Source organism: Falco peregrinus, chromosome 4 (genome assembly GCF_023634155.1).
Source record: "Falco peregrinus isolate bFalPer1 chromosome 4, bFalPer1.pri, whole genome shotgun sequence".
In the NCBI taxonomy this organism is placed as follows: Eukaryota; Metazoa; Chordata; class Aves; order Falconiformes; family Falconidae; genus Falco; species Falco peregrinus.
In genome coordinates this window covers 37,600,691-37,672,779 of record NC_073724.1, presented here as the reverse complement: position 1 = coordinate 37,672,779, position 72,089 = coordinate 37,600,691, and the positions used below count along the sequence as shown (strand labels likewise).

Sequence of the window (72,089 nt, the reverse complement as noted above, 5' to 3'; positions counted from 1 at the left end):
TGTGTTGCCAGATGCTTCCACAAGAGCCGCTTTCCCAGAGCTGGGTTGCCTGCTTGCCTAAGAGCCCCGTGCTGGGGTTTGCATGAGGGGCACATCTCCTCGCCCTTCTGCTATAGGATGCTCTGCATTGTGCCTCTAACAAAAAGCTGTCTTTAGCAATGGCAAAGTGGATTTATGCCTCCTTCACATATGTGACACCCTGAGCCTCAGCAGAGGCTGCAGCCATAGTCACCAGCTCAATAACTAGCATCTCCATCTTCTCCTTTAAGTAACAACAGTCTGTATGGCTAGATGGGGATGTCTTCACCTAGCAGTATTCTCAGACGATTTTTCCCTCTTTCTATTTGACACAAGACTAAACCTGTAACTGTAAAGCTGCCCAGAGGGATGGTGGAGAACCCCAACATGTAGAAGATGTTCAGAGCAATTCCTTTGACCACATTTATCGTCGTTCTACAGGGAACTAAATAGACCCCTTGTCTGCCAGCATTCGAATTCATATAATCAGACATGGTTACTTTATTTGTATTTCTTTTCATCCACTGAAAGAAAATAGCATTCTTTTTCCAGAAGAGGTTAATTTTATTTTAGTTTTTCAGATAAACCAGCATATCTCAAATTGGAAGATGCACGCTTAAGGACATTATAACACTGGAAATAAAACGGCAACCACAAATCCAGCAAGAAGTCTGGGGATTGCTCTGAAAGGCAAATAATAAAACAACATTTTACTGGTGATGATGCCTATTCTAGACAGACAGTGACAGCTGAGTGTCAGTGATGAATGGAGCAATTTCCATGCATGTATACACAGGCACTAGCAAAGCCACCAGGACTTGGTATTCTTTCTAGTGATGTTAATTGGGGGTTTGCCATTAAAATTAGCTTGAGCAGACTTAGGCCCCTAATTACAATGAGTCAAACTGTACATAACTACAAGGAAGATTTTAAATAAGTAATGTTCTTAAGTCTCTTCAACTATATGAATGAGTATTTGACACCAACCAAATTATTTTAAATCAAGATACCCAGAGACCTCTGAAGCTCAGATCTAGCTGGAGACTGGAAATGAATTTGCTTCCAGAGGCATTACGCTTATTATTGCAGGGTGGATTGATGCCACCTGGGTTAAAGAACCCAGATGAGCTGCAGATGTCAGGTGTTCAGTCAACCTAAAAAAACCCAACCCAAACCAACTGCACAGTGCTGAAGATTGATACAGCATTACCCAGCCTTGGCTTCAGACAAGGTAAACGTCTGAAGAGATCATTAATGCTGGGGGATGAAAGAATGAAATATTCCTCCAGTAAGTGGTTGTTTTTTAATTAAATGGCAGATGTGTGAAGCTGCTAAAAGATGTAGAACACTACAAATCTTGAAAAAGATATATTAATAAGCCTGCCATTGGTAGTATATATAACTACCACTGGTACATAAAAACATATGTACACCCTCTTATCTAAGCAAAATTACTGCCATTAAACAAGTGCTGATGAGCCAATGTTGAAACCCTCTTTACCTCTGATCAAAGTACTTTTTGTTACATCTGTGACTTACTGAATTCTAACAAGGGGAAAGCATTTATAAAGGACTCTGGTCAGACAGACATAACTGTTTCAGAAATTAATGGTTATCAAAAATGAAAATTCATTTTTCTACACCAAATATCATAGCTAAACACTATTTCTTTATTGTAACCATTTGATAGCAAGGTATGTACAACACTCAAGTCAAAAGCTATTACATCAACTATTATAAAATAAGTTTGGCTGACAGACAAAGTCTGATAGAAGATAGCAATACCAGGTTTCCTGCTAATAGTTGTACTTCATGTGGCTAAACTTATCACAGTGGGACTAGAGTACCAGGGTGTTCACAAGAAGGTATACTAATAATGATTAATTTAAGGCACTGAAGTCCTCCTCAGCTTGCCCCAAGGAATATGCTTTTCACCCCATGTCTTTAAAATGAGCAGGCATAGTAGCAACCCAATGATAATGCCACTTGCAAGAAAACAAAAGATTGCTTTCGTTTCAAAGTGAGCATAGGCATTCCAAGGTCCCTGAGGTATCTGATCTTACTTGTTTTAGAAATTCCATGTTAATACACAAAGTTATACAATTTATAGTAAATCATGAAAAGTTTTGTCATTTATATGCAGACCTATGTCTTCTGATTTACCTATCCTGAGCTATATCAAGGTTAATAGAGTTGTACTAAAATTCATTGCCTGTGAATGCAATTACCCAAAACTGGACATGTAGATAAACAGGAGCCTTCAGCAGGTCCTGCCGCTGGATACATGTTGCTATATTAGAACCTCCCTGTGACAGTGCAGACATTAATTTTTACCAGTGTTTAAATTAAATGTTTGATTCTGCACCACAATAAAGTAAATTGGAGAGAACAGTGGGGATCAACGCTATTCATATTATTTCTACATTATGCATACATCTGGGGCTTTACCAAGACAGAAGGATATGAATTTCTGACAGTTACTCTTTTATTCCTCCACCTAAATATGTGTGGTATACATACTTATTTATAAGCAGATTATATTTAAGCATACTACATGTATTTTATATGTGTTTTATATGTGTGTGCATACATATATTTGAAGGTAAAGTGAAACCATGAAAAAAGAAATTTTGCCTTTATTTAAATTGATTTCCACAACCAATAGGTATGTGAAAAAGCTGATTAAAAAACCACTGCAACTCAGAATAGAATATCAGGCAGTTCCCTCGTCTAAATGAATGCCTATGTTTCTGGAAAAAAATAGATTACCTTTTTAAAAGGATGAAGGTACCTTCTGCTGTGACTAATCTTATCCAACCATCTGAGAAAGGCATAGCAGGAAACAATTTATTGAGTGTAATTATTCAGTATGCAGGTAGCAGTAAATAACAAACATGAGCTTCTTAGAGTATACAGTCAGTAGAAGAAATGCCTAATTACCGGGATTTTTTGCAAGTCTCTTTTTAGACCAGAGTCAACATTCAGCTCATAATCTGCTGTGGAATGATTTTGTACCAGCCAATCAGGACTGGATATTGTCACTGTATTTCTGTGACAGCAATAAAATGGATAATATAGCAAAATATGGACAATATTGCAGTCTCAGTTTATGAAATATAAGAACTCATAATTACTCAACCAAGTTGTTAATACAATATAAAATAATCTTAATTAAATGTTTCTGCTGCATTATCCTCTTCTCTGGCTGTATAAAATGTTTATTGTTTCAATTCATCATCTTCTAGCTGGCTATTGTCAGAGACTATACAAGCTACAAGATGGCTAAAAATGTCGTTTAGACTTCAGAGTCCCTCCAGGAGGAAATCAAGTGTTCATTACATTGATCTCTTCAGCATATAGAAAGAGCCTAAATGTGCCTTTGAGAAATTTGGCATATGCAACGTACAGAATGCTAAGAGTAATATTCTGCACTTCCTACTACTCTGCCTTTTTGTCTTCTTTGGCTGCTTAAAACAGTGAGATGACTCTTCTGGTAAAAGATTGGTCTTTATTTTTGGCCTCATTCTCATAAGATAAGAAATTACTGGAAACAGTCTGTAGCTGTTGTTCCCCTGAAAAAAAAACTTCCTAGTTTTGGAATGGGTTTCTTCCTAACCCTCACTCTATCCATATCTATCAATATTAAATTATCTTCCAAGGACCTGAAGGCCTTTAAATTTTACAATTTAATTAATTTTTTTTAAGTCCTCAGATATTCAAATGCATTAAAATAATGGTTTTAATTAAATATTTTTTAAGATATTTAATTTCTTAGTACTAAACTGCTACTCTAAGTGTGTTTATTCTAAACATCAAGCAAGTTTAAAGCAAAGAAAGTGCTGGTATCATCACCTTTGTTTTGTACTTCTGCTTTCAGAGCCTTGAAAGATTTGCAAATATACTACCTGGATATTTGCTTTATACTGTCTTTTAGCTTCTTTGGTGGCTATGGGAAGGATTTGTATGGCTGATAATCCCATAGACAATGCCACATTGCCTACTTATTCTGAAAGCCTGACCTAAAAAAATGTTGGATTTGTTAATGGGCTAGTGAATAGTCACACTGTGGTTTTGCATATTTTCTTCCTTGTGTGATGGTATTTTTAAAAGTGGTAACAGCTGTTCCACTTGCAATTTTATATTTAAAATAGAATTTAATAATTTTTACCTAGATGCAGGCTCAATTTTGTCATCCTTCTTTATTGCTGATACCACATGAAGAAATATAGAATAATTCCCCAGTAACAGCATTTTATTCAAGACTGTTCAGTGGGTTTCTAGGTGACCTGGATGCATTATTGCATGATATTTCATCTCCTTCATTCTGCCTCCTTTGCTTGACATATATATTATTTAAACTGTAGGCTGATGTCTTCCCATATCTTTTGCAGTTTTCAGTGTCTTTCCTTCTATAAATATTATTTGTCCTCTCACTTTATGGCTCTTCATTGTCATGGTATGAGATTAGTCCCATTGCTTCTCTCAGTTTTGTCATTCTCATATTTACAGTATCGGTGTTATTGGATGTGGTATCTCCTCTGATGCTAGCATATACATTCTCGTGCTGCTTTTATATGGGCTGGGGGTTTTTATGCTTTGAATTGAGTTATAGCTTTCACTGGTATTAGACTTTGCTCTGACAACTTAGGATGCCTTGCATCTATTATCTATCCCAGCCTATAGTCTTCTTAAAGCCCTGTATTCACAGTTTGATCACACTATGACTGCATCAAAAATAAACTCCACGTTTCCTTTTGCTCTTTCCATTCTCCTTTAAATGTTATTTTTTTTTAATCCCGTATGCCTATTAAATGAGCATCAAATTTTTGCGTCTTTATGTGTAATCCATCTTTTCCATGTCAATCACAGATAGCACATAGACTATCAGGTATACAAACCTTTGAATTCACTAATACATGAGTTTCCACAATTGATTATTCTTAACATTTCCATAGGGATTACAAATCCCATTGTACTGCATTGACATTTCTGCAGTTTCAGTTTAGCAATTCAACCTTGCTGCTGCTTCTTCCACATTCTGAATAACTCCTTGTACATAATCATTCTTTTCATCATTTTGTAGATATTCCTGATGTTCTATTTCTTTTATTTTTACCATTTCTGTTCAGGATCCTTGACATTTAATCCCCACCCTTTTTCAGCTTCCACACCAGCCTTCTTACCTTCCCATTGCATTTCTACCTATTAGTTCCTCAACTTTTCATCAGCTTTCCTCATAGCTAGCAGTGCAAAGGGATTTGGAAGCTGTTGTTTTTTGTGGGTTTTTTAATTTCTCTGTACTCTCTTTTTGAAGAAAAACCACATAGCTCTGAAGCAAGGAAAAGGCAGAGAAAGGAAAGGTCAGCCTGATCCAGGAACTTTCAGAAAAACTTATTAAACTCCTGCTACACATTACATTGTCTTCTAAAGTTCCCAAATGCAAATATAACAGCCACCAACAGCAAGAACAAATGCATATAGCTTATTAATACAATACAAGAAATAAACCAATGCATAGAGTGAAAGTCAGAGTCATCATTTTAAAGTGCTTTGAGATAGGAAGGCTGCTAAATATTCGACAGAAATTATTGTCTCCAAATTGCATAGCTATTTCTAATTCTCACAACAATCTTTTGTGTCCTACCTTCACTGGGAAGTACTGTTCTTGCTGCAGAATTCATTGATTTTAATTAAGAAAACAATTTGAAAAAAAAAAAAAAAACCAAACATTTTGCTACTATATTTTGAAATTCACATTCTTCTTGTTTCTTTCTTGGAGTGGGAGAAGGAGACAAATTCAGTATGACAAACCTGAATTTGCATAGTTCTGAAGCCAGGGACATGGAGTCATTCCAAGTCAATACAGAGATGCTAGTTTATCATGTCCATGTACACTTGTTCACACACAGCACCATCTGATGCTTATGTGCTAAACAGAAATACTGGCATTAAACTAAAGCTGTCACACAATTCAGCAAGGTTTGAAATAATTATGGCACAGACAGTTTGGATCTGATCCCAAACCTCAAGGATGTCACACCATTTCCATAAAGCTGAATCTTAAAAAAAAACCTCAAAAAAACCCCAAACAAACAACAACAAAAAAAAAAAAACAAACAAAAAAACCAAAACCAAAAAAAACTCAAACAAACCATAAATTTAAAACTTTGGGTGTTTTTAGAAAAAATGGAGTAAATCACTTAAAATAGCAAGGAGTAGAGAACTATGGGTAAATATTTTGAAATTCATTTGTATTTTCATTGGTAATAGTCAGGCCAAATTCTGTGTGTTTAAAAGTTTCTGCTTTTTGCTAACCTCCTTCTGGCAGCCTGCGAGACTGGTTCCAGCCCTGTTCTCTGCCAGATGGAGCACAAAGAGGGAAACATCTGCCTCCGTCTGCCAGGGCACTGAAGACATGTCTAACCTGAAGTGTGTGAGCACTCCTTCCAGAGTGGGAACTGGTGCTATAAAGCACAAAAGAGGCTAGGCATTATTTTTCCTTCATATCAGGATACCTTTATGTCATTGTGCTCTCCCAAAACAATGTAAAGTGAATTGCTACAGATGAAAGGCTGACCCAACACTGCTGTAAAATCATTGGCATTCACACGGAGAACTTCCCTGTCAGGCACGCTATTTCAGGAGGAGGCAGAATAGTGGGATAAGAGTTGGTGGAAGCTAAAAAGAAGAACAAACTCTTCTAACCAGCTCCTGTCTCACACCCTTCTTTCTCAGTGCTGGGAATCAATTTGGGTTTGGTATAGTGCCACTGTTTCTAGTCAGTTTTTGGATCCCAAATGCCATTTTTAGAGATAGACACAAGGTGGAACATGGCCAAGGAATCCGTTCTTCTCACACCCCAGACCTGCACTGCCAATCTGCAGTTGCCTTCATGCAAAGGCCAGCACCCAGCACACAGCTCCCCCGCTTCCTAATGCTCCTTGTGCATTCAGGCTGCATCCATTTGTGAATCAGGTCCTTCATTCTTCACACCGATGAGGTCTTCAAACAGCTGAATCCTACTGAAAACAGAAAGGCAATTTCTAACCCACATTTTGAAGACAGAGGGATGCACGGAGCAAAAGGTCTGTAACGGTTCATCTTAAAATGAGCGGCATACCACAGACATCTGTGCTGACTGTGCCTCTGCATATGCTGCTTACAGCCAAGACTCCAGCAGCAGGGCAAAACCAGCAGCACTGGTGCCAGCAGTTGGCTGTCATCCCACTGTGGTCCCACAAGAACATAAAGCTGTAGGGATTACATAATGTTTCTGCAAGCGACAAAAGAAAAGGGAAAAACTCAACACACCCCTGCACTCCTGAAATGGAAAAGGAACTTGATTTTTTTTATTTATTGATTTTTAGAAAACACTACCCAAACACAAATGTTTCAAGGGGCTGTGAAGGGCAGAAAGGAAACTGAAATGATACTGCAAAAAGGTATGAGATATTTAGTACCAGTGCTAGTTCTGCACCTAGTCTGTATTCCTAACATATTCATCTACTCAAATAAATAAGAGTTTGGAGTATGCAAAGAATCTGGGGCTGGGTTTAATTTTCATGCTGGTCAAAGTGATTTTTCTTCAATCTATCAAATACTGTATTTGACATATGGCTTTTCTCTCAATCAGTGATTGACTGCTACATGTTTTGTGCTTCAGTGAAGGTAGATTTAATACACTGGACATTGTTGTGAGCTGGTTTTGTCTTTTGAATGACAAATTTAATTTTTGTAAGTTGCATTGTACTATTGTCTCTACTAATTTCACATTCTTCTCCAGCTCTTTGGTCCCTCATTTCATCAGTAATGTTTTACTTCAAGAGAACAAGGATATTGAAGACATCAAAGGTGCCTTGACATTCTCAATAGACCATGACAGCCTCCTTCATTTTCCATATTTTTTAATGTGGAGACATCCAGTGAAGGAAGAAACTCAAGACTGTGGTAAACAGATTTAGAAGAAGTGACTCATTGTTTTTTCAGTGATGTTACCAGTGGATATTCATTACCCAGATTAAGTGGACTAGAGGATTGAGCAATTCACCTAGCCAGCTAGCGAACAGAAGCACACATTAAAAGTAAAGGTAACAGTCATTTTCCATGAGAGATTTTTTTTTTTTTTGGCTCAAACTTAAATTCATTTTTCTGGTTTTAAAGTAATTTTGAAACCTGATTTTGTGTGTAGTTTTGTTTTGAAAATGAAGGATTTTGATGAACAAAACTCTTAAAAATAATGTAAAGAAATGTCCTAATTAACATCCACTATTTTCTCAATCTTCAAAAAATTTGCCTTATTTGCTGAAGTTTTGTCTTCGATTCTCTGAAGAATTTATTTTAAGTTCTTAAGACTGCTCACTGCAAGCCTTTCTTGGCTGTATTTCTGACTGCAAGCTTCCCTTTACTTTTATTTTTACTACTTCTTACATGACTGGGAGAAGCCAAATGAAAATCTTTTACTGGCAGTCTTAATATGAACAACAAAGCAACTGGAGCTGCAGAGCACCACTTCTTGGCTAAAACCCAGTGGTGACTGTACAATGTGGAGGAGGGAGCAGGGGGAAAGGGAACTGCTAGGTCTCAGTTTTCTTTTTCTTAAATGTTAAACATGCATGAAGTTAATCTGATAGAAGAGGAGATTACAAGAAATAGGATGAGTCTAAGACATGTGTTGTAGAGTCTCAGGGTATCCAAAAATACAACTTAGAGCCTTACAAAAAAAAAAAAAAAAAGCCAACCAAAGAACAACCCAGCCAGGAGACTGTACTTTCCCTCATTTAAGAGAATGATCTGAAATATTTGCTTGAAGGCAGTACAAAGAGTACGACTGTAATTCTCCCATACAATAATAAAACAATAGCTTTGCTAGACTACTAATAGGAGGGGGAAAAAAGGGGGAGGGGGTGGGGGTGGGGGTTGGGGGGGTGGGGGTGCCTCCAGGATTGTCCTCAACAAGCATTAGCTGCCTTTCCTCATCTGCATTTCTACTTAAGGGCAACACAGAAAGAGAGGAAACAAAAGGAGACGAAAGGGCTGGAGCTTCAGAGGAGGGAACTGCAGGACTGCTCTGCTGCTGGGGACATCTTGTGCCTGGTATTTGTCGTGCCAAATGGACCACAGGAAGGTAAAAGCCTGAGGGAGCACAGGCCTGGGATCAGTCTCACACCTGGAACAGCAGTGAAACTTCCAGCCTTGGCTGTCCTTCCCACGAGCAGGGGAGCTGGATCCATAGTACGGACGCTGGGTAGGAATGGCTTTCTAGGTGATCTTCACATTAAACAAAGTAACCAAGGTGCATAGATACAGTGCAAATCCTCACTTCTTGCATGTTTTGTAAATTCCCATGTACCCCAGTTTTCAAATGCTGATTTTTGTCATTAACTTTAATTAGATTAGCTTCAACACTGCAGTTAGAGGCATTCTCTTAATACAGAAGAATAAAATGAACCGGCTTGCTCTCTCTACTTTGCCATTTTAAGTGGAGTATTAGGAGGAAAAAAAACCCACAAAACAAAACAAAAACGAATGTCACGTTACAAATACAATGAAAAAAACAGCAACATCAATCCAGCCAATGAAAAATGCATTTCTGTTTATGCTCGAGGGCATATGAGAAGTGTTAAAATATATGAGTGAGGAAATGCACTCAGTCAGATGTACAAATGACAACGATTTGGGGAAAGATTCAAAACATTGTGAAAGAAATTCCAACAGGCATCAGCAAGCAGAAAAAACACACTTTCTCAGATATGATGTCTGGGAGGTTTCGCAGTAGCTCATTTGACCATATGAGGTGATGATATATCAGGAGACAATGTTTTTACAATCCCAGCCACTGCAGAAAGAAAGGATATTAAAATTTGCAGTAATGATGCTCATCTTCTTAGTTTTGGATAAATCAGTCACATTAATTTTCTATGTGTTGCTAGCTTAACCACACATTTTCCCTTGCTATCTCTACCGCCTGTTGCAAGAAGTAGTTTCTACTTACCTTTTTTATTTTCTTCAGTATGTCATATTCAGCTTCATCACAGTCTCCAAATTACATTTTGTGTTCTTGTATGGAAATAACACTATTTTCCATTCTTCCTAAGATAAACTTTTCTTATGCTTTTTCAGTATCTACCTTGGGTTTTTTTTCCTCAGCAACTGTGCACTTTGTGGCCCAGCCAGTATTAAACCACTACTGAGAAACTAAGGGTTTTCTTCTGCTGCATAGTGACAGGTTCACTGTGGTCAAGGAAAATGCAGTAGCTCTTAGGTGGTGATGTACTTCCCAGTTTGGGTGCCATTTGGCTTTAGAATCTAATTTAAAACCAAGTGTGCTAGCAGCAGCAACCTCAACCCATGCATAATTCAGACCCTAACCCACTTCAGGGAAAGATAACTGAACTGCTGCCTCAGTACTACTGCTATTATTGCAGGGTCTAGTCCTAAGATACTATGCATAATGGAAGAAGTCACTCAGAAATCAACATCTTGCTTGCACAGATACTCATCTAAAGGTTGCAGGGCTGGAACCTTCTCAGGGGACCTCTGCCACACAGCTCTTCCTAGTGACTCTGCAAAGAATTGACCATAGAGGTATCAGACAGCTTGGCACATATGGGACTGGGCTTCAACTGCCTGTAACTGCTCTCATGTAAGAGTCTTGATCCGGACTGAAGGGGGAAAAGGCTCGTCTCCCTCAGTTTTCCTTATGCAGTGCCTATCACATCCAGGTCAGTCTCTTCAGCTCCTTGACCCGGATGGACCCTTAACTAGGTATGCAGTTGCTGAAGTTCTGACTTAGGACAGCATGAGGACTACTCTGCAAATCTGCAGACGACACTGAGCTGGAGGGGGAGCAGCCAATGCACTGGAGGGTAGGACTGTGATTCTGAAAGACAGGTTGAAGTAAAGGTCTGGCAGGAACCTCAGAATGTTCAAGAATGAAAATTCAAATCTTGTACCTTGGGTAGGATTATACCATGCACCAGTACAGACTGGGGTATGACCAGGTGGGTAGCAGCTCTGCACAAAATGAGCTGGTGATGAAGGCAGGCAGCAAGCTGAAAAGAATCCAGCAACGTACCCATGCAGCAAAGAAAGCCAACAGCATCTTGGGCTGTCTTAGCAAGAATGCAACCAGCAGGTTGAGGAGGGTGATCTGCCACCTCTATTCAGTACTTGCAAGACCATTTCTGGAGTGCTCAGTCCAGAATTGTGGCTCCCCAGTGCAGGAAAGACATTGACATACCGGAGAGAGTCCTGCACAGGGCAATGAGTATGCTCAGAACACTCGATATATGAGAAGAAGCTGAGAGAGAGAGGTTTCCTGAGCCCAAAGAGGTAAAGGCTCAAGATCTCAGTACTTCCTGACCAGAGGACACAGAAACAGTGGTGCCAGACTCTTCACAGAGGTGCATGGTGATGGGACGCAAGGCAACAGGGAAAAGTTGGAACACAATACATTCTGATTAGATATTAGAAGCTTTTTTACCAGGAGGGCATTCAAAAAACGTGGCACCAGGGCCCAGAGAGACTGTGGGATTTCCATCCTTGGAGATGTTCAGGCCTCGGGTGGACATGTCCCTGAGCAACCCAGTCTGATTAGACTTTGTTTTGAGCAGCAGGTTGGCCTAGATGACCACTGAAGGTCCCCTTCCAGACTAAATTATGCTTTGAACTTATGGTCTATGCAGGTAGTGGTACAATGGACAAGAGACAGAGTCAGAATAAAAATAGAGAAGTCAGAAAGAAAGGATAAAACAAAAGTTATAATAGTCAAAACACAAACTGGAGAAAAAAACCCAACTAAAATAAGGTTAAATGCTGCTGCTGTGGTGATACCCAAAGGAAAAATAGCTCTGTTGAGAAATGGGGTGTCATTTTAGAAATGAACTACTGCAATGTTCACTTTTCTAACGTTCTTAAGTATGTTAGAAAAATACTAATAATTGGAAACACTTTAAATTAGAATTGTTCTATTTGAAGTTATATGTACTAATATATTGTACTTTAAAAGATATTGTTGTTCCAAAGTAAGTGTAGCACTTAGAAGTTTAGAAATTACAAGATTTAGACTGATTTAATTCAGCTGTTTCTACCTATGTACGGAATAACATTAATGGTGACATACTAACTTAATACATGAGCATGAGCTATGTTTCCAGAGGATCCCTGCCTCTCCAAGGAAATACAGCAGGCAGTTAGTACTTCATAGAACCTTTACTGTTTATTTATTGCATTTTACCTCCATACTGACTTTTTATTGACTACAACAGTATTAATTCTCTTGGGATAGTCCTGTGGTCTTTATGACTTTAGCATATGGGTTCTCATAAACAGTAATAAACATCTCTGTCAGATTTGGAGATGTTTTTGTTTTTGTTTTTTTTCCTGTTTCCCAAAAGGGACTTCATGTACAGACTGATCAAGATTCATCAAAACTGCCCGCTGATGGTAAGAAAAATTTGGGTGCTTTGCACCTGATATTGTGGAAAATTTAACAAGCTTGTAATATCTTACATGTCAAGAACAACCTTGTAATTGATTTTGTCAACATGAGCTCCAAGCCTGAATCCAGGTAAGTCATTCAGACATTTCGAAAATTAGTAATTTGTACAGTGGAAATGCACATTGTGTGAAATTACATTGACCCGCAACTTATGTCATCAGCAAAGGTCAGGTCTTCATAGTGATACAGGGGAGATCCTTATTGCTTGAGTTAATAGTTTCAGTAGCTGTTCCTTCTGTGGACTGACTCTCCAGGGAGAGAAGGCAGAGACTTTTCCAGTTGATTTCATATCCATTCACTAAAGGAAAAGAGATGCTCACAGTACTCCTGAAGTCACAGACAAATTTCCAAGGCAATGGTGCTTGTTACTTTGTTACAAACTCTGCTATTTCTGCTTTTCCATGCTGTCTTTTCCTATTTTACCTCTGTTCACTTAATCTTTGCTTGTGCATTTATGCTTTCTGCATTCTTCCTTTCAGCACTCCTTGCCCTCTGTGAAGCCCAGGCTGCCTCCTTAACCCTTGAACTCTTGATGTCTGATGGTGCCTTAGGAGCAAGTGGTCTCGCCACGTGGGCCGTTTCTCCTGTGTTGCTTGAGCAGAACATCTCTGAGGTGGGTGGGCATCTTCCTGTTCCTTTTCATGGCCAGAGCAGGCTCTCCCAGGTACTTCAGGAACAGCAGGTGGCCAGAAGGCAGAGGCTGGAGCATGCCCAAGCACCCATTTGCTGATACACCGTTCTTTCAGACTGTAAATAGATGCAGTGCAATCACTACAGATTAAATCTTTGGAGCATTTAAGATGCAAACACATCTCTGGAGCATAGAAAGCTGCAGTGTGATGTGCAGGTTGCAGTTGTGTTTGTGTCTGTGTTTGTGTTTGGGGGGCGCTGTATGTCAACCTCACTGAGAAACCTGTTGAAGTCTTTTTTGTTTGTTTTTTTGTTTTTTTTTTTTTTTTGTTTTTGTTTTTGTTTTTGTTTGGGTTTTTTTTTTTTTTTTAGACTGTGAAAATATCTGTTTTTCAGACTACGTAGGACTGAACTTTAGCTGGAACTTTAAAAAATAAAAATCAACCTCAGGCAGGTATCTTGCAGAGGCAAATTCAGCTCAAAGAGCCAAGGTTTAATAAAGTAAAAACAAGTTTGAGTCTTGCATAGAAAGTGCTAGCAACATTAACTACAGGCACCAGTGCTATTTTTGTATATAGCATCCCAAGTTTTCATATATACCAGTAAACTGTTGACATTTTCTCCTCGTTTTTATGAAATACTAAAACAGAACCACGATTCTGCATTTCATACAGTTTTAAGATAGTGTGTTTAGCTTGGTACACCTATGCTTTTTAACAATTTTAAAATCCTTTCTGATTTTTTAAATTATATTTGCTATGTTCTTCCAATAATTAACATTTACAATTGGGAGACAATAGAATCATGACTCAAACTAATTGGCTAACACAATCTGGTACACACCTACTGAAGTAATACCAGACATTAAAAAAACCTACAAAACGAAAAAACCCACGAAACCCTAAACACAAACACCCAATTTCCTTAAAAGTTCAAGCAGGAACAGGTCAAGGAAGTGCATTTCTTACTCAGTATTAATGACAGATTGGTGCTAGTTGATTCACAGATACCTATGGCTAAGAACCCTTAGAAATACACCTTAATTGATGCTAACAACACAGAGTTTGTATATGCTCTCCGATACACCTACTACAGTGTCAGGGCACTGAGCTTCGACTGTGTTTTTAACAGAGGAGGCACCCTAAGTACTTAAGGAGAAATTGTTGCATGATACATTAAGCGTTCTCTAGCACTGGGAAACCAAGCTAGACTTCATGTGCTAACTCCTCTGAACAGCTGTAAGAGCAAAGCTGTTTGTGCTTCGAGGGGTTTGCAATGTAAATAATATTCTCTCTTTCTGTTTCAGCCATAAAGGAGTATGAATGGAGTGAAATGGAACTTGGAAGAAAGTTGTGTAAATATTAGAACTTAATCCTGCACCTTTTGAAAGTAATGAGAACATTCCTATAGTTAGAAGAAAGATCAGGATCCGAGAAAGAGAGCTGAAGAGAACTGAAGCGGGGGGGGGGGGGGGGGGGGGGGAGCTAAATTATATTAATAGAGATATTATTGAACAGATGGATTTTTCCATTTCTTCACTAGATGATGGCTTTCCTGGCTTGATTTTTCTCATTTTTTCCCTCAAGTGAAAGCAGCAGCACTTACTGTTAATCTGTCGGTTGAATCTGCCTCCTCTCCTTGTTTAATAATCCTTAATGGACATTATCCTGTATCTTGGTGTCAGTGTGCGTTTCTGTCTTGGGAGGGAAAGCTGCTTTGGTGGGGGAGTTACACTTGTGCCCGTGCTCACTAACTAACAAAACATTTGACCGTGACACGCTCGCTACTATTATCTAACATGCTAATTAAGCAAAATAAACAGAGATTAAATTAAAACCAGGCAAGTGCTTATTCTTCCTCAAGATTTAGTTTGGGATCAGAAACGCCACTGCCGGGAGAGGGAAGCGGAGTTGCAAGTACGTCCGTGCACAAACAACGAAAGGCCGAATTATTTTTTAAATCTCCCACCCGTAACTGGCGATGTAAATGTCACTTCAGCGAGCGAATCAAGGTCAGTCACCGCTGCCCCCGCACCCCAGGCCGCCTCGCGTTTCTCCCCTCTCCCCGTCGCGGCGCGTTCCGGCGGAGCTGGGAGGGGCGGGCGGGGCCGTGTTGCCGAGCCCCCGCGGCCCTCCCGGCCCGGGACGCCCGGCGCTTCCCGGCGTGACGCCCGGCCACCGGCGCGGGGTCACACCGCGCACGACCAGGGGCCGGCCGGGCGCACCGGAGCCCCCTCCCGCCCCCGCGGCGCGGCCCAGGGCGGCGGCACGGCCGAGTCGGTCCGGGCCGCTGGGGTCAGGCCGCTCGGGGGACCCGGCGAGCGGCGGCCGGCGTGGCCTGCGGCGGGGGTGAAGTTCCGCGAAGTTCGGCCCGGCGGGGCGGGGCGGAGCCGGCAGGGCCCCCGCCGCACGGCGCGGCAGCTCCCGCCCCTTCCCCGGGGGAGCGCGGGCCGGGCCGCGGCCGCCACCTCCCCCGGCAGGGGCGGGCAGGGGGAGGAGCGCGCCGGGCCGGGCCGGGCGGCGCCGGAGGGGCTAGGGGGAGCTGCTGCACCTGATACACCGGGGCGGGAGCGCGGCGAGGGAGGGAGCGGCGCTGCCCGCTGCCGGCGAGAGCCTCTCCCCGCCGTTAGTCAGCGCTGGTCGCGCTGCTTCTGCCTCTTGCCGCCCCTTCTGCGCGGAGCTGGGCTCTCGCTCCCGTTCCCCTCGGGGCCGGCTGCAGCGCGTCCTCTTCCTCCTCCGCCTTTCCCCTCGGGCCCCATGGCTTCGGCCGGCAGCGGCATGGAGGAGGTGCGCGTCTCGGTGCTGACCCCGCTGAAGCTCGTGGGGCTGGTGTGCATCTTTCTGGCGCTGTGCCTGGACCTGGGAGCCGTGCTGAGCCCCGCCTGGGTGACGGCGGACCACCAGTACTACCTGTCCCTCTGGGAGTCCTGCCGCAAGCCCGGCAACTTGGACAGCTGGCTCTGCGAGTCGACGCTGCACAGCGGTGAGACACGGCTGCCCCGGGGCCTGCCCCGGCACCCCCAACCCCCCAGCTCCGCTCCCCTCCGCCGGCGGCACCCCCGCCGCGCAGCCGCCCCCAGCCTGGTCCCTGCCCCGTCCCTCCTTCGTCCCTTCCTGCCGTGTCCCCCACCTCGGCCTCCTCCCGCTCCCCGGCCGCCCCCCGGGCACCGAGGCAGACCCCCGCCCCGCGCCCCGGCTGCCCTGCCAGCACCCCCCGAGCCACCTCTCCTTCGCCCTTGTCTCCTCCGGAGCGGTGCCCTGGGCCCTGCCCCGCCGCCCCCCGCTGCCCCTCCGCGCTCCCCGCCTCGCCCGCTGCCGCCCCGGCTCCCGGCTCCGGCCGCCGCCGCGGGAGTCTCCGGCACCTTTGTCCTCCGCCCTCCGCACCCCTCGCCTTCCCCAGCCGCGGCGTCCCTCCCCATCTTCCTCCTCCTCCTCCTCCTCCTCCCTGTCTCCCCGGGCCCGGTGGTTGCCCCCCGCGCTGCGCGGCCCCGGCCCCGCATCCCCCCGCCTGGCGGCTCGGGGCGAGGGCGGCGGCGGCCCCTGTGCCCAGCGCGTGCTGGAGGGGGCAGCCCGCGCGCGGCGCGTCCCTCCGCCTGCCGGGTGGTCGGGGGTGCAGCGCAGACGCGAGGTGGGCTTCTGCGAGCGAGAGGGGGGACTGATTTTCTGTCTGCCTTTGTGTTTCCACGAGAGATCCCGAGTTCGGACTAGTTTTGATTATTTTTCTGTGCGGCAGCTGTTCTCATACAGTGAAAAGCTGTTGGGAATCAAGTGTCTTCCAATTCCACCCCCGAAGCCACTAGTCTGGGAAAGTTGGGGCTGCCTAAACCAAAACCGATTGCTGTTTTGTCCCGAGTGAGGATGCCTGGGCTCTGGCTCTCCATCCCCCTGGCTGTGCTTGTGTGTGTGTCTTTCCTCTAGCAGGTGCCGATCTTCCCATCGGCTTTCATACTCCTTCGCCTTCTTGCCACACTCCCTGTTTTGATTTCTGATGCTCATTCATTCTTCCGCTTTCTAGGTCTTTGGTCATAGATTTTTAAAATATTTTTTTTAATGCCATTTCACTGTTGCTTGGAGTATTTAAAAACCAGGTTGTGAATGATATAAACAAGCTGCCTGTTGAATATTTTTCAATAAATTGCTTTTTTAGAACCATAATTGTTTTGGTTTTCATGGGTTATTTACTTTATGCCTAATAGCAACTTCTGGAGTCCCAATAGAAACACTGACAAATGAAGCCAGCCTCTTCCCATACCCCCAGCCCATTTTTATCTGCATCCCTGTCCTCCTGACACACACACTTGCATTGCTAAACCATCCATTTGGATCGCTGTGCTCTCCGGTTGGGTAAATCCAGGTACAAGACAAGATAAATCAAGGTAAATCCAAGGACAAGGTATTTTTTTTTAACGAGGTAAATCCAGGCACAAGATGTTTGTTTTGAAAAAGAAGGGAAGGCAAGAGGTTGACTGTGTATTCTAGGTGCTTTCCTTTTTCCTTGCTTCTCAGAAATCCTTGTATAGGTTCTGGGAAATAACTAGTCGCTGCTTCAGTAGAAATTGCACAGGTTCCTTTGCTGCTGTGACTATTTATTTTTTTCTTGTCATTGTGTGGAGTAATATTTGCAGGTTGTTTGGGGGTTTGTTTTAAATCATGTAATGCCAAAACAAATTGTAAAGAAATGTCAGTTTCAATCAGTTACCAGGGTATCTACACAAACTTTGGAGAGCTTTCTTTTCCTTCCCCAGTATAAATGGAAATTTATGTAGGAATGTCAGCTTCTAAGTGTCTCCTTAGCAACGTGAATCCTTTGCCCCTTCTCCCTGTCTCCTGAAATAGTATCCCCTTGATTGCAGAAAGACTTTTCAGATGGCTTGAATGAGAACCTGCTTCAAGTCCCCTCCCACCTCCATGCATGATTTATTGGACTCCCCCCTCAATCCATCTCCCCAGCACGCATGCATGTATACACACACACACAAGTGCGTTAAAGAAAAGTAGGACAGCTTATGGAACAGCATAAAAGGACACTCATCTCTCTCATCGCTTTATTGGTCACCTGTCTGTTTATGGGAAGGTGGAAGATGAATAGGTGAGGATGGATAGGAATGAAATGTAGTTTTGTTGGATGCTGCATGTTGAAAACTTGGCCTCTCCTCGTGCTTTCTTTTATCCTGTGCAAGAATTCCTGTCTGTCCAGTTTTATTCAGGTTCCTTGAATTAGCTTTACTCATTTTCCCCACATACTTTCCAGTCTAGTGGAGCCAGGTTTCACAAGCTACTGGGAAGAAGTAAACGATCATTTTACTTGAGGTGACTGGAATAAACCCTTCACTTACCTTGTGTTTGGCACAATGCTGCACACTGAGGAGACCTGAAATACGAGAAACTGTACTGTTCTGCCTTTGCCTTCTGCTAGTGTGTTACAATTTCCATTAAAGTCAATAGGAAGGCTACCAGTAAGTTCGCCAAGCTGGATTGGGCTCTATTTGAGACCATTTTGTGTGCTTGCCTTAATATTTCAAGTGCACTTTCCTCCCGCACTGAGAATCTAGCAAGTGGTATATTTTGGAGACAGTGGAGAGCTCCCACAGGGAAAGCTCTTTTAGCTTGATACCGGTGCAAGCAGCTTTGTAGCTGGCTAGCTGTGAAAAGCACTAGTACACACAGGAAAAAGGCATCTTCATCCATGGTTTTAAGAGATTTACTTCATCATCCCTTGAAGGAGAGCACCTCAAGTGGCACCATCAAGGGCAATCTCATGCTAGAAGCTGTTAAAGCATATTTGAGGTTTAATTAAAAACCTTTGTTGTAATTAGATGTAGGACCCCTCACTGCTATCAAAAGGGCAACTTAGTAGTGGAGAGCAGAAGGAAATGTACAGAGCATGATTACATTGGCTGTTATAGCAGGAAATAATACCTCAGTTTTCACCAAGTGTTGCTGTTGCTTGGAGTATGTGTGCTTGCATTCATTCACTCACTGCTTTGAGGGCTTTTTCTTAATAGCTTGCAAGCAATCCTTTGCTCTCAAACGGCTTTTAAAGTTGTGTAAGTAATTCACAATATCCATGCTTCAAGTACGTAAAATAGTGAGTCAAATTAATTTTTTGACATCTGAAGATTATAAAATATCTTAATTTGCTTTTCTTCTTTTTGAGTCTTTAGGGTCTATGTATATCATCGGTTCAGTTTTGCCCCCCCTGTAATTGCAGGAGCTAGAAAGGTATTGTTGCATATCCCTCATCTCCCCTTCTAAAATTCTCAGTAACAGCAACTTCAGGAGCTGAAAAACTAACACAGTTGCCAGTATGGAAAGCTTCATGATAAAATCTTGAGATCCAGCAATGCTGCTTTACAGTTTTAGCAGCTATCTGGGCATAAAATTATTTTCTATGATCAAAGCTTTACTTGGCTAATGCACAAGTCGTCTTTAAGTCAGCTGTATTTTACTCATGTGCTAAACTAAAATGAAAAAACTTAGGGGGTTGAGAGTGTTCCTTTGCTGTCTTTAAAAAAATATTTGGTTTTATACTTCATTTGAAGTGGATTATGTCTAACTTTTGATGGTTCATTTACAGATTTATCAGGAGTTAAGAATTAGGTATGAGTATTTATTTCTATCACAGCATCTGCCTAAAACTAGATGCATCTTATGTACAACTGCCTGGTTGTCTGTACCTGTACAGGTAGTTGTTTTCTTCCCACAGAATTAATAACAGTAAATTTGAATTCCTGCAATGGACCTCAGCCATTCTAGTTCTTTAAATCAAAAATACAAAAATATGATGTGGAAGACATAAATGGTCCCATCAAATCTGATCTGCAGGTAAACGTGTATTTTGGCTTCAATATGTATATGCTATTCATAGAAAACAATGGCTGCTTTGCAACATTTCCGTATATTGTGAAAACAGTGTATATAAAAATACATTTGAATGGTTTCATACCAATTAAATGTATTTATTCTGGTGAACAGGGATATATGTCTTTCTTACTTAACAACATGTATATTTATTTATGTAATGTTGAGTTCTCTTTAAGAATTTTTGATGGATGTTTGAAAGACAAAACATTCTCAGGGAAATAAGTGCAACAGGTTCTCTGTATTTGTTTAAACATAGTGGTGAACAAACCATAAAGAAAGCTTTAACTTACAACATAGTGCAGTAATACAACTTGAGTCTAGTTTTGTGCTTATGATCCTGTTCTAATTTGTAAAGCATCAGAGACTGCTCACTCAATAGCACTTGAAGGGGTTTAACCTTTAATTATACATTAGATGCAGATATCTGAATTGACATGGTTCAGTAGTCTTGGGTGGTTTCTGCTTGTTTTGAATATAAGGAATTGTTCCAAGGGGAAATTGCTAGCTCAAAAGCAGCTTCCTCATTAGAAGATCTGGATCATTGCTCAGAGTTGATGTTGACACATATTTGTAAAAAGCTCAGGGAGGCTGTTAAGTTTGCTGTAAAATAACATAAGAACGAATGCAATTTTACTAAATCTAAAGAAAGTGGCTTATGCAATGTAAGGAGGAATTAATAAAACATTCCTTCTGGTTTTGAAAACTGTAGTCTGTCATTTTGCATATTACTCTATTTAATAGTAATCCCCAACACTTTATCGAAAGGTGGATTTACAATCAAAAGCAATAGTACTTCAGACTCTGCATCTTAAGACCCTGAGCAAGCTGAGCTAACTTTGAAGTTGAGTTTGACTTGGAGATTGGCCCTGCTTTCCATGGGGAGATGGACTAGATGACCTCCAGAGGTCTTTCCCAACCTAAATTATTCTGTGATTCTATGATGACTGATACTCTGTTTATGCCTGATGTCTACCTGGTTCCTTCAGTGTGTTCAAATTGCCTTGAATTTGTGAACTACCCCTTATGGTAGCCCCAGATAGAATATTTTAAGGTATTCGCCATCTTTTACAAATGGAACCAGTTATTTTAGTCTCAGACTTCCCAAGGCCATGCTCTGTGGGAGCAGTAGATCTAAGGCTCCTTCCTGTTTAGGTAGCCTGGACCTTTTAGTATGACGGAGGCTACCATTTTAGACACTCTTCTCCAAGCAGCTAAGAGACATGGTTACAGCACATTTGTGTGTAATACCTGAAAGTGTGTGTGAGTTTATCTGATCAGGTCAAGAGCACCACACGCCTTATCAAAAAAAAAACCAAAAAAACCAAAACCCAACAACAAAACAACAGGCTAGACTTTTAGCCATAATGGGTTATTGCTACTGCTGTTGTTCATTGCAATTTTTAAATCAGTTATGTATCCTGTTGCCTCAAGTTTTGTTTATTAAATAAAGAAGTCTTGCACCAGTAAGTTAAAAGATGTTGCTTGGGTTAGGGATAATATATGTAGCTTAAATATTTGATGAGATTTTATATTTAGAATCACATAGAGGGTAACCTTGCCTCTGTTACTGATCCGTGGCCAAAGATGACCACGTAAGATTCAAGGTAACAAGCAGGAGGTGGGGTGAAGTCTGTCCAGCTGTATTGCTTTGTATGTTTTTACTTGTTTCAGTTCTATAATATAAAGGCTATCATTTTGATGGGAAGTGCTCCTGGAACTATTTTAAATGCTAATTGTTTTTCTCAAGGAACAATGGAATGAGTTTTGAAAATTGGAAAAGATTGCCAGTGTGCTTGAAGAACATCAGTAACTGTGGGAAATAATTACATTCCTGTTCCAATGTGAAGTTTACTTATTCCTTCTTCAGACTGCTAAAATGTAGTAGTATATATAGAAGAGGCCAGAAAAGGTGAGCTTTTCTTGAAAAGCGTGTGTAACACATCTCCCACACTTTGCTCCTAATGACATAATTCTAAGATTTCCAGGGTTTTGTGAGGTTCTTAGAGTTGTGGGTGTGTGTGTTTTGTGTTTGGGTTTTTTTTTTGTTGTTGTTGTTGCTGTTGAATGAATGAATATCCAATAATTAAATGCCATAGTAGTGAGCTAATCTCAGAAGAATGCTGTGTATTCAATGGAAGAAATGCCTGAGTACATGCTGTACTATTCTGTGAATGAATTATAGATTACATGATTTTCTGTAATGCTGTGCTTGTCTTGAAGTCCTCTGTTGGCAAAAGTGATGTGCGATGCATGTTGCCTTTAAATAATAAAATAAAGATCTACATAATGGTACCACTTAACTCTTTTATTTGAAGACACACTGCATTTAAAGGATTTTACTCTGTGATTTTAGAAATAAAGGCAGGCCATGGCTCAGAGAGCAGCTGTCTTTTCCAACCTAAATGATTTTGTGATTCTGTACACCTCCCCCCCCCGCCAAAGTGTATGTGTTTTGTATAAATAGGGAGTGTAAGCTTTAATCTTCAGGAGACATGTGTCAATGGGCAGATGAGCAAGCACCTGCTATGTTTCAAGTTGCTTATACATTTGTAACCCCCTCAGGCTTTAGGCCGTCTAGTTGTCTTGCAAAATCAGTTGTCTTTGCACAACAGCAGAGTTGCTTACCATATTTTTATTGCTTTTGTTGTTCAGTGTGATCTCCTGTAGGGAGGGGAGATAAAACTTGCAGTGGTATGGAAGCGCACAGAAAGTTTGAGTCTAGCAGTCTCAGGGCTGCACATGGTCTGATGAACAGAGCAGCTGAAATGGAGACATCAGGCAGATTAACGCAGTCTGTATTTTATGCAAAAGTGCTGTAGAGACCATCCTGGCAAATTGAGACCATTTCTGTCTTGTGTGCTGCTCACTTCTCTGGGGACCAGTCTGTCTCCTGCATGCTCAGTGGCACCTTCGGGTGGAAGGCAGGGGAGCTCTGTTTGTCATTGAAAAGTGAGCGGAGCCTGCACAATAGCTGCCTAATTATTCCACTGCGTCCTTCCTGGGCTGTGGTGGTGGTGGAACACCTACTGCCTGGAGCATCCTGCCAGCAGGATGTTACCTTGCCTGGAATGGAGCTGGCCTCTTTCCCTCTGATCATGGTTATCTTGCTGTGGAGAAAAGGAAGTCCATAGGAGGAGCCTAGGTGAGAGGGATGCAACTCTGTAAGTGACTGTTAAGAATGTTTTCCCTCAAAGGTGAGAAAGCCCTGAATCTGGGCTGCCTTAAAGTAACGCTCAGCGTTTTTGTTTGTCAGTGGAAAGGTGCATAAACAGCACGAGAAGGCTGGAAGGGACCGGTTAGGTAAGAGGCACTTCAAAGCAAGACTTGGATTTGGATTTGGATTCCCTTGTACCTGTTTGTTCACAGACCTCACAGATCTCCTGCTTGTCTCTTCCCATTACAGGTTTAGCAAATGGAGGAGGAGAGCGGTTTCAGTCTACCCTTGTGGTTAAGAGATTCTTCTGGGAAATGGGAGCAGAGGTTCGAGGCTGGAGCTGGGAAGCAAAGATGTTGCAGTTCCTGAGGAGCCCTCTGGCCCCTGGTATACTGCAGCTAAGGCGGCAACCTGCCTTTCCTCCTTCATTAGTCAGCTGCCATCATTACCATTAGCGTTCTGCTTCTCAGCAAGGCACAGGCGTACCTGGGTTTGCCTCAGTTAGCTGGGGTTTTTTGCACACATCCCTGTGCTCATTCTCTTTTCTTTGACTGGCTCTAAATGACTCTCCACTCAGCGCGTCAGGAACACTAAATCATCCTGTGTCTGGTACAGTAAATAGAAAGTGACTGATGCCTTATGTGGAGCAGGGGCTCCTTAGGGATGCATTCAGAGATTTTGGCACCCAGTATAAAATGCTCAAAATTCTGTGTGGGTGTTGTCCAAATCCTGGGGAATTAGAGGTATGGGAATGCCTCACTCTTAAGCCTACCTGTGTTGTGCAAGATTTGGTTTATCAAGGGCTTTGTTCCACGTGCTGTTTTGTGTGGATGAAGACCAGTTTCTTAGGGAAAGCTCAGTACGTAAATCTGTCGAAGAAGCAGCAGAAAATAGTTTTGTCTCTACCACAAACAGCTTCTTTTTAACATACTTGTGATGTCACATAGTAATTGCATGTGTTCAAATTCATGGCTTTCAGAAGAAAGCCTTGGCGTAGAGTGTTTGAATTATGTCTTAAGGAAATTATGCATTCAGCCACAACTGTCTGGTTCCCAGAGCTTAGGTAATGCTTTTTAAGTGTCATAAGTGACTTGAGGATCCACGTGCACAAGTAATATTCATACTTCAGAAAAATCTTTTTCTCAATCCGTAAAAATAAAAAGAAAATGTAAAAGCCAGAGTATGTCTGTGCAGCAGCCAGCAGTAATAAGCATATATGCAAACTGACAATGACCAGAAAATGTTTGTTCATTGCAATTTTTGTACAAGACTCCAGTGTGGAAAGCTGTGGCTAGAGCAACTTACTGGAGGTTTGGTATAGGTCTTGCTAGGAAGAGCTTCTCTGCAGTTTGCAGAAGTGTATGCTACAGAGTCTCAGATTTGTGGTGCTGACTGTACAAGAACAGAGGAGTATGGACTGAGTAACTTATGGACACTGGGTTTCCCAGCTTTAGCCAATATTCCCTTCATCTGAGCAGCTCCTTAAACCCCATCTTTAAGGCTCAGGTGAGGTTCCAAAGCACTGACTTCTCCATGGAATAATCTTATGTGAGAATCTAATGGACACTGCACTACTAATTTCACCTCTGTATTTTCCCTGAATTCAGTGGAGCTTGGCCTTCCACAGACACCTGTGAATCTGAGCGTGCTGAAGAAAGAGGAAATCTTACTGATTGTGTGACAAATGCACTTCTAGAAACTAGATTCTACCTTCATGTTTTTATATAGTCACTATGCTTTTTTGTGGGCTATCTGATGGCTAAGTTGATGAGTGTTTATAAACTTTAAAATGGTTTTGAATATGAATCAATTAGGAATATCTGTAGCCATCTTAGTTGATTGTTATGACATTCACTGGGTTATATTTAATTTCTTATGTGTGGGTGCCTCAACTTTTTATGCTTTACTTGACATGTTCTTTCAAATTCATTATTCTCGAATTTAAATGCTATATTACAATTTCTAAGGATATTGGCTGAGAGCAGGTACGTGGTAAGTGGAAGCTTTGCAATGAATCAGAAAAACTTAACTAAGAGGGTTGTGTTTTCTTGCCAAGGTTCTGTTTAATGCTAGAAGGTGGCTAGAATTACCTTCATCATGTAACACTGCATGCCTTTTCTTACTTCAGCCTCTGTGGGAAGAGGACTCTGTAGAGGACCATTGTATGAAAGAAAGGAATACTTGATTGTTTCTTAAGAGATTAATTCAGTTCACTTGCATTATCTGAAAGAGCCCTACACACAAATGTTTCACATATTCCACAGTATGTTTTTATGTCCATCGCTTGTTTTGCTGTAGAATACCGTGTAGATAAAATATTTATTTTGGGGGGAACTTGCTGAAAACATGAAATCTATGACAGCGCTTGCCTTTTGTGTTACTTATTCTCATGTTAAAAAAATTACCTAGTTTTTAAACATTTCAGAACTGTGAGATGTTTTCTCCTTTTATGGCTTTTCCTGATTTTATCCTATTACTAAAGTATTATTTTTGCCCAAGAAATAGAGCAGATAGCTATTCTTAATTAAAAATGAATATACCACTTAAAGCCCCAGGTCATTTCATTTGGGGGGAAGAAGGGAGGAGAGTCACACATTTCAGTGTGCAATTAACACATTGTGCTTCTGTTATCATTAAAGAACAGGCTGAATTTCCAAAGGGCAATGAGATCAAGCTATCCTTAAAAAAAGACACTGACTTATGTATGAAGAATTAGCTGAAAAGAAACATTATCATCATGGTTTGGGGGGTTGTTTGTTTTTTTGTTGTTGTTGTTTTGTTGGGTTTTTTTAACTGAAGATGGTAATTTTAATAAATTTTACACCAAATATGTGTTGAGTACCTACGTTCGTATTTATATAATTTCCACATATTGCAATCCACATTCCTAAACTAATAGGCAGATTGTTATAATAAAAACTAAGCAAACACTATCATCACTGTCAGAACTGCAGTATATATTTCCCATGCTTATAGACATTGTCATGCTTCTTGTGCAATGCAAAAACACGTTTGGATTTTCAGACCTAAAATCAGTGTACATTAAGTGAGGCTTCTTTTAAGAAATCTGTCTCAAGTTACTTAATGATTGTCAAAAATATGTTAATTCTAGTTGTTTGGAAGGGATAGGTGGCATTTTCAGTGTAATTCTTAATATATTGCTAATATGGGGGAACACTGAAAAAATCTAAAGTTATGCTTTCTGTTGAGTCTACAGTTATAAACCAACAAAACAACTTAAATTGGGCATGACTGTGAGATCACAGTGCTTTTTAAAATCTAAAAATGTATTAAGATTTGCGGGAGTGCAATTTTACTAGTTCCGAACTTTTTCTTAGGTAGTAGATATGTAATATAAATAAACTGTAGCAATGTGCAGTGAAAAATACTGATGTGCATTCTTGAAGTGTAACCAAATTGTGTTTTAAATCCAGGAAACTAATAATCATCGTCTATAAGGTCCTGTTTTGCTCATGTTTATGCATGTTTCTATCTCTGTGAGAACAAGCAGTCTCACTGTACTGCTGAGGCTCCTGAACTCAGTATAGTAACTTATTTGCAAGATTTCTGCGTGCCTAGAAATGGTGCAAGCATATTTTGGATGCTCTAAAGTAGGCTTTTGATGTTTGTGTTCTGTGTACCAGTAACACTATGTAACAATCTGCTGTTCCCATTTTGATGTGGTGTGTTATAAATCACTCCTGGGTAGTCTGAGGAGCGCTACAGATTTTTGTTGTAGAAATCTGCCTTTGCTGTATGTGGTTACATTGTTGTAGCTATCTAACTTACAGGGTGTTCTTTCTTCAGAGGTAGTGATTCAATCTTTGGATGTTTCTTTTTCTTTTGTATAAAGTCCAGTGGCCTGGATTTTTTTCTTAAAAAATAATTGTTCTTAAGTAGAAGGCCAATGCAGAAGATTTTACTTTCTTAATCCAACATAAGCTTCATTTTGTCACCAGACTTGCAAGTTAAGGTTTTTCTAAGATGACAAGATTTAGACACGTAATTTCCATGGTAGTCAATATAGGAAAATTCAGTCCAGTATTCTTTGTGCACTCATGTCTGACCTTCGTGATTTTCTTTAACCAGAATCCCTCTCAGCTGCAGCTTGAGGCAAAGTCTGGTAGCATTGTATGCTCCTGGGAGTGGAGGCTGGAGCTAAAATAGAGGCAGTTCCAGACGTTGTGGCCCAGAGCACAACATTCAATACCCAATTCTCAGCTAGTAGTGAGCAGCATTAAGGGTCTCAGTTTTGTCCTGCTGTCAGCATCACAGAGTAGGTTCTTTTACTCAGGAAATCAATTTTGTTTAACTAAGTCAGTTGTTTTTTAGTTGGGAGTGTAGGTGTCTTCCAACATTCATTTGTCCTTTTACCTCCTACATCAGTACTATAGTAAGGGAGTTTATTTTTTAACCTTTCCAAAATGCACAGATATATCAGTCCTGGAAGTTAAACTGTATTCTAACCCTGTGTTTATGTCATTTTTGCCTTACTTACTTTCAGTTGTTTGGTGGTCTTGCCAATGTGGTTTTGGCAAGCAATAGGATACTATTTTTTTTATTTTTTTTTTCCTCCATTTAGTTGCTTCTCCAGTGTTGCACACCTTTTGTTTGCATTAGACTTTGGCATCTGATCAATAAAAAGATAACATTTAATATTTTATTATTTGCAGTGGCTTTCAAAAATCTTAGTTTCTGAGATTTCCCATCTGGCACTTTGATTTATTTTGCCAATTTTTTATGGCTTTTAACTTTGGGACGATATGGATTTATGTGTCTAGTCTTTGTATCTGCGTAGTTTTCTAGTGCAAGGATTCCTTTCATGTTGTTCCAAAGTGGTTCATTCTGTTTATTTATTTCTGTATTTTATATCTGTAATGCACTCTGATATTGGAAGAATACTTTCTAAATCATCAGTACACTAACAACTTGGTGTTTCTGAAGGATCATGTCAACATTAAAAAGCACTCTTCATAACACTCCCATCCATAACTAAAATCGTATTTCCATCCCAATAATAGTAAAGCAGTGGGACACACAGCAAACTGACATTACAGATTGCGTGCTGATGGTAGGAGAATGAGAGATTGTTTCCAGCCGTGGGTTTTAGTCTAGTAAGGAAACGAGGTGAAATACCTTGGAAGGTTGAGTACTTAGTAATTAAAACATAAGTAAACAACATGTCTGGATTTCTAAAAAGAATGAAAATAAATGTGTGTACTTGCACAAACATGCCTTTTTTAGCAATGCTTTTATAGCTTCTCTATTCACTTTCTTCTTTTAATCTCCTTCATCCTTTTTCATATAGTATATGAAGGCTTTTTGGTGATAATAGCTGCCAGCCTTCCATTCCCAAACCCCACAGCTGCACTGCTGGTATCTTCAGCAGATTAGATCCCTCTTGAAACTGGATGTACTGTTTTAAAAAACATGGACTTTTGCTTTTTACAAGAAGAGAATGTGGATTTTTGTTGTTCCTATTTTAGTAACCTTGAGATCTCGAAATTTATTTTTGAAATGATTATGCTTATTTCCTTTGAACTATGAAATGCGTTTGGACATTTTATTCTGAATATCATATGAGTGCTATAGCATTCTCAAAGTGATGAGAGATGCATTGCATACATAGGTCCTTTTCCCACAAGCTGATTTTAGATAATTTTCCTTGGACTACTAAATAGTAGTACTAAACAGTAAATAGTGATCTGATTCTTTTTCTTGATGCCTGTTATTGGACAGAGAGAAGGTCTTACATACTGTTTTGCAGAGACAGGGCAAAGCCCATGCCTTTCTAAAACCTATAGAAGCTCTTCAGTTAGAACTTGTATAGACCCATGATAGCTATCAGCTTGCAAATGTTTCTTGTTTTATGTGATTTAAGACTGCAAGGATGTTTTTTATAATTGCATCCATTATGTATGAAAATAACTAGAAAATACTCTGGGTCAAATCCAGAAGTTGCTTTTGGGGGAAGAAAAGAAAAACTGGCACTTTAGGATAAAATGTTTTAAAATGGACTTCAGATTTGACTCGGTCTGCATCTACTGATCGTTACTGCCTTTATAAGGGCTTGACCTCCACCTTTTTTTTTTTTTTTTCACTGTTGAAATTTTTTTAATGATTATTATTTCTTTGAGCATCTCCTTCTTTTATTTTTGTTTTGCTATTCATATTACGTGGCCTTGGTAGCTCCCAAGTGACAAGTGTATATGGTGAGCCTCCATGCGTTTCCCTTCATATGACACCCTAATCAGCTCAAGCAGATGTCTGACTTGCACTGTCCTGTGTGAGAAAGTTACAACAGACTGGGGTTCAGCTAACGTGCACTAGCTAATCCTGACCCGGCCTCAATTTCTCATTCTAAATTGGACAAAAAATAGGGGACCAAATTATTCAGTCTTACTGGAGCCAAAATCCCAATGAGGCCAACTAAGCCTTGAAAAAGTGTGGGAGGTTGTGGCACTTTGCTCCTGAGTTGCATCTGTTGTATAAAGGTGTTTCGCTAATGAGGAGAAAAGAAACCCAAAGCACAGCTGTTTACTTGCCTGAGCCTTGGTGCAGCCTGTATGTTCCTCATATTCTGCTGTTTCTGTCAGGCCTGTGGGCTTGTTTTACTGAAATTGTATTGCTCCTTTTTTCCCCTCTCTTTTTTTCCCCCCCTAGATTGGCAGATAGCTACTCTTGCTTTGCTGTTGGGTGGTGCTGCCATTATTCTCATAGCTTTCCTGGTTGGGTTGATCTCTATCTGCGTGGGATCTCGGAGGCGGTTCTACAGACCAGTTGCAGTCATGCTCTTTGCTGCAGGTAAGCGGATTGCCAGCACCATCACAAAAATTTCATGGGAGCAGCTTCACTTTTGTGAAGGAAGACATGCCTTGTTCTGCATACTAATTCAGAGGCATTTGGTTTACTTCTGTGTTAATTCTGGTGAAGTTTTTTAGGATACTGGTGTTCTGCATGGCATTGATTATTTTTGCAGTCATGCTATTCTTAGTTCATAAACAGTTATTTATTTGCATTATATTTATTGTTTTGTGAAGTACATGCAGCAGGGGAAACTACAGGGGATAAATCTCAAAGTACCATTTTTAATCTGTGACTTTGTACTGCTTAATGTCCCCGGTTTTATTCTTCATGCAAAGCCATTTCTGTTATTTTAACGTTCTTTCTTTTACAATTTTAAAACAGGAAAAACAGTGCCCAAATAGGATTATGCTCAAGGTGTTTATATATGCCCCTGTGCCATGAGGAATTAATTTCATTGTGTCAGCTTGCTTACTTAGTTATTAACTTAACATGTTGTCACCATGTAGTCCCTATCTGGTTTTAAAAACATGAAAACGGAACAGCTTGTGTAAATTATCACAGAATCTTAAAGGAGACCTATGAATCTGAATTGTCCATAAGACTGATCCAGTGAGGTACATTTACAATATCAAATAATTTCCTTTTGTACATTCTGGTGTTTTGGGGCTTAGCATGTTCCCAGTTCCCCTGAGATTCACTAAGCATGGTTTTACCTCCATCCTGTCACTGGTATCTGCATTGGAGCCAGCTGCTTTAACCCCTTCTGATAGCCCATAATGAAGAGGACAATAGAACCTAGTCTTTGTGATGTATTAAAAAAGCCACTTACAAGGATATGAAAAGAGTGCAGAATTTGCAGGGTATTCAGAAACAAGAGTAGAGCTCCGGGGAAGGCTCCTGCTGCCCTCTGCTGCTAACCTTACCTTGATTGAGCCGCAGCACTTCAAGATGCACTTTTATTTGCTCAAGAGGTATGGGTAGGTTATATTTCATTTGCTTTTAGGAAATGAATGCAACCTAGGATCAGATTTCCTGAGTGGAAATCATATCTTCTTGTTCTGTGTGTCTCGTTGCTTGCTTGGTTGAATGAATAAAGGCACTGATGCCGTTACTTTAAAATGTAGTAATATATCTGAGATTATAAAGCGTGCTGGGCAGTTAACTTTGAAGGAAATGGGATTACTGAATTTCTGTAGTGGTTTCTTATTTGGCTTTTGACTTAATTTCTCATAACATTATGTAGTAACTTAGTAATTATTCAGCCATACGCTGCCTATCTTGCCATATTGCTTATTTAGTATATAGTTAACTTTGTACTAAAAAACCCACAACTTTCCCCAAGAAAAAATTTCCCCAAGTCCTGCTGTTTTGCATAAAGCTTAATCTATTCTCTTCTGCATAAAATTACAAAAGATTTGGGGTAGGGGGGATTTAATGCTTACTTGCATCAAAAAGGGAAATATATTGGTGCTTTAGCTCATGAGTGGTGTTCACCTCTTTCCTTTGCCTCTGTGTGTGTGTGCGCACGTGCATTTGAAATAGCCATGAACTGAAGCATATAGGAAGAAGAGAGATGATGAGGCCAAGACAGCCTGCCCCATTCTTCTTCATTATCTGGCAAATCTGAGGAGAATCCTTTTGGGATTTGATGCTGACATTGTTAGTGTCATTTCCTACAGATTTTATCTTTGATGTCAGCTATTTTTAGAGGTGAGTATGGACTGGCATATCTTGAAAGAATTATGGAAAGAATCCCCTACTGAAGAGGGGAAAGTTAAGATTGCAGCACTGGAATTTTTGCCTTGTGCAACTGCCCGTGGATTCAAACCTTCACCTGTGGATTTCCCAGAAGATCTTTGAGGATAAATCCCACCATGACCTGTGAATCTGTCAACAAGAGCAAATATTCTGTATGACTCTGGTTAGGAGTCTACCAGCTGCCTCTGGAAGAAGGACACAGGATGAATTGCCCAGAGACATTTACTGATCTGTGTGGGTGTCAGGTAGAAAACATTGCTGTGTGGGAGAAAGAACAAAATGGGAAAGCAGTATCCAGGCACTTTAAAGTCCAAACAATTGGCTCTAGGCATATTTTTTTTTCTAGTTTTTATTCATTTTTATCTTTTTTTTTTCCTTGGCTTCAGGGTTCAGTTGGCAAAATCTGTAGGTGAGGAAAAAGATTGACTAAGACTAGAAGAGATAAGAAAGCAGAGACAAAAAAAAATAATTCAACCTAGCTACTGAGAATAAGCCAGCAAGTGATCAACAGATGTGAATGTGTTTAAAATGCATACTGTCGGTTCTGTATAACGGGGAGAGAAGCAGGAATACCTTAGGTGATGGAAGAATGTGGAGCCTACAGAGAGACAGTTGCAGAACACCCTTGTGTGGAGCCACCTTGGCTCATACAGCTCTTCCCAGCTGTTTGGTCTAGTGGGGTTCACTAGCTTACATGCTTGCTGGGGTATCTTCAGTGCTCATGAACCAAACTGGCCCTGAAAGCTGTATCCTCAAAGCAAAAGTTCACAAACTTGTCAATGTATGAGTCTCATGATACAGTTGGCTGATAACTGAGTGCTAACTGAGTCTTAATTTAAAGATAGACAGAGAAAGTGTATTTGCTGAAAGTCCATTAAAGAAAATTAAGAAGATAATGTAAAAGTTGTTTGCGTTCTGGGGCTATGTTTTAACAATTTTAACAATGTTTAAAAGAATAACCTGTTGAGGTTAGTAAGCTTTTTAACCCTTTTCACAGGATGCTTTTACATGTAAGCTAGGGAAACAGTGGCTAAGTGAAAGTATTACGAGAGAGAGTAAAAAAAATTATGGCAGATAATATTTGGAGAATCCTTAGAGGATGTATCTTTCTGTTCTGACAGAGTCATAGCACAGTCTGGCTGGACTGCGTCCTGAGTTCTGTGCTATTACCTATTTTCATAATGATGTGGAAGATAGAATAAAAATCTGTTTGTCAAATTTTACAGTGAAGCTAGAAAAAAAATGCAGATAATTGGAAGACAGAATTTGATTTTGAGAAATTCATGGAATAGTCTGAAAAAGTAGGACTGACTTCAGTAGGATGTAATGCAAGTTGCTACAGGGCGGTCAAAAAGAGTCACAGCATCAAAGAACTATTGATAGGAAAGCTACTCTGTAGGTCATGTAGTCCAACCTTCTTGTTGAGGCAGGACAATCGCTAACACTAGGTCAATCAGCTGCAGCTTTGCCTGGACCAGTCTTGAAGAATTCCAAGGATGAAGATTCCACAGCCTCTCAGACATGTTGTCCTGGTGCCGTACTACCCTCCTTATAATATATTTTTCTTTCCGGATGTCCAACCTGAATCTCTTAAACTGAGTTTTGTGTTATTTGCCATTATCTTACATTGCCTGGCAATATACAGAAGAGGTTGGGTTTTTTTTTTTCTGTCGTCATTGCAGCTACATTTTCAGGTAACTGTAGGCTGGTTTGAAATTGGTCCTTAGTCACCTCTTCATAAGTCTAAACAAACATAGCTCCCTCATCCTCTCTTAAGGATAATTTGCTTCAGGATTCTGATTATCTTGGCAGTCCTCTGGACCCTTGTCCTTTGGTTGGTGAATCCGTATTCACTACTGATTGCTACTTTGTTCTGCATGTGCTTGGAGGTGGACTTCCAAGAAGATGTACTCCAGGGACTGAGTTGAGGCTGACCAGCCTATAATTCTGTGGACTTCTAGACTTTTTAAAGATGGACACAATATTAACATTTTCCCAGTCATCTGAATATCTTCCAATCCCTGTGATTTTTCATAGATGAAAGGGGGCTCAGAATTACATTAGCCAACTCTTTCATCACCCTTGGATCAATCTTGTCTGTCTCCATAGTTATGGATGCAACTCCGAGTCATCTCTGAATTGTTCCTGCACTGCTGACACCTTCCCAAACCGTGTCACTGAGAGGTCTTGGAGAAGGCATCACTTGCATCATCTGTCACTAGACTGGCTTTCCTGTCTATCATTGCATGAATATATTTGCTGAACTTCATTTTGCAACTAACGTACATGCTTGATGGTGGGCTCCAGCTGGGCTTCAGCCTTCCTGATTTTGTATCTAAGTATCAAAATAGTGCTTTTATACTCCTGTCAGTCTATCCTTGTTTCCTGCAGGTTTATGCCCCTTTCTTGCACATTCATTGAGAAACTCCCCATTTGGCCAGCTGGACCTCCTGCTGAAATTTCTGGTCTTCCTGTATAGCAGGGTGGTCTGTTCTTGAGCTAGCAATATTTTAAAAATTGTCATGGACCTCCTTTCTCTTCATGCTGCTTTCCAACTAATTGCACAGGTTGTATTAAGTACAAAAATACTTCCTAGAGAGCAGTTGCATGTGTGTTAATCTTATAAACTGCAACACCCATTCGTTATAAATGAAGTGCTTTACTCATGTGAACAATCAGGAGTGCTGGTGTAGAGAACAGAAATACAGAACTTACTAGTCAGCACCACCATTTTCAAATACAGACCAATTGGAAAGGCACACCATAAGTCTTTTTTTGATGGCAAAACTGTTATACTCAAACATTTGAACAAGATAAAAAGATGACTGTAATTATATGTTCCTAGTTTTAAAGCATTTGCTGTGATTTCTGCATGTTTAATATGGTGGGTACATATAACTGTATGTATTTCATGTAAATGGAATAAAACTAGTATTCCTGTTCCTGTGCAATCGTCTTGCAAGCATCATAGTGCTAGTCATAAAAATGGGTCTAAACCTGAAGTGAATAATCTAGTTTGAGGTAACTAGTTTGTTTTGAATAGCATTTTGAAGTGGAATATATTTTTTTAAGATTCCTTTTGCAGCCTTTTTTTTTCTACAGGAAAGGATAAGAGCTTACACTTCCCATAAGTATGTCAACATAGCACAGAGTTAGTTCATTTAAATTCATTGGAAGCGTTTCAGTAGTTGGCAGCATGGGTCTTAACATCTTTTTGGGTCATACTGGTCATTTTTCATAACTTCACTAACTGTTGTTTCTAGGCCACACAAGTCTCTTCCCACTCTACAGGGAGAAAGAATGATAGGAGGCAAAAATAGCGGGAAGTGATGACAGTGTTATGCAGTGTGGCTGTTTCCACTGTCCAGTTGCTGCCAGCACTTTTGGAGTTTTACAGTAGTGTAGCTGGACAAGTAGTAGCAAAAGCAGGAAACCCTCACTATAAAAATATCTAAAATACCTGTTGTGGGTGTTGCTGCTTTATCAACGTGACCATTTTCAAAAATAACAACTTTTTTGTTTTATTTTGGCAAGTCTGATCTGCAGATTAAAATTCAGCATACTTCATGTGTTGGATTGAGGGAAGGTGGAGAGCTTCCTTGGTTGGCACTTGATGCGCATGCACACACAGAGCGGTTCCTGTACTGACTCAGCAGAGATGCTGCATCCCCAGTTCAGGAAGCCACTAAAAACCTTGCATGTTTCCATTCACCTTGGGAAATCCTTTTTAACTTTGAATGGTCCTAAAGATGTGTCTGAAAACTGAGCATATATTCAGGCAGTTTTGGGTATAATGATGCTCTCATTATACAGAATTGGAAGGCATAATCTTTTCCTAAGAGTAGGTGCTTCCACTGCATACCTGTCAAAATTTCTGCAGTGTTGCAGTGTTTTATGAGCTGACAGACAAAAATTATATTAAAATGGAATAACACAAAGTAACACTTCAATAACTTTAGGGTTAAAAAAATCTTGTGGATTTTGGTATCCATGTCAGAAAATCCACTATCCAAACATTTATCAGATTTGCAGTCTCAAGCAAGAGTCCAAAGACTAGTCTGTAGGCTAAAGAGGCGGGGTGGGGGTGGGGAGAAACTTCCACTGAGGGTTTGGTAAAGTGTTGTCACCAAGATTGTAATGAACATTGGAAATCATCTCCCGGTACCAGTCCCATCCAGAGGACAGGTGAGCATTAGTCACCAGGGCTAATGAAAAGTGCCAGTTTGACAACACCAAAGAGCGTGTGTGGGAAAGAAAAGGCAAAAGAAAAATTCTGAGTGTGCAAAGTGTTCAAGCAATAGGAGAATATGATTAACATTATTTTATTTTCCTGTAATTTCTCAGTGTAATTTCAGAAGGGCCTCTGTAGTCCAAAGCAGTCTGTCCTCTGTTACCCAGTGGCATTTTATATTAGTACTGGCTTTGTAAGAATTCTTATAATAAATAGTGTTTGTTCTTCTTACAGTACCTAATAAATGGTGAAAAATGACCCAGTCAATGTTAAAGAAAGTAGTTGTTACGGCATTATATTGCATACCATTGAACTTTCATCAGAGTATGTCTCAAGCCTGCAAATACTTAAGCGTGTGCTTAACTGGGTGGATTTGCCCACCTGCCTGTGATCAGGGTGCCAGGGTAGTTTGCAGAGGCAGTCGTGTGTTGAAGTCTTTAAAAACTGCTCATCTTAAATGCTGGAAAGGAGCATAGTGATAAGGCTGTATCATGTGTTTAAGGGGTAAAAATGATGTTTTGTACGTCCCTGTGATGTTTAGTCTTTTGTGAATGCCAGAACTAGAGGCCTAGAATCATTACATCATACAGCTTGTTCTTGTCTTCAAACCAGCTTAATTTTCACCTGCTTACCTTGGAAACTGTTGTCCCAATTTGATGTTAACGCTGCTCCTGAATTTAAAGGAGAATGGCTGCTGATGAAACTGAAATCTTCTTGTGAAAATTTGGCTTCTTCATCTGTGTATTTTCCCTTTCAGGTTACTGTATGTGGGGTTTTTTTTGATGTAGCGCAATAATTAACAGGTTTGCTGAATTCCACTGCAGACATGTGGATCAGGCTGCAGGAGATCTGGCTGTCTGAGAGAGTGCTGTAGAAAGTAATAATTTTTAAGTTTCTTACTGCATTGGATTTATCTGTTTTATTAGCTTTTTTTCATCATGAAGCATTTCTGACCCACCCCCTAAATTCATAATGCAAGGCAATGTTTTGCCAGTTGGAAGTTTAGTGGCTGATCAAACTTTATAGATTCCTTGGTATTCTGTGTAACAATATCATTAATTCTGATTACAGTACACAATAATTCATATGAAATATGTAATTCAGTGAGTGTCTACTGAACATAAATATGTATTGCCTACTACAATGAATTATTTCTAGGCTAAGTAAATGATTTGATTCTGAGCTATATTTCTTAATATTTGTTTGTTCTTGCTTCTTGTTCTGACTTATTTATATAGCGATAGAACGAGTGATGTTAGTTTTGTTATTGTGGAAGAAATAATGACTACAAACTAAAATACAAGGGAGAGAGAGAAAAGAATTGGGAAAAGATTGCTTTCACTGTTAGTTTCATGGACATCTGAAGGATCATCATTATACCATAGGAATAACATTTGTTTATCAGCCAGGGAATATCTAAGAACTGCTGTGTTCTCTGTGAATGAAATGAAGGTGATCTTTTTTTTTTCAAAAAAAAAAAAAAAAAAAAGAGCAGTACTTACAAGCTAAAAATGCACCGAGAGCATTTAAAATGTGAATTTCAGTAATGTGATGTTTTCCTTGTTTTATGGAAATGAATTAAGGCTTCTTCTGACTTTTTTCTTTTTTCTTTTTTTTTTCAGTTGTTCTTCAGGTGTGCAGCTTAGTCCTTTATCCAATCAAGTTCATTGAAACGGTCAGCTTGAAAATATACCATGAGTTCAACTGGGGCTATGGCCTGGCTTGGGGTGCAACTATATTTTCATTTGGGGGTGCCATTCTTTATTGCCTGAACCCTAAGAACTATGAAGACTATTACTAGAATCATTTAATAAAAAGAAAAATAACAAAAGGATTACTCCATCTTTTCTAACTCACAGTTTTTTTAGAACACTTGTGGAGCACCAAACAGTCTGCTCTGTTGATAAAATAGCCTTTGCCTTTTGGGTGTGAACACTATAACCAGCTTTTACAACCATTTAAAAGAACTGCAAACACTTAAGATTGCTGATCATACATAGGCAGATGCTGCAAGCTGCTGATACATAAGCTTCATTTTTCCTGACAACAAGCAAAAGGATCTACGTGACGGCGATCATTGTGAGAAAACTAGTTGGAATGAGAATGCAATGCCAGCATCTGCTATTGCCTTCAGGGGAGCAGCTGGCATAGGGTCCATTTAGAAGTTTCCCTGTATCATAGAGGATTCAGATGTCTGATAAGCAGGCAATGGCATCTTGTATAATAGGCTGTGTTGGCCCCTCGTTACTTGCTCGAAAAAAGCTCTTAAGGAATTAGTTGTAAGTGACTGTGTTGAGGGCAGTGAATGTAACTGGTTAATGACTTGTCTAATATCTGCATTCAACAGTCTTCTGGGAGAATAATAAAAAAATTTTAAAAAGGCAAAAAACAAAAAAACAAGCCACCAGTCACGCAGGATTTCATGAATTGGTAATTAACATCACCGTGCCAGCTGTAACAGATTGTTGAAGGAAGTCCAAACCTGGAGACATGTGCTTCTGACTGTGTAGTTGGAAGTTGTCTGGGGTCTGACTATTTTGCTGGGAGGATAGAGATAAGGGGTAGCAGAAAAAAATCTTATCTGTCCATGAGGCATCTAAAATGTATGAATTGAATGAATTGCAGTTGTCCTGAGCACTCATTTAACCTCTGAACATCATCATGAAAAGAGTGCATATGGAACAAGTTCAGTTATATTTTTGAAAGGTATTTGTTAGTATAAATGAATATATATAATACAAATATAAATGCAGAGAAAGAGAGAGATGATTCGTCTTAAAATTGTAGTATGAGCTGTGATGCAGTGGTTAAAATACTAACTTTGTACACATTCTTGAAAGCATTGGATTGGTACCCCACTTTTGGTTGATGTTACAGAATAAACGTAAAATGGTTTGTCTTCTGTATGTGCCCTTGTACAGACTCTGTGTTATGGGAAATGCTTAGAAGTTCACGTCAAGTTAACGTAGAACTGGACAAAATAACTACTTGCTATTCCACGTATAGTCTAATACTTACTAAAAAAAAATCTTTTCTAAGGCTGTTGCAAAGAAACAAAATGCCTTTTTCTAAAAATCTAGTTAGGTTGTGAGTGTCTCTGATCATCAAGAATACAGCTGAGACCCCATCATGTCCATATTGAAACATTAGCACTTCAGGAGGTAATCTCTTGTTTTTAAAAGCTGAGTTTATAATGGACTGGCTGATGATTATGTACATCTAATTACTCCTTGCTTAGTACGTTTCCCACTTAAAACATCCCAAGCCTGTACTTATGCAATGAAATCCAAGATAAAGTAGGAAGAACTTTCACATGAATTTAATCGGGATCACTTTTATTTTTGTTTACAATTTGCTTATTTGGATAGTTTCAATTAATTATGAACATATTTTTATACAATTCTACTCTTTAGAAATAACTATTTTTTTTAACGGAGAAATTAAAAATATATTCTATGTGGACCTCTGCAAAAGCAGATATGCTGGGGTTGCACATCCACCTCTACACCAATGGTTTTGCTGGTTCCACGGAAAAGACTGCTGAGTTACTCAAAGTTAAGACCGCGTCTACAGTGTTAATGCTTGTGCCACAGTTTGCAGGTCACAGAGGTTCTCCAGTGACTGTGTGACCACACAGCTGCCTTTGAGGAGGTTGTTGTGAAAGTGTTGCTGATGTATGGAGACAGTTTACAAAACTGTAGGGCTCTCTGGAGTTAAATTTTTACTAGTATGGCAAACTGTTCCGTATCAGTGGTGATTAATTAGATTAGGTGGGTAGATTCCAGGGCCAGTGGTGATTATTTAGATTAGGTGGAGCAAAATGATAGCTTGACTTGGAAGGGATTGTATGGCAATGCCTGGAGAACAAAGAGGATGAGAGGAAAAATTATGTCCACTTGTTTCACAGGTACCGCAGAGCGTTTGTAACTTTGTTGGTTGTTTAGTTGTTGCATTTTTTCCTGAGACTGTCTTAAGGTGGATATTCAGTAGATAGTTAACTCTGTATCTTTCTAAACAGCTGTGTAGTTCTGGTTTTATTTAGCAGCATGGAGAACGTGGTATTTTGGCGTGGGAATTAGGTTAGCTAGAGAAGCCCACTGTGAGATGATGTCTGTACTTTTCTAGGAGGACGATGTTCTGGTGCTGATATTGTGTGGCAATTTACCTATGCTGACAAGAAGGTACAGTGCTGAACCCATATCGTATCCACTAATTTATCAAATCATTTTTCTTTATGTAGAGTTTGAGTGAACACAACTGTCAGGCCTAAGGCCTGTGCAAATTAACGGCATGCGCTCTGAAAGTCACCAGACTGTTAATATGAAAGGCATTCAGGCAAAAAAAATTTAGAGATGTGAATGCCTAAAGACAAGGTTCTTCATATTTGAGTCAGAGATCTGATTTTCAGTCTCAACACCTGCTTTTCCTTTTGAAGATAACGAAGTCTATTAGGACCCATCTCTCAGACTCCTCGGGTCCTTTGCATTTGGGCATCTAGCATATGGGTTTAGGTACCTGCCTTCAGCTTACATTGCTACTGCAGTTTCTGATTTCCCCTCCCCCCCCCTTACCATTGCCAATTTTAGTAAGCAGTCTGTTTCTCAGACTAAAAGTAAATAGAACATTATGCTGTTGTTTGGGGGGTGTTTTTTGCTTTGGGTTTTTTTTTTTTTCTAGCTACAAAAAGGATGCATACCTGTGTCTTGAGTGTATGTATGACAAATCAATCATTTTGTACGTTGTACTTGTGTCATGCCCCCATTATTTCTGTTGTTTGGCTTTATCTCACTGGGAGGATGATTCTTTCACTCAACAAATGCGTTGTTTTTCTTCCAAATATATGCGATTAAATATATATATATATAGCAAACTTGCAAGCAGGGCTAGTTATTTGTATTTTTTAAGCTTAAAGTATACCGTCCGGTGCTGACAAGTACCTAGCACCTCTTCTGGATTTCTTGCACAACTTCGTTTAGCTTTTGTAAATTTTAAAAACAAATATAGAGAGACCTATGTGTTTGAAATATAAATGATATATATGGATTAGCATGTAACTGTATATTATTAAACATGCGATGAACTGACTGGTAAGTGAAGTCTAATCTTATGGCTAGCAATGTAATTTATTCAGACTGTATTTTTGTACAGCTCAGTGCACACTAACCTATTGCCTCTGTGTCCTCTATAATGCCTCAAACTGTGCCTAGAAATTTAATTTCTGTCTTTAAAAGAAAAAAAAAAAAGACAACTAAATGCTTCATGTTGTTGATGGTATTGGGTTTTCTGACGTTTTCCTTTATTTATTTTTGAGAAGTGTATGGTAAGTTTATTAAATTAATCCATCAACATACGATTCATTTTAAATGGTCATTGTTAGCAGTGAAAGACACTTCTTTTTTTTTAATCAAAACTTATAAGTTTGCAGTTTTAATACCATTTCTGCATTCACGATTTTTGTAGCTTACATAAAGTTTTATGTGAAAAAGTAACTGAAATAAAAGAATTGTTACACTAACCAAATGTGCCTGTTTTGCTCTGAGTAGAATTATGTATACAGCTGAACTGGCGTGGTTTTCTGTTGGGCAGACTGAGAAGGAATAGTTTGCTTAAGCTAATGAATGTGCCTGGTATTTAGTTACCATACTGAAGGAGTCTTACCAAAATACGCAGGGGGAGAGATGCAGGATCTTGCCGATGTAACCCCTTCCATTTCACCTGGCCATGGAACAGAGCACAGGGTAGATGTCTGGGTGTCACAGAGCCCATACTGCCTTTATAAAAGTACAGGTATTGTAACATCAGAAAACCAAAGTGCTTTTAATGTGGTAAATAACAAGGGCATGTGTTGAAATGTGGATCTATATGGAGTACCTTGTTCTAGTGTGGAAATTTATTCATTATATACAGGTTTCTTTTTCACATTTCCAATAACTAATAGTTTTTTTCCATTTTGATTCTGAAAGCTGGATTACTTTTTTATGCTGAAAAAGACCAGATACTGTTTTTGAACCTGAAACCTGGTGTTGCAAAAATGGAAAACCATGACTAAAGCCATGATAACAAGTTGTTTCTACCATTTGGTAGCGTACTGTCATCCTCTGCATTGCTGGGTACCTCTTGTGAGCAGGCAGCGGCGTGGAGGGCAGAAGCCTTGGCTTCAGTGAACTTTTGTAATGAGGGAGTACAGGCGCAAGGGTGGGGTACACAGAGCGCAAATCAAGTAATGGAAAAGGAATTCAGAGCAGAGAGTGAATATGGTGGGGGTGCAGAAGGATGGAGAGTATCTGAAGATTTGGGGGTTTTTTAAATGCAAGTACAATGTGGGAGGAAGTTCACAGGGAACTGTGAATCCACAGCCACCGGAGAGTGAGGGAGCAAGCCAGAGGTAGTGGAAGACATATTTCTTGAAAGCCACATTAAATTCTGATTGTAATGGGTGTGGCTTTAGAGGGCATATTCTCCAAAGGTTTGACCTGGGCTTAATGCCCAGATTTTAGGTGATCTGTGTGCCACACGATGGCACACGGTCAGAGCGCCCCACTGGCTTGCCAGCATAGGTTGGGGGTGCCTTAGTCAAACCTTGTCTGTCCAAGCATGCTGATGGGAGCTGGCATGCCCTCAGTCTACGAAAGACATTGCAGCAAGCTTGGCTGTCTTGAGTGGTATCTCACAACGTGTTTCATATCCACCATAAAAGTAAGCCTGCACTCTGCTGCTGAATCAAATGAAGTGTGGCTGGATGTATGGCATGTGAACAAGAGGAAATGGGTGGAATATGGTGTATGAGCCCAAGTTTGTTCCTACCAAAATTCAGTTTGAAGATGAGCAAGCCACAGAACAGTTGGTGGAAACAAATGGTCTGAGGTCAGCAAGTGACACTGAAAACTCCAGTGTACAAATTCAGGAAAACACCGCCAAAGCAAAACTGTTTGGGACTTTACAAAATCTTTTAAGTTGGTATTTTGGTGTTCTATCTGTGAGCAGGGAGTTGTAATGCTTGCTTGTTTCTGTACCTTGAAGGAGTGCTTCCCAAGTCAACATTTTTGTGTACATAAACGTGTAGGTGTGGTGGGGTTTTGGAGATAAGGAAGATTTTTCTGCTGTGTTAGTGACTTCCTGGCACTCTTGATGGAAAGCAGTGCTCTTGGGCTTTTCCAACATGCAGTAGCTTCTAAGAGAACTTTAAATCTTCCAGTTATCTAAAAAGCCGAGTGGCTGGAATTTGATGCAAGAAGCATAGCAGCCTACAGGAGGGCTGAGGTTTGAAATTTGTCTTTTGTATAATTACTACTTATGGCAAGTTTTTTGATTTGTGAGGAAAACACTGGATACAGGGAACCAGGTGGGAAAAAGTAGTTCAGTGTCTCATTAAGTGTGGTTTGTACGTGGTTCCCCCACAACAAACCAGATGGGTCTGCCATCCAGTAGGCCATTGCCTAGTCTTAGAGTGACTGATTTCATTGGTATTTAGAAACTTGTGACTTCTATGAGGAATGTATAAATTGTTAGTGAGTGAAATACAGATATGCAACTAAGTTTGGAATTGTAATAGCAATATCACAAAAGGTGTATTCAACAAGATCTGCCATTTGCTATTGCTTATTTTATTTTTCCTGCCTTCCTTTCTTGGTCCATTTTCTCTTGCTTTTTTAAACCCATGATATCATACTATTGAACTGTAAGTTTTGATACATAAATGAATGAGTATGTTAGGCCTGCCACCGCAAGACAATATCTAAATGACACAGCTAGACAGCATATGTTCATGGCAGATGGGAATCAGGGGCATGTTATCACTGGTGATGTGTTCATCTTGGTGGAAGCAGCATATCCCAAGACAGATGAATGGTGACTTTGTTTCAGGAATGGTGTCGGAGTTGGGTTTGGTTCCTGACTGCAAAGCAGGTCCTCTGCCCTACGTCTTCCTCCCCCTCACCTATGAGAGGGAAGGTAAGAATTCGGCACCTTTCTGCCAAAGGTGCTGACGAGTGATGGCTGAAACACCTGAAGTGTGAGTACTGGGACAATCAGCAGAACTGGTTTGTATATCCAGTTGTGGTTACTGTAGTGGTGCCACGTACGTTATGTCACGCTGAAGATGTGGTACAACATGGCATCAGGGAGAGCTGTCGTCTACCTTTTGCACTCTGGATGGGATCTAATCCTTATCTGAAAGGAGACTACTCTTCCCTGGGGTCAACCAGGCGCTCTTGACATGAATAAGCTTTTGGATTTTAGGGTAAAATGAACAAAGAGAGAGTGAGAGCATGAGTGAGCAGTAAACAGGGAGCCCATTGTCCCACACCAAGGTGAGAGACACCTGGGAGAGGTAATTGACCTTCCCACCTGCAGAAGAAACTTGAGTCTGAGCCAAACTTCAAGCTTGACATATACTACAAGACTCCCAAAAGTTCTGTAGAGTTAGTTTCAATTCCCTGAGAGGTGCTGGACTGCAAAGCAGGTTTGGAGGCTTTTGTTAACTCAAACGCTGAACACATTCAAACCAAACGTAAGCTTTCAGCAGTGATTTTGCCCTTGTAGGTGCCTTTAGTCACTACGTACCTTCTGAGTATCTCTGTGTACTGTACTGTGCACCATAACTAAAAGTGTGTCCTGAAGGGAGATGTGGCCCACTGTGCAATGAAACTTAGCTGGGCAGGACACGGGGTGGTCCTCAGTCCTGCCACACTTCAAGACTATATGCAGACAGACAGCTGTGTCTCTTGGTGAATATGAAACCAGCTGTAACTGAGATAAATCATAACAGTACAGTGGGGTACAAAAGAATTTCTGCAGTAGCAGACAAGCCTTGGTATATAACAATGATGAATGAATTCATAAATGCCTTCCTAAATAAGAGCAGTATTTTCTGACTCAAAGCTGCTGCGGGCCAAAATACTTACCTTTATCTGCAGGCTGCTCTTCTAAGAGCTAGCACAGGAGGCAGAATCAAAGCCATTATCTTAAATTCTTTTCATTGAAAACAATTTGTGGTTTTTCTCAGGTAATTTTATGATATTAGAATTATTGAAAATACTTAAATGTATTCAGGTTGCGAAGCTTCAACTCTTTTAAAATAATTTCTTAGCAGCTACATCTGGTTTAGGGTTTGGTTTCTTTTTTTTCCCTTTCAAGTGCTTATCTATTTTTCTCATCAACAGTTTAGCTTTCTTTTTCCTATCTGAGCCATTTGGAAGCTAAGAGAATAGGAAAGCAAGGCTGAATATTATACTCATCTTGGAATAACAGGACTGTGGGGGGACTAATTTCAGCTCTATCAGCTGCTGGCTCAGTAATGAAAATGTCTGAGAAAAAGTGAAATTAATAGCAACTGAGAAATATGGACCCTCTTTCCTACACATACAAACTTTGTTTCTATCTGTTCCCATTTCTCCCCTTGATGCTGCAAGAAAAGAAATATTTATTTCAGGATTTTTCCTGTTTATCATCTTTTGAAGTAAGTATGGCTGCTGTAAAGCTATATAACAAAGTACTTGTTAAACTAATATCGAGACTTTCTAATGGAAATGTTTAGAATACCTAATTTCCAAGGACTAATTGGAAGCAACTTAAATTATTACATCAATAAAATTTGCTTGAGGGAAAGCCAAAAGGGATTCATGTAATGAAATAAGAAGTCCTAGCCGGAGAAAACTATTTTCCCTGCAGAACATCCGAAAAGCTTTGCAGCTGATGAATTAAAGGACAAACTACTGAAATATTCTGAATTTTTAACACATGGACATTTTAACAGAAAAAATCATGCAACTTGCAAAAGGAACAGGCAAAGATATTCTGAGGAGCATAAGCGTGAACAGATTGCACTCCATTTGTTTGAAAACAACCCTTACCTGACTGAAGTGCAATGCCCATTATACTCCCAACCAAACATCTTGTAATTTTAACATGCTTATTTTTATGGTTGTTTTTAAAGCTGTAGGAGTGTGACAACATGGTGGTTTCGGCCTCAGGTTTTAAAATGCCAGTTCTCTTGGGAACCGAAGGTACAAATCCAAACTACACTCAGTTCATACCTTCATCCTGGCAAAGTGCATTTGATGCTATTTGCAGCTTGTGATTCTCAAGTCTGGTGGACAAAAGCTAAAATCCCCTAGATTTTGACTGTTCTGTGTCTATACAAAAGTCTTTGCAGCAGATGTGGGAAGGGGGGCTGGGAAGGAGCCATTTCAATTTTCTTACAAGCTCTCCCTCCCGGCAGTTATACTTGGACCTGTGCATTTTTGTGGGCAACAACTCCAAATCAGAGGGGTGTGCAGCCCAGCACCACTGCTACCGAAGTGCTTTGACCAGCTGCTCACACTGTCAAAGTAACTGTCAACTAAGGAGTATCTGGTTTTTCCCTGCTTGCCTCATTGAAGATTTATGTGCACAAGATGTGAATAAGTGAAGGTGTAACCAGCTATCCTGGTGGTGGTTGACCAAGTCCTTGAAATTGTCACTAAGTGGGCAGTGCTCTGGTGCATGCGTGCCTGTAATAAAGGAGCTACACTCCCACGCTGAAGATTATATTTTATTTCCTGAGAAGATTTTGCCTGTGCAAAAAGCTTAATGTTGGCAGGCAAGGATATGTAACTCTCATATTCTAGACTTATTCTATAAACAGAGAACTGGAATACCATTAAGCACTCATTCATGCTTTCAATGTATAAACTTACAAAATCAGAATATATAACAATGGGGAGTGTAGGGACACTGTTCTAGGATGCTGTTAACACTTATTTTTTAGCAGAGCTTAACAAAAGACAAAGTAGATGGCCATCTTAGTAAGAAATAAAGGACAGGGAGAAAACAATGGGAACCTCACAAAAAACCTAGCAAGCCCAAAAGTTTCATTATTCATGGGCTAAACATCTTTCCCACAAAAACTGGCAAATTGAGAGTAATGTTTTCTCAATTTTGTATTTTAATTAGGAAGTTTTCTTGCTCATCAGGTAAAATGCTGCTTTGCAAACCTTGTTTTCTGAGAGATCTGAATAGATACAGGTTAATTATTTGCTTGCAGTGAAGCTCTCCACACCTTTGATTCAATTTTGTGGGTCTCCTGCAGCCCCAGCTCCTGAGAACAGTTACACTAGTTCTTTTAAAGATCCCATTTTTAGTATTGCAGCGAAAGTTTACAAAAAAGTCAGATCAGCAGCCTTTGCCTCCCAGTGCAGTCACATATCTGCAGAATTCAAAGCAGGGTTCTCTAGAACCTGCTAATTGCCTGTCAATCATCTGGCACACTAGCAGTTCACACATTTTTGCTATCGACCTAGCAGATTAATAGTATAACCCAAACAAAGGAACAAAGGCTAAACTGTTCAATTGGGAAGGGTAATGTGTGGTCTTTTCAGGCCAAGATTAACAGAGAAACAGAAAAATAGTGTTCTTTGTAAAACTAAAGCTTCAGTGACCTTAACTCTGGCAAACAAATTGAATGACTATTCAGCACTATTTGCCAGCAAAAACTGAAACAGCAGTGCTTTAAAGAAAAAAAGAAAAAAGAAAAAAAAAAAAGAGGAAAACAAACAAACAAAACAAAACTCCAAACCTTATATTGAAAATCCTTTCCAAGCAAAATTAAGTAAAATTAAAATTAATTTGGTCTCACTTTTAGGAGTCAGCAGCATAGCAAAATGATTCACAAAGCAATGCTAGAAACTGTTGACCATTATGCTACAGCCTTATGCTGGATGTATTTTTAGTATCGGTGGGAGTTTATTTTCAGGACAAAACAGCACTGTTTAAAAATTTTCCTCTGGTATCTTTGGGACTTGTATTGAGGTCAGTCAGAATAAGGGTACTATTATTACTGAAATTAATGTTTTTATAGTAACTTGTATATTCATCATAGCTTAAAATTCCAGCTGACACTAGGACTCTAGTGTGCTAGCACTAAGCCAACACCAAAGGCAAGCCCCTGAAAACTTCCAGTCCCTCTGTACTGTGGGTTTCCAGTCAAAGCTTCATAATTAAGATGGCCATGAGATTTGTTCTCTAAGCAGAGCAGTACTGGATGAAGAGAAAAGGATGACTTGTATGTAGATTGGCTGCTCCAGAAAGCATTCTAGCTACCTTTATTGACATTTACTTGGTATTAACTAGTCACCATCTGAAGAGAAAAATTCCTTTCAGGCTAAAAGAGAAAATATGCAAAATGGGCCTCTGGTCTTCCTTGTTTTTTTGAGGCAGATTTTGTTTCTGAAGGTGTAATGATACAGGGTGCTCTACAGTTGGCTTCTTGTTCCCGCTTGCCATACCTATGTCCACAATTTCCATTGTTGTAATACAATATTTTTCCAGCACTGCATGATAAATTTCAGTCATAGAAGTGGTGCACTACACACTGAAGTGGTTGGGATGCAATTATTCTCAGCCCAGACCATTTCAGCGACAGCCCAGTAGGGCTGAGCACCAGCAAGCAGACAAGGGAGAACTGGAAGGAGCTGCATTGCTGCGGCCAAGGCACCACACTGTTGTGCCATCAGTCTCTGTATTGCTATCCCTTACTTAAAAGAATAGATATTCTCTTCATTGCTGCTTTTGCCAGTCCCAAATAAAATCTGCTTTCTGGGCCAGATGAACCAGAAGCCCTGGAAAATGTTAAAAAGCAAAAATCAGACAGTCTGAAGCAAGAGTAAACTATTCTGACATAGTCTGACCTCCTAAAGCCCCCAATAATTTTTGCAGCAATTACTTAAATTCTCTTTGAACACTGCCTCTAGCCTCTGCATTGCTCACAGTGGCTTTGGCTCAACCTTGCAGTGTCTTCCTTCCTTGTAGTCTTATGATCAGCTTAAATCTTCATTTCCTGCCACATGGTCAGTTCCCATCAAGGAGTGGGCACATGTTCAGTCACCTTCTTGTGTGCCCACATTTTGTCTCTGTGTGTCTGTGCGCCTGGGAGGCTGCTGCAGCCACCCCTAGAGAGGCTGAAACGTGCAGCCACTAGATTTCAGCAGGGCTCTTGCTTAGGTTAAGACAAGGCCTGGAGTCAGCGTGAAGCCACATCCCATGTGTCTTAAAGATTTGAGCTTGGTCACAGCCGAAGGAAAGGAGGGCCAGGAGTGTCAATGTACGGCTGGTGAGGAGCCTGGTGTTTTGCAGGTAGTTCCCTCAGGCAAGGTCTCTGCACCCCCGGGAGGGTGACTGGCTGAAACACAATCCTCAGCAAGCAGCAGCTCTGGGAGCTTGTAAGATGCCTGAAGATATTGCAACCTGTGGCAGGAATGGCTGTGTGAGCCACACGTTTAAAGACCTGTCACGACTGTCTTTAAATGTCTGCAGGCAACTACATACTCTCCGGAAAGGTTCATATACTTCATATCAAAACCTGTCATTTTCCTTACTGATACCCTACTGACTCAGTAGTCCTCACAAACTGCACAGTGAATGAAAATGTAGAATCTAGCTTAACCTTCAAAATAATTAATTAGTAATTCTTGCAGCTAAACGTTGGTCTGAAAAGCCATCCTGACTGTTCGGCTTTGAAATATCAAGACAATTTCAATTAACTGTGTGACTCATACTGCTGCCATTTTCATACCCAGATTCAAAGCACATAAATCATAAAAAGAGATTTCTAAAATGCAGCCCTAAGGTTGGATTCAAATTCTGTTTTCTGTGAATATTCTGTAATATACTGGAAATTTTTCATTGCTGGAGATATTCAATTCAGTAAACTCATTGGCCTATACGTTACAGAATCACAGAATCACAGAATGGTCAGGGTTGGAAGGGATGTCTTGAGATCATCTGGTCCAACCCTGTGCTAAAGCAGGTTCACCTGAAGAGGTTGCACAGAATCACGTCCACGTGGGTTTTGAATGTCTCCACGGAAGAAGAATCCACAACCTCTCTGGGCAGCCTGTTCTGGTGCTCGGTCACCCTCAGGGTAAAGAAGTTCTTCCTCATACTCAGACAGAACTGCCTGTGCTGCAGTTTGTGCCCATTGCCCCTTGTCCTGACTCTGGGCCCAGCTGAAAAGAGCCTGGTCTTGTCCTCTAGACACATTTGCCCTTAAGATATCTGTAGACATTGATAAGATCCCCTCTCAGTCTTCTCTTCTGCAGGCTAATCAGGCCCAGCTCTCTCAGCCTTTCCACCAGAGGAAGATGCCCCAGGTCCCTCATCACCTTTGTAGTCCTCTGCTGGACCCTCTCCAGCAGTTCCCTGTCTCTCCTGAACTGGGGAGCCCAGCACTGGACACAGCACTCCAGGTGGGGCCTCACCAGGGCAGAGCAGAGGGGCAGGATCATCTCCCTCAACCTGCTGGCCGTGATCCTCCTAATGCACCCCAGAATCCCACTGGCCACCTTGGCCACCAGGGCACACTGCTGGCTCATGGGCAACTTGCTGTCCCCCAGAACTGCCATGTCCTTCTCTGCAGCCTTCCATCCAGCAGGTCAGCCCCCAGCCTGTACTGGTGCATGGGGGGGTTGTCCCTCCCCAGGTGCAGGACCTCACACTTGCTTTTACTGAACTCCGTGAGGTTTCTGTCTGCCCAACTCTCCAGCCTGTCCAGGTCTCACTGAATGGCAGCACAGCCTCCTGGTGAATCAGCTACTCCTCCCAGTTTGGTATCATCAGCAAACTTGCTGAGTCCCTTCATCCAGGTAAGTTGAACAGGACTGGACCCATCAGTGACCCCCGGGGAACACCACTAGCTACAGGCCTTCAGCTCGACTTTGCACCGTTGATTACAACTGTTGGAGCTCTGCCTTTAGTCAGTTCTCAGTCCACCTCACTGCCCACTCATCTAACCTACACTTCCTGAGCTTACCTGTGAGGATGTTACAGGAGACAGTGTCAAAGACTTTGCTGAGGTCAAGGTAGACAACACCCACCACTCTTCTGTCATCTACCCAGCCAGTTGTTCCATCTTAGAAGGCCATTAGGTTGGTCAGGCATGATGTCCCCTTAATGAATCCATGTTGACTGTTCCTGATGACCTTCTTTTCCTCCGCATGCTTCAAGGTAATCTCCAAAATGAGCTATTCCATCACTTTTCCAGGGATGGATGTGAGGCTGACCAGTCTGTTGTTTCTTAGGTCGTCCCTCTTTCCCCTTTTGAAGACTGGAGTGACATTGGTTTTCCTCCACTATCAGGCACCTCTCCTGTCCTCCAGCAGCTTTCAAAGATGATGGAGAGTGGTTTGGCAATAACATCTGCCAGCTCCCTCAACACACGGAGGTGCATCCCCTCAGGGCCCATGGGTTTGTGGGTGTCGGTTTTTTCTAAATGGTCTCTATCCCAATATTCCTCAACTATAGGAAAGTCTTCTCTAGACTTCCTCTCTTGCCTCCAGGCTCTGAGAAACCGAGGGGCCAGCCTTGGCAGTAAAGACTGAGGCAAAGAAGGCGTTCAGTAACTCCACCTTCTCTGTGTCCTTTGTTTCCAAGGGCACCCATGTCATTCAGCCGCAGGCCCACATTTTCCCTAGTCATCCTTTTCCTGCTGATGTGCTTGAAGAAGCCCTTTTTCTTGTTATTGATCCCCCTGGCTAGATCTAATTCCAGATGGACCTTAGCTTTTCTTTTTGCCTCACTGCATGTTCTGGCAGCATCCCTATATTCCTTCCAAATGCCCTGTCCCTTTTCCCACATCCTGTAAACTTCCTTCTTATTTTAGACTTTTGCCAGAAGCCTCTTGGTCATCCATACAGGCCTCCTGCTCCCTTTGCTTGTTTTCTTACTGATATTTATGCAGCTATCTTAAGCTTGGAGGAAGTGCAGCTTTAATATCAGCCAGCTGTCTTGGACCCCTCTACTTTCCAGAACCCTAACCCATTGGATTCCTCCAAATGCAGGTCTTTGAAGAGGTCAAAATAAGCTCTCCTGAAGTGCAGGGTTGAAGTCATACATACTGTCCTTCCTTCATGCAGGATCCTGACCTCCACAATCTCATGGTCACTGCAGCCAAGGCTGCCCCCAGCCTTAACATCCCCAACCAGTCCTTCCTTGTTTGTGAGTATAAGGCAGGGGTCCTCAAACTATGGCCTGTGGGCCAGATACGGCCCCCCAGGGTCCTCAGTCTGGCCCCCGGTATTTACAGAACCACCACCCCTGCCCCCCCCCCAAGCAGCCACAGATGACTGCCTGCCACTTCATCCGTGCGCCGGCCCCCTGTTTAAAAAGTTTGAGGACCCCTGGTGTAGAAGTACACCTTGCCTCATTGGCTCTTCCACCACCTGTGTCAAGAAGTTATCATCAATGTTCTTGCAGGAACCTCTTGGACTGCATGAGCCTAGCTGTATTGTCTATCCAGCAGGTATCAGGGAGGTTGAAATCCCCCATGAGAACCAGGACCTGTGATCGTGAGGCTAGCTCCAATTGCCTGTAGAAGGTCTCATCGGCTTCCTCTTCCTGATTAGGTGGCCTGTAGCAAACACCCACTGCAGTATATTTCATGTTGGCCTGCCCTTTAATCTTTACCCGTAAGTTCTCTACTCATTCTTCATGATGAGTTCTTGATGAGTTATAAGGTATCCACCCTTCTTTAGTGAAGGATGCAATTAGCACTATTTTGTCTTATAGACATAAAAAAAATAGAGAACTTTCAGCCTGGAATCAGAACCAGGAGACTTCCAATTGCAGTCAAAGAAACTAAAGTAAGGGCATGTATTAAATGCAGGTAGAAGAATATTTCAGACCTTAGAAAATCAATTGAGAAGTAATGAACATTGATGAACATATAAAACTTGCAGAAAGTCTCATTTATTCATTGTGAGCTTCAATAAAGGGCATCTCATTTGTCTGCTGCAGAGCTGGAGCAGGATGGATTACACTACATAGTGAATATTTCGTTCTGCGTTTTATTGATCTGAGGAGGAAATACAGATTGTACTGTAGAGTACGAACTGGATTCAAAGCCACTAAAGTCAGTGGAAAGATTTCTTCTGACTTCGAGGCTTTTAGAGCCGCTTACATCTGTGAAGTATAAGTTGCACAATCAGTGCGAATAGGTTACACAGTCCTGAACCAAAGTGAAGCATATTCTCTGTCTGGCCCAAACGAACCATAGCTACTTCCTAGCCTTTTGTCCTGCTTTCGACTGGGATAATTTTCATCTTAGTAGCTGGTACAATGCTATGTTTTCGGTTTGGTATGAAAATAATGTTGATAACACGCTGATATTTGAGTTGTTTTTAAGTAGTGCTTACTCTAAATCAGAGAATTTTCAAGTTTCCTATGCTTTGCCAGTGAGCAGGTGCACAAGAACTTGAGAGGGAGCTGAGTCAGGACAGCTGACCTGAACTAGCTGAAGGGATATTCCATACCATAGAATGTCATGCTCAGTATATAAAGCCGGGAGGAGAAGGAAGGGGGGATGTTAGGAGTGATCTTATTTTCTTCCCAAGTAACCATTACACATGATGGAGCCCTGCTTTCCTGGAAATGGCAGAACACCTGCCTGTTGATGGGAAGTAGCAAATGAATTCCTTGTTTTGCTTTACTTGCACGCACAGCTTTTGCTTTACCTATTAAACTGTCTTTATCTCTACCCACACGTTTTCTTCACTTTTACTCTTCTGATTTTTTCCCATGTCCCACTGGGAAGGGGAGTGAGCAAGAAGCTGTGCGGTGCTTAGTTGCCAGCTGGGGTTAAGCTATGATACCTTTTCTTCCATGAACCTAATAATGTAGAACAAAACTACAGTCTTCAATTTAACAGATCATCTCAGGTAGGAAAGGTTGCATCCCGTCTGTGTGTGCCCATAGAGACATGTGTGTGCATGTATCCTCCCACCTTGACTTTCAGGACTGCCTATAGAATATGGACTTAAAAATATAAATTTTGGGCAGAAATGGTTATATGCTAGATGGGAATTTTGTCTACCATCTTGGGACAACACTTCACAGATAGGGGTGTAACCCTAAAATTACTGTAACCTTAAATACTAATCTGAATGGTACCCAATGGATTATGCTTTGCAGTAGCAACACTCGGGTATAGTTGAAGAGAAAAACATCCTTTTGGGAAGACCGAGCACCAGATGCTGGAAAAGAGATGAAGGACATCAGATGGGGTACCCTTTTTCCTGTGACTGAGTCTGGCTGGAACATCTCCACCAGGTAGAAATTGCTGCTTCTCAGCCTCTTTCATCAGTGTTTGAAGAGTCTAAAGGTAAAAAACCAAAAGAAAATACAAGATCTCCCATGTCAAAGTATAGGCAATTGGGAATGAATGCTGATTGTGGAGACACTGATTTTAAATATGTGCTCTATATCTTTTTGTTCCATTGATATTTTAAAGTAATTGGGGTTTTTTGAGGGTTGGGGTTTTTTTGTTTGGTTTTTTTTTTTTTTTTTTTTTAAGGGAAAATGCAGAGTAGGTAATGTTTGGAAGAGCTACTGAACTTCACTTCCAGTTGGATCTGATTCTCATGAGCAGTAACTTGAATCAAAATTACAGATTCTTCTTTGAAATACATGCACAAATACCATGAAAGCTCTTTCCCCTTTTTTTCCACTTTTATTTCAAGGTACTGGACAATTCTTTGTACACCAGAGCAGCAGGACAGATTTCTCCTGATACTTGAAGGGACACAAAGAATGACGGTGGAGTTGAGCTCCTATATGGTACAATTTGGCCTGTGTATTATATGGTACAATTTAGTACGCTGTGTGCTAGTGACAAATCTGTCACAAAACATTAACATATCACAAAGATGTTCTTTGTTCGCTGATTTTGACAACTGCAGTTTGCCTTTAGTTACTTATGATGAAATATGCTAGGGTCCATATGCATATCAAAAAACCCAAAAAACAAAAACCAAACCATTAAACAGGCATTAGAAATCTCTCACTATGCTTTTAGACTTTGCTGAGAATTGATGAGTCCTGCTGAGCTTTGCTTCAATTTTGATATAACTCAGAAGTGATGTGTAATTTGTTTTAGAAAATGATGAGGTTTCAGATACGCGCTTTTTTTGGAGGGAGTGTAAATTAAGATGGTTGATGAGCATGTGGCTACTTGTACTTCTTCTGCTGTGTAACTCAGTAGTAGAAATGCACTTCTGGGAACAATAGAAAATGCTGAATAGGCTTGTAATGTTCCCTTAATGACAAGGAGAGAGAGAAGGAAGGTTTGAACTAATGTGGAAAAAAGGATGCTTTTGGCAAGATGAGTGATTGCGTTTCAGAGCTGGTTTTCAGCAGGGCTGTGGGTGGCACTGGCAAAGCTTTTTCAGGAAGACTGGGCAATATCCTCTCTTCAGGTTCTGATGCTACTCCTCTTGCCAGAGCTGCTAAGAAATTAGAAATATGGTCAGATTTATACAACCCGTCACAAAGCTGCATTTTATCACTTTTCTCTGCACAGAAGCCCTTTGTCGCTGCTGGCTTGTACCTTTCTTCCAGCACACTGCCATCAGTCATGCTACATGGACAGCCTTGTCAGACAAGAATAAAGTCAATGAAATCCCCTCACCTCAAGATATAATTTGGGGTTCAAACATAAGTACTTGCAAATGGCACAAAATCAATCACCTTAATTGTCAGTGTAGGCTACACTCTGGCCTTAAATTTGCTTTCTCTTTAGTGTCTCTTCAACAACGATAAAGAATAGATCAAACCTTTAATTCCCTTTCATGCTATGTATCAGAAAAGTAAAACTTAAATATCTTGAGTATTTCATTGCGTCATGGGCTGCACCTTCAGATCTATATCTACTTTTAAAATTTCCCACTAAGATATCACACAATGGATTTCTTGCACTTCCTATCTTGAAACAAGCCAAATCCTACTTCTGCTTAGCATGTTCTATAAGTGCCAGATTAAAAGAAAGCTGCTATGGCTTAACCACATCTTTGTTATAGATCCAATAGTTAAGAGAAGGGGGGAAGATTATATTTGACCCCATATGTTGTGAATATCTGTAGTAAGCTCAAATGCCAAGATGTCAGTAACTGCTCAGAATACCTATTCCTGGTGTCATCTGCACATTGATTTTGTGGGAATGGGGAAGGAAATTGTCTTCTCTGTAGGTTTTTATGGTGTTAGAGTGATTCATCCACTTTTCTTTAAAAAGGCTAGAAGACTGAGTTCTTGAACCACCCTCAAAAGAGTGCTATTAAACAAGGTGTACAATGGAGCAGTAAAAGCAAAGAAAGCAGAGAAAGCAAAGGGAATTATTATTATTACCTTTTATAATGATGTTGACTGCCAGATCTAGTTACTGGTCTTTAGTACAGAACCTCTCCACATCCTTCCCATAATTTTCTTATATCCTAAATATGGAGATTTATTGTGTCTGCGTCTTTTCTCAGCATATAGCAATAGTATCTTTCAGACAGTAGGGATAACACAGGGATACTTGATTCCATCCCATACAGTTACATCCTGGAAATAAGATTAAATGGACTAGGTAAAACATTAATTTCCTTGAGTTTGCTACTTAATTACCATCCCTAACTTCTGCAAGATCATCAAGCATGACGAAGAATAATAAGAAAAAAGTTGTCTTCTGTATTTTGCATTCAGCAGCAGCCACACTGCATTTATCTACAGTAAAAATGCTTGTGCATCTGCTTTCTTCCCAAGGCTTCAATGCATACTAATTATTTTCTCATGTATATTAACTAGGGGTTTATAGCTTTTGCTGCTTTGTGCACTGTTTCAAATCTTTATCCCATAGCTTTTCTGGTATCTTGCTTGCTTAGAGCTGAAAAAAAATTTTCAGAAACCTCCGGTGCAAATTCCTTTTTGTACATGAAGAGTCTTGTAAGTTTACTAATACTGTATAGTACAAAGACCCTACTCTTTAGAGAAGCTTTATGTTTCCTGGATGAAGTGAAGCACTAAAGTATAATAAGGTTAACTGCCTTCATTTCATATTTCATAATGTTTCATTTGCCTCCAATCACAAGCTGGACAGGCTGGGTCCCTCTATAAATGCCAAGGTACTCATTACAAGCCCCCACACTGATGACTAACCTTAACATCACACATACATATGGTTTACAAATGCTACAGGTAGTTAAGCGATAATACAGCTCTAAGCTTTGTCCTCATTGTCCTGGTTCTGCTTCCCACTATTCCTTATCTCTGTCTTGCTTTACTTGAATTCCTAGTCAAACATCTTGTTTGAAATAATTCACCGGTCTTTGACATACTACCCTGATATTTCTTGAGATTTTGGTCTGCCTTTTTCATATCAATAATTTTAAGTGAGAAATGTGTATTTTTTCCTGTTGTTCATAGGAAGTGAAACATTCCTTCAGCATACCAAGTCATGGCTAAAGTCAGCAATTTCCTCCTCTCTCTCCTTATTTAGCCAGCAATGGAAATATCCTTTTCTATATTACCGCTTGGCCTAAATAAAATGTAATTCACAATCAGAATTAATACTACATTTGGCCATTATACCTTGCTCTGCTTCAGTAGTTCTCTCCATGGTCCAGGGGCTGCCTTTATTAGCAGATCAGCTTGAGAAGTGAGCCTGCTGGAGAACTACAGATAGGATTCCCAATCCCCTCCTAACTGTTCTGACATATTATCTAATCTTTGCAAGCCCATAAAACTCTAAGATGAGAACTACCTACACATTTAACTTTACAATACAGTCACACGTTGCTGATTTTGAGCTTTCTCCCCACACACATACAATTCAAACAGATCCAGTTTTTAATTTATTGTGGAAATCAGAGGATGAGGATAATATATTCTAGGTAATGCCCGCAAAACATTTATCATTGCTAATGAAAAGCTGAAAGCTTATTGTGTTACATGTTAAAGAGATTTTCACATTTTCTTGTACAGTGAAAGGGATATGGCCTTGTGCACGAATCCACATGTATATTTGGCTAGGCCAGCTCATCCCTTTGAAAGGCAGAACCGTGGCGTGGCTTCTGTTTTAAAACAGTTACAGTCAGTCCATGGCACCCTCGACTAGCTGGCTGATTCAACATACGATGCTTTAAATGAGGCTAGACTCTGGAAATTGATTCTATAAAAGTACAGTATGGGGACTTTCCACATTTGCAGTGCCTTATGGCATTTCTTTCACTTTGCTTATGCAGTACTTTTATTCCTAGCTTCCATTTTCTAGCCCTGCACCCTGGCCATGACAGTCACAAGATGCCACCTGAAATAATCTTCCACCAAATTACCTCTTGGGTAATTTGAGAGAGCTGTGGGGTTTTCGGAAGTCGCTTCACCTTTATAAAATTATGACTGCTTCCTTCAGTACAAAGAAGAAAGAACACCTTGAAGTTTAGGGTTACCCTAAGATTCAGGGAGAATATGTGGAATACCCAGGTCTCCCCAAAACTTCTTGTGTGATTCTGGGAACATCTCTGAATCTTTCCAGATAAGTCTTCCTCATTCTTATGATAGGGCAATGGTTTGGTATGTTTTCACTTAATAGGGTTAGGAGCCATCAGTAAGAAGATACACACCACATGATCAGATAACCCTACTAAAGATCATTTCAGTAGAAATAGTCCATTTCTAAGGGTAAAACCAACCAGAATTTAAGAAAATGGTTCTGTAGATTGTTTAGGTGGAAACACCAAGGCACATGGGAGATCCACAGAGAGATACCTCATTTATTTCTTTCATGTTTGCTGAATGCATAGAGTTAAAACCATAGAATCATAGTCATCGTGTAGTTTGGACTGTCCTCTGGAGGCCAGCTGGTCCAGTCCTTGCCGAAAAAAGTGTCAGCTAAACAAAGTTGACCCATTGAGATCTGAATAACTCCAAGGATGGATTTCCCACAGCTTCTCTGGACATCTGTTCCAGTGTCTGACCACACATTTTCCTTGTGTCTAATTTCCTGTGTTCCAATTTGTCACTGGTGCCTCTCATATTTCCACTGTGCATTTCTGGGAAGAGTCTGTCTTCCCTGCATCCTGCCATTAAACAGCTGTAGACTGCAATATATCCTTTGACCTATCTTCTGTTTGGGCGTAATAAACCCAGATCTCTCATAAGTCTCCATATGCCAAGTGCTCCAGCCCCTGGACTACCCTGGTTGTCCTGTGCTGAACTTGCTCCAACAAGTCAGTGTCTTTCTTGTACTGGGGAGCACAAAACTGTACAGTGCTCCAGATGTGGTCTCAGAAGTGTCAAGCAGAGATGAAGGATCACCCTCCTGGACCAGTTGGTTACACTCCTACTAGCCCAGGATGCTGTTAGCCTACAAAGGCCCATTGCTGGCCCTTGTTTGATTTGTCTACCAGGACTCAAATCTGTTTTTCAGCAAAGCCACTCCCCAACCAGTAATTCTCCATCCTGTAAGCCTGTGTAGCAGGCTATCCCATCATAGGTGCAGGGCTTTGCTTTTGATTTTATTGAACTTGGTGAGATTCTCTAGCTTACTGAGGTCCTTCTGAACTGAATCTCTGCCATCCAGTGTATTTTACTATTTTTCCCAGTTTTTGTCATTTTCAAACTTCCTGACAGTGCTTTCTGTGCTATAGTGCAGGTTATTAATAAAAACAATAAACATTATTGGTTCCAGTGATAATCCCTGAGGGATGCTGCTAGGTACTGGCCACTAGATAGGCTTTGTACTACTGACTCTGGTGGTGAAACTTTGAGCCAAGCTGTCCCGCCAATTTTCAACCCTCTTTATTTTCTGTTTTTCTAGTCTATATTTCCCTAATTTGGCTACAAGGCTGCTGTAGGAAAACATAAGACCTTATTAAAGCCAAGATAACATCCACAGCTCCCTCATCAGCTATACTCCAGTCATCACAACTGCTGCCAGTTGACTGGTAGAAGGCTATCAGGTTGGTCAAGCACAATTCATTCTTGATATCTCCATCTGTCTGTTCCAAATCACCTTCTTGATGTTCTTGGAAGAAAATAAGAAATTAAAGCTGTACACCTTAATTTTAGTGAAATCGGAGAAACTGGTATCAAAGTGACAAAACCTGTCTGGGTACTGACACAGAAATCTACTGAGCTATTTCAGAGTAGAACCATATTTTGCTTTTAGCATTGCCTAAGCTTATCCAGCTAATGTAAAAAGCCCAAAACACTCCATGCTGTCTTGTGGTAGAAGGAGTCACATAACCACAGATGTAGCTGAAGGCTTTGGCAACCACTCCAGTATTAATAAGTTTAGACTCCTTGTACACACAGTCTGCCATCCTGTGAACTGATCTGAACAGATTACATTAACTGAGATTTGATACCTTGAATTAAAAGCTTATTACATCTGTACAGCTATTGAACTTTCTGAAGTGTAGGGATTGCAGATAATTTCATTTAGAATTACAATCCATTCTTAATCTTAACTGCTTTCTTAAGCAGTTATATTTGAATTCATATTCAAGAATCTCATGTTCCTTATATGAATGTTTCTTTTAATTAAAGAGGATGAGTGTTTGCTACTGTGAATGAAATTCTGAACCAAGGAGAAATTGGATAGTGTTATCTCTGGGTGAGTGTCTTTAGAGATAATTCCTGTTTACACTGCCTCATTAAAGTTGTCTAGCACATATTTAGCTCTTAAAAAAAAGGAAAAAAAAAAAAAAAGAAAGAATAGAAAAAGACCTTAAAAGTATTCCACTTAAACCCGCTTGCTTGGTAGGGCTTGCTCACCTTGTTTATATCTCTACTTTTTAAATGTCAGTGTTAAAAGGTTAGCAAGTGTCACTTTCTGCAGCAAGTATATTTGAAGGAGACTGAGAGGAAGAAAAAACCCTTCCTTTCCCTTGAAGTTGCTAACGTGGTACAGGCTCTCAGCTGCACGTTGTCAAGTACCAAGAACACCTTATTAATTCCTTCAGGTTCTGCACTCCAGTTTTACTCCTGCATGACTTATGCTATGGATTATTTTCATGTTTAACCTATTTTTTAAGACTAATTCACAAGAATTCAGTGGGATTTATTTCTGTTTATACAATTGGTGCTTAGGACGTAGCAGTGAACATTCTCACTGTTCTTTTGTAAGAAAGGCATGTGTAGTTAGGGAGCAATTGTTTCCTTTCATTAATGGAAAATGATTTTTTTCTTTAGAATATTGTTCCTTTTTTCCTAATTCTTTTTTTGAATTTTTTAAAAGTAAAAATAACTCTGCTACTGTCTTTGTAAGCATCTCCAGGTAGAAAATCTTTAATGTTCTGTGACACCTTTGTTATCACAAATAAATGCCACTGTGAGTGCAAACGCTTACAGTAAGGAATTACCACTTAGTGAAAGGAAAGAAAGGAAATGCAGGCATGAGACATCTGTATGTATGTTTCTAAGGTTTGTTAATGTAAAGCAGAGCCATTCAGTCCCAGATCCAAGTCAGAAGTGGTAAAAATCTTTATATTCATGTGGTTGTGCAGTGGACTCAGCAAAACAAATGCATCTACTGTCTAGTGTCCAGTGAACAGGTGTTACATTCCTAAATTCTTGCTGTAACTGTGAATTCTATCTCCTTATTTTCCCCTCCCATTCTTCAGCTGCCACAAGAGACATTTCAGCGGAGAGTGATCCAGGAGGGTGGGCCATGCACTCTTCTCTCAGAGATGCAACTGGTGTTTCTTGGTCACTGTTAAGCTACGTTGTCAGGTGTGACAGCCTGCTCCTATAGGAGAGTGAATTTTCTTTGTGTCTAAGGAATTAACAGTGAAGTTCCTAGATCTGTTCACCTAGGTTTGTTAATATGGGTAGATCCTTTCTGTAGGTACCCATTCTTGAAAATTTTGGATGACAATTTTTTTTTAAGTTACTCCAGGTATAAAAACTGAAAAGAGCTGAAGAAACCCCATTCTTCAGAAAGTGATAGATTGTTTTCTCTGAAATTCTGTGATCGATCTCAAGCCGAGTATCAAAAATAGCATAGGCATATTAGGACTAGTCACTGTGAAAGCTCTTTGTTTTGATGTAAAGTATTTCATAGAAGCAGTGATATGTAGAAGGGCTACTGTTGATGTAATATCCAGAAACAACACTCCAGCTTGACAAACCATTAGCAAATTTCTAGTGTGGAAAGAGAAAGCTCCCCTAATGAGCTGAAAATGAAAGCACCTGGATGTCATTTATTAAGAGCTCTGTACATCAGGTAAAGTTTTACACAGCTGCCTCAATAACTACAAGGTTTCATTCTTATATATGACTGCTAGCAGACCTCTTCTGGTCACTCTGCAGTGTTTTAACACTGAACTCTGGGAACTTTTTGAATGATCAGAACTATGTAAGATACTTACATGTGTTGCTAGAAGGATGTGGGTTGTCTGGACAATTGGATTAAAACCACAAACAAAACTGTGTAGCTGCTTATGAGAGAACTTGATAAAATATTCTACATAAATTTATTTCAATGTGTAGTCTCCAGATATTTTTTTTTTTTCTGTTTTAAGGTGAATACAGTAAGATCGGTGTAGAGGAACCTTTGCTAGTTAATATAAATTTCCATTGTAAACATCTTTATATGTCACTTTTACCTATGCTTTTTGTACATATCCTCCCTATGCCTTCCTCCACTGTAATCCTTACAATCCCTCCAGCATGCTCTGTGCCATCTCAGACGTAGGAAATGTGTGGACTGTGGTCTTATAGTGTGTTTGCAGAGTAGTAAGTAGTCCTGCTTTCATGCTACGAGACACTCTTGCTTCTGATTTCCCTAAAGACAATGATAAAACTTCCATTGTCTCAAACAAGATCCCCAGGCAGAGCTTTTTCTTCAATGGCACATTTTCCCTTTTCCAGCTTTTTTGCTTTAGCCATGAGATTGCGGGAATAAAATTTCATTCTTAAGATATTTGTCTGGATCTATAGAAGCCAGATCCTAACTGATGCAGTCTTTCTAAATGCTGACAAACATCACTTGCCTGACAGAAATGTGCTGGCTTACTTTTTCCTCCTTTTACTCCCAAAACAGAGGAGATGATGTTGAAGGGCGGCAGCCAGTGTCTGTGGAACACAGCAAAATTAACTCAGCTTTGGTCAATGTCCTTTTTGTCTAACTTCATTTAAGAGAAGTTCTCTTCTGCCTCCCTCTTTTAAAAATTTATTTTCTTCCATGCCTTTGAATATTTTGATCTTCCAGTCATCCTGTAAAGCCTATCTACTACATGGAATTTAGGAGAGAATGTGGAAATGTTTTCCAAAATTACGGTGTCAGATGAAGTGAATTATTTGTCCCTAGTGAATATTTATTCCTTAATGATACTAGAATTATGATTTGTTGTAAATTAATGTCTAATAGTGAATGATCTTGAAAAGATCATCTTTACTATTCAAGTCTTCTGGCTTATGGGTGATTGTGATGACATCTCAGAAGTTTTCTGTGCAGTACAGTTCACTTAATTGGGAGAGTTACAAATCTCACATAGGGGAATATGTCTGGTACACTGCAGTCTGGTGCCTAAGTGGCATGTCAGCGTGTAAAAATCAATTGATACCTAATACTGGCATTGCCTGCAAGTTGGAGTAATCTACAGTACAAAATGGTATTGTAAAATGTAATTCTGTTTGTGGGGTCCTCCCTTTGTCTTATTCATTCTTTTTCCTGCTCTGCTGTGGCCATTAAACAAATCAATCCTAATTCAGTGTAGATCCTAAAGCATTTTGTGCAAAGCTTCTTTTAAACCGGCTCATAAAACAAAAGGTAATATATAGCATAACAACACAATGTTGTTCTTCGGGTCAGTGGTAGTACTAAGTGGTACTTAATAGGCTTCCCCCCACCCCACCTCCTGATGTGTATGTGTTTTCCTGCATTCAAAAAAACAACAAAAAAACACCCCAAAAAAACTATTTTCCCTGGAAATCCCCTTTTCACCACTGATGGCCTTAATTTGCTTTTTATCCAGCAATTCTTATAAAATTCACTGTGCTAGATTATCAGTCTTGTCTTTCTGTTAGCAAGGCTTAATGGGCCTCACAAACTCTATCCCAAAGTATTACTTAAAAGTATAAGTGTTTTCTCCCTATTGTTTTCATTTTTCTTTATGCTGTGCAAAGTAGCCCACAAAGTTATAGATTCATTGGTTTAATCCTTGCATTTACTGTAGTATGTCATAGCTTCTGTATGGATGGTTCAACTCTTTTGTTGTTAGTTTATTGTCACACACAACAATTTTGGGGTTTGGTACTGTCGTGCTTTAAAGAAATTCCACAAAACCCCACTAGCAATTTCCTTGTGTACTTCTCTTGCATATTGGGGTCCTAAATTGTGGGGGTTCTTTTGCAGCACTCCAGGCTTTTGAGAGTTGATTTTGAGCTCCTGAAAAGTCTTCAATTTTCACAGTACTTTGAACACCTTTTGCAATCAAGCTTGTCTCAAGTTACCTCTGAAGCAATGACAACTGTACGAGGGGATATAGGTAAGCCAGCTTCAAACTAGTTTCCCTGCTGCTGACACCTCTGTGCTGCTGAATCAAGGATAACAGTTATCTGTAAAACCCACCTGAGAAGCTGGGTAAATGTTAAGGAGATTAGCTCATGCTGAGCTCTGTACTGCTGTGGTTACAATGCCAGCAAGTGCCCAGATTGTCTAGTTTAAAGTGTGCCTACACAATCTCTGTCACTACAGTAGCTGTGAGATGACCATGGGCTACAGGAGGGAGAGAAAGCCCTTGCTGAAAACAGAGGTAATCACTGCCTGCTTTGAGAATGTCATACTAATCTATTTGTTTCTCACATGAGAACTTAGCTCTGCCTTCTCTTATGTCCACGGTTGAATCTTTCTGTTTTGGGTAGCTTTAGGCATATAATTCACTACAATTCAGATACTAACACTTGTAAATAGTGCTCACCTCTACACCCAAAGTCCAGAGTCCCCTGAGCAGTTAATTTTGTTGGAAAAAGGGGTCCACACTGTGGTATAAATTCATCCCCCCGTAGAATCTGACCAGGGTCTTAAGAGTCACATGATTAATGTGGGAAGCTATGAATACAGTGTTAGAATGTAAGCTTAAAAAGTTTTTGATCCCTGCCTGACCTTACTGGATTGTTTATCTTATCAGTTTAGGGCAAGGTTTATACATAAAAGTCTGCATATATATACACAAATAGATTTTATTCAACCAAAAAAAGGGGCAAACTATGAACAAACAAGTGTTTCCCTGGGTCTAAAACAAAACCAGCAAGCTTAAAATGTGTTGGGAACAACACTGTTACAGCTTCCATGTGTAGATCACCCCTCTGCATCTTTTTATTTAACCCAACTTTGTCTTGGCTTTTCAGGAAAAAGATGTATTCTTTTTCCTGTATGTCTGTATAACCTATCACAAGGAAGTTCTCTCCTTGAATGGTGACAGAGAACGTGGACACCTTCCTATGCTACATTTTTCTCTTTGTCATTGCACTCCCTGTGAATAGGAGCTTGTTTTGCATGTCTGCAGCTGGTGTCAGAGGCTAGGTGGAAATGTAAAATACCTGAGTCTTGCTCAGAACATCAAACTGTCACCTGGTTCTTTTGAGTGAATTTTCCATCTGCTTGTGCCAGTCAAATGGTCATTTTGGGATCATAGTGTGTGATCAGTAGCACTGCTGGAAGTTTCTTGCTCCTGGCTGCATAATTTCTTGTCTTTTGCTGAGTATGGTGAAAAAAACAGACACGTGTACATTACAATCACAACAGTTGATATGCCCAAAGTAATTTTAAATGAGTTGGTTGGATATAGTAATAGTCCTCACCCTGACAACATGAAGTTTATTGTTATCTGATTTAACCTTTTTTTTTGAAACAGATTTAGCAGCTGGTGCTGAGCTCCACATTATTGGGGCTCGGAGCTCACAGGAAACCAGCAGCAGCATTAGTTAGCAAGAGTCATGGCTGTGATGGCAGTACATCCACTGTCCCAGCGAGGGAAGTGAAATGGGTCCTTCAGTTTTTAAGCACAGGGTAGTTTATTTGTTAATCAGTATTTCAAACAACTTTGGGATCCCTTTAGCAAATGTACCTAAATATAGCCCAGTTCTTTTTGTGCCACTGTGTGAACACATCTGAATATCTTCTGAGGGTGAGGCAACAGAAACAGGCTCGCATACTTAGCCACACCTGGTTATTGACTGAACCACGGAAAAAGGCTACTGTAGTGCAAAGTGGTCTGAGTGTAGGCAAGCTCCTCACCTGCCATTCTGTAGCATAAAATGCTCTTGAATTTTTCATTTAACTGTCCTGTACCTGTGTCATATGATTAAAAAATGCAAAGCTGATACCCTGAGCTGTTTTGCTTTGCTCTTGACACAAACGATGTAACAGAAGAAGCTTTGGCCATTTTAAAGGAAGCCTCATATAAATTCAAGGTCTGGGAGGCAAAGTACTGTATCTTAGTAACTAAGGAATAATTTTTTTTTGGTCATAGAATGTAAAAGCATGTATGACCCATGGTTAAAAGCCTCCGTAATTCTTAACAATAAATCTTCCCATTTTAACATAGAAAAGGAATGACTTGGAGTATCTGTATCCTTCTATGCTTCCCTGTGTCAGAACAGCCTCAGTATCATTGGAGAAAGGAAAGCAAAATTCAAAGTAACTTATTTTAGGATTATCCATTCTATTTCTACAACATACTAAACATTATATGCAACAGTCCTACTCTGTCCTACCCTTACCCAGAAATACAAATAGGACATCAGGAAACTTAAGGGAAGTTAATGTTATTAACCCTTTTGTGTTCTTGACTGTAGTATAACACATTTCAGATTAAATGGGATAGTAAAAGGCATCTAAACATATCTTCAAGATGTTCATTCACAAACATTATTTATAGCTTTGGAGGTAAGCAGTAACTTGGTTCATTACTTGTTTATCTAAATCAGATATTTTTTCCTGAATGCAAAAATAGACCAGTACCCATTGTAATTGCTGCACTATTCCTTCTAATAGAAGAGAGGTGCTGAGTCACTGATAAGTCATTCACTTAGGCCTGAAATCATCCTACAAGCCAACTTTTATCTGCTGCAAATACTTCACTCTTTTGTTCACCTGCCCTGCTTAGGCCATTAGGGGCACAAATCAAGAGCAAGACTGGTAATCCACTATGGTGGGGGTGAAGGAAAAAAACTTCTCCCCTCTTTACATTAGACTTCTGTTGTAGCACCGAACTGTTCAAATTATAACATGTCAAGTTACATTATTTGGTATCAAGAGACATTTCAGTTTTACTCTCCCCAAAACACTGCATCTGTTTTTTCAAAAATTACTGTTGGCTGTTGTTGGTAAAGAGCTTGGGAATATTATAGAACTTGAAAAATCACTAGTTAATTTTGGAAGTTGGTCTGTCATGATTTAGATGTTGACATGGACTTGAAGTAAGCCACACATTGTACAGATATTATTCCAAAGCAAGGAGTCTGTTTTGCGGGTTTGATATCTGACTTGAACTTGGCAAAAGAAATGTTCTTACCTGCTAAGCACACATCCCTTTTCCAGCCATGCCTACGTAACAGTACTAGTAATGTTGACTGGATCTGGTATGACCAGGTATTTTGATGAAAAAAGAAAGAAGCAGTAAAGTGGCACTGTGTGCCTGACCTGAGACTGCCAGCTTCTCTAGCACACCAATGACCAGTACTCTGAAGTGTCAACATCTGGGTCCTGCTGTTGCTGTGTCACAGGATGTCCCTCTTTAATGTGCCATGCTTCTTGCCTGCCTGAGGTTATTTGCAGGCAAAAATGTAAAACTTCTTGCCCTTTATCTCCCTCTGTTCTGGCACATCACCTGTTTCTCATGAGTGTGGCCATTTTGGGGTGGCTTTACCAAAATGGAGGAAAATGGATCTGTTCCGCAGCCGCAGCAGATTGCTGCTACTTACCCTGAAATGTGTAATGCCAGCACCATGAAGTGGTGCTAATTCCCACCATAATTTCCCTCCCTTTGCCTTATCAGTCATATACGTGTCCTTGCATGTCTGCAAGGTTCACAGATTGATGCCAGTTTCTAGACCACAGATGTTCTTGTGTTCAGCTTTATATTGAACAAACTATCAGCTAGTGGCAGCCCAGATGTCTTCGCTTCTGTAATTTAAATGCACTAAATATGGCACAAGTCTACCTTAGCACTCACAATGTGGTGTTTTCTTTTAGGAGACTACTAAAATGTGGTTTGCATAAACACAACGATAAGAAAACCAGCCAGAAAAACCTACTACACTTTAATTTTCCCCCTCTCCCTATCTGTTACCCAGTTGGTTGGCTACTAATGGTTGGTGGTAGGACTTAGCCACAGTCCATAACTCATATGATAGTTGCTCTTTATTTTGCCAGCTGTTCATGGTAGGTTCCCTGATCACATTTTTTGTGTGTTGTTCTTTGGGAAGCTCAGAAAGTGATGTTGGTGTGGAGGAGGGGTACGAGTGCCCCCTCCCCTCCCCCCTTTCCATAGTCTTTGTTTTAATATGCTAATTGCTTCACACTTGCTATACCTTCAGTTCTAGCAAAGTGTTTTGGGGAACCAGCATGGTCCAGTCTTTTCCAGTAGGAAATCACCAGACCCTAGGCATGGAAGGAAGTTGCATTGTCAAAAAAAATGCTTGCTTTCAAAAATTTCAGGCTTTGGTACAAATCAGCTGTCTTTTTGTAACTAGAAATATATGTGGAATTAATGTTTGGGAAAGAAAATTAGCTTTGACAATTACTTATTAACTAATTTTCTCCAGTGTTATGTTTTTCTCATAGTACTTAGTATGATTTTTTCCCATGTTTATTGAAAATATCCCTTTGTTACAAAACTAATATGTAATCTACCATTGTATTGATAAAGGTGTAAGGACTTAATTGCTAACTTGTTAATTCCAGTACAAGTAGCTGTGCTTTTGAAGCAAAAGTCATATTTTACTAAATTAATTGAGCTTTTAATGAACAAAAGTTCTCCCAAGCTTCATTCAAATGTAAGGTAAATGTTTCTCAAGTGGTCCATTCTCATGCAATACCTACTAAAGCTGAATTTGATATGCCATATGAAGATTTTTAGCTCCAGATATGGGAATATTTGCTCCAATTAACTGACTAAAACCCATTGGCTTTGCTCCAGGCTGCCCATTCTTCCATATTACAAACAAGATCTTATTCTCTCAGTTTTGCCTATAATTTACCATAGGTGGAAATCTTTAATTGCTCCATCAATTTCAGTTTCCTTTAGGTATTTCTTGCCTCTCTCTTAGGTTTTGTAAATTTTTAACTTCTCGTTTTTTTAATGATTTAGGAATCTTGGTCCTCATGACCTTTAAGAAAAATCCATTTCAAAATAATGCAGCTGAAAATGATTTGGTTTGGCTCTATACAACTATGCTCATTTAGCATACCCGTATATTTCTGAAAGTTTCCCTGACTTCTACGGATATTTTTCTTCTTTTTTTTTTTTCCTCTTTTTTTTTCCAGACAGCTGTGAATTTTCAGATGTCCTTTCCAAAAGTATCATCATAGCAGTCATCTACAAACAGTTTCTGCAGAAATTTCTTTTTAAACTTTGTAGTTAGTGAGTCAATGACCAAGTATATTTCCACTAATCAGTATAAGGTCTTTTGTAGGGCTGAAATCAGAGGTGGTCTGAGGTAGTGGGAACAGGAGGTATATAAGCCAGTGCTGGTTAAATGAAGACCTAAGAATATGACCTAAACTATCAAATTCCCACAACTATTTCTCACCAAATAAGAACTTCAATATTATTACTGTGAGCTCTGTAGAAAATAGATTTTGGAACATTTTTCCTTATCTTCAAAGGAAATGGCTACCTTAAAGCATCTATGCTAAATTTAACAGAGGACTGAAAAAACAAGAGAAGACCCTGTTAAAAAGTGTTAACTAAAGATTTGTTCCATTACTGATAGCAGGAACAATGCAATGAAGCCAAAGGAAAAAGTCTGTAAATCTGGTCCACTGGAAGAAAGAAAAGCCATTTAAGCATTTGGAAAATACAAGCTTCATATACCACGATGCTGGTTGCATTTTCTTGAATATCAGTTTCATCTGAGAAACCAGCTTCCAAGCATTAGGGAGGCCTCTGAGTGAGAATGTGTTATGTTTTATCAATATCCAAGCTAATAAAAGAGCAGCTCCACAAACTCCATCATGTGAACTAGAGCATGCTCTTGGGTCATCGCTTAACCATCAGTGGTGAATAGATCTCCTTCCCCTCCCTCAGCTCAGACAGTCTCTAACTTCAGAGCCCTTATGTAGACTGGTGGAAAAGTACTTGACCATTGACTCCCTGGCCACAAATTAAAAAGAAATTTCTGAAAATATACGAGTGAGTCTTTCTGTTTTGCTACAATACATTCACTTGGCAGAAATTAATTCTGGGCAGAAATCTAATCCTAGCAATATCCTCCTTTTTATGTATCTTACCCTGCTATGGATTCCCTCCTGCTCTTAGTGCAGGTATGTTGGTATTCTGCTTGAGATGTTTGTGGGACAAATTTGTTTTATCCTTGCATCATTACTATGCTGTTAGAGTTGTACATTCCCTTTGGGCAGAGGATTACCTCATACAAAAGATTTGATTACACAATATAACATTAACCTGGAAATGAAAGCCAGGCCCACTACTGAGGGAAAAACCAGGAGTGGACTGCGGTAGGTCCTGCCCATTTATTCCACCTGAGAATTTCAACAGAAGTCTGCTGTAGTGACCTAGCTGTATGGGTTAAACTGAGAAAAAATATTTTTATTTTGGTATTTCTGAGTTGGAGTCTGACACTTGTCCAGTTCTGATGAGAAAGACAACCTCTGCTGTTGTGCTGCATTATTATATACCAATAGTTTCTCAAAATCTTTTGTACTTCAAGTTAACCCTATACCACTATATTAAGGAATGCTTAGAACCCCCTTCCCTCTAAGTGCACATCCACCTTGATATCAGAGGGTTTAGAAATTTTATTCCTTCCATAATGTTGTTGAGGACTTGTACTGAAGCTGTGAAATAAATGTGGTAATTCATAAGTGTCTGTGAAATACAAAATCACAGGGCAGAGAGGGAATACCTCAAGTACTCTGCATTTGTTGTAGTGGTTTTTATTATCCTCAAAGGCAGGCAGAAGATCATTTCAACTCTATCATAATTTTCACACACAAAACATTAATAAAAATTGGATCCTAGTTTAGTGTTTTACTAAAAGCAGCTGCTTCATCCTCTCACCCCTTTCAGGTAACGATATCACAAGCTAATATTTGACTCTGGCAGTAACTAGAAGGCTTTAGAATGCCTCAAAACCACATTTATGAAATTCTTAGTTGCCTGAGAGATTCTGAAATAGCCACTGAATCCGGTGATCTAAAGGCTGTGTTTGTAGTTTATGAGTTTGGGCATAGAAGGAGGACAAGACTAATAAAGCTACTCTGCCTGCAGTATTCAAACATAGGTATTCAGAGACACCTAGACATTACACTCAGGTCATCTGCAAGCATAAAAGTAAGCGTATTGGGTTTGCATGGCAAGGTTTGTTGAGGGGGAGGCTACAGGGGTGGCTTCTGTGAGAAGCTAATGGAAGATTCCCCTATGTCTGATGGAGCCAGTGCCAGTCAGCTCCCAGACAGACCCACCGCTGGCCAAGAACAAGCCCATCGGCAATGGTGGTAGCACCTTCGGGATAATACATTTAAGAAGGGGAAAAAGAAAACAGCAATTGCAGCTGGAGAGAGAAGTGAGAGTGTGTGAAAGAAACAGCTCTGCAGACACCCAGGTCAGTGCAGAGGGAGGGGCAGGAGGTGCTCCAGGTGCCAGAGCAGAGGTTCCCCTACAGCCCATGGTGAATACCATGGTGAGGCAGGCTGTCCCCCTGCAGCCCATGGAGGTTAATGGTGGAGCAGATGCCCACCTGCAGCTTGTGGAGGACCCCACACTGGAGCAGGTGGATGCTCAAAGGAGGCTGTCACCCATGGAAAACTCACATTGGAGCAGTCTCCTGGCAGGACTTGTGGCCCCATGGAGAGAGAAGCCCATGCAGGAGCAGGTTTGCTGGCGGGACTTATGACCCCCTGGGTGACCCAGGCTGGAGCAGTCTGTTCCTGAAGGAATGCACCCCATGGGAGGGACCCATGCTGGAGCAGATTGTGAACAACTGCAGTCTTCACATGGGAAGTTCTTCTCCATGGGAAGAACTCATGCTAGAGAAGTTCCTGGAGGACTGTCTCCCATGGGAGGTACCCCATGCCTCTGCAGGGGAAGAGTGTGAGGAGCCTCCCCCTGCGGAGGAAGGAGTAGCAGAGACAACGTGTGATGAACTCACTGCAAC

The 72,089-nt window shown here is 40.4% G+C and overlaps 1 protein-coding gene across 1 annotated transcript; it reads left to right on the top strand.

Annotated features, from left to right (window-relative positions):
• The first annotated feature begins 15,262 nt into the window (after nucleotides 1-15,262).
• On the top strand, nucleotides 15,263-41,480 carry TMEM47 (transmembrane protein 47). Its single transcript, XM_055802500.1, has 3 exons — nucleotides 15,263-16,129; nucleotides 29,828-29,968; nucleotides 37,583-41,480. Exons 1-3 carry the CDS (start codon nucleotides 15,904-15,906, stop codon nucleotides 37,759-37,761), a joined length of 546 nt encoding a protein of 181 aa, XP_055658475.1. The 5' UTR covers nucleotides 15,263-15,903; the 3' UTR covers nucleotides 37,762-41,480.
• Nucleotides 41,481-72,089: the final 30,609 nt, after the last annotated feature.

Excerpts from the sequence above, each read along its gene's own strand:
- TMEM47 (XM_055802500.1), top strand. The coding sequence starts at position 15,904 with ATGGCTTCGGCCGGCAGCGGCATGGAGGAGGTGCGCGTCTCGGTGCTG. Across the intron at positions 16,130-29,827 it reads CGAGTCGACGCTGCACAGCG|ATTGGCAGATAGCTACTCTT; the intron begins GTGAGACACGGC and ends TTCCCCCCCTAG. Across the intron at positions 29,969-37,582 it reads AGTCATGCTCTTTGCTGCAG|TTGTTCTTCAGGTGTGCAGC; the intron begins GTAAGCGGATTG and ends TTTTTTTTTCAG.